The sequence below is a fragment of the Magnolia sinica genome, chromosome 19 (genome assembly GCF_029962835.1).
Source record: "Magnolia sinica isolate HGM2019 chromosome 19, MsV1, whole genome shotgun sequence".
Lineage (NCBI taxonomy): Eukaryota > Viridiplantae > Streptophyta > Magnoliopsida > Magnoliales > Magnoliaceae > Magnolia > Magnolia sinica.
The window spans coordinates 24,384,335-24,438,070 of NC_080591.1; the positions used below are offsets into that span (position 1 = coordinate 24,384,335).

Sequence of the window (53,736 nt, forward strand, 5' to 3'; positions counted from 1 at the left end):
TGCCCTCAATAGTGGTGAGATTTGATTAGTGGAGTTATACTCTCTCAGAAGTTAGTTTGGACTCTTTTTTTTTCTTACCCACCTCTAACAACACAAGTCTCCATCAATCAAATCTTGACACATTGTCCTCGTTTAACCCTCCCACCTCAAGAGATGCGGATTGGATGCCTCATAGCAAGATTTGATTGGTGGGGTTGATTGTTGTGAGTGATTGGTAATAGAAACATTGGGATCAGCCGTTGAATTTGGGTTTTTATAAATAATTTATACTGTTTATTTGATAGGGCTCCCTTGGATTGAAAATTTTATTAAAAATAAGTTATGATTAAAAATTTGGACAGTTAGATAACAATTATAGTGATGGTTATATTTAAATTAAAAGAGTCACATTGTCAAAGGGTTGAAATCATTTGATTGAGAGTTTTTTTTTTTTTTTTTCTTTTCCCCGTTGTAAAAAGTGAGTCTTCGTATAAACATTTTGAGTCATTGGAAGATTACCCTGATTCAAAGTCTAAAAAGCCTAGCCAAGAAAGCTAGATACATCACGAAGTATCTGTTTATTCATGTTACTCATCTCTTTTCTCGTATCATTTTAAGGCAGATCCAACTCTCAAGTGGACTACATCACAAATGAATCTTGTGTTTAATGCAACTCAATAATCACTTACATTTAATGCAACCAAAGTTTACTATTTGGTATGGTCCATTCGAGCATTAGACATAACTCATTTTTGGAATCATACCTTAAAATGACATAAGAAAAATGATAGACAGCATAGATAAACAGATACATCACGGTGTGCCCCACACAGCCGTGCAATCCGCTTCCAAATAAGTAGGGATTAACTGGAACAAACCTCCTCCTTCATACCACCGTTTGGACCAACATATTGCAGAACAAATACAGAAATGCTAATAGAGCTTCAATGGGCTGGGTAGGCTGATTGGACTTTAATCCTGACCTGCCTTGGGCCGGGCTCGTTCTTCATCATGCCTACAGATTCGGGCTTGAACTTAGGCCCATTTTTCAACGGGCTTGGTTTAAACCATATACAATAGCTCATAAACCCACCCCAGTCTGTCTGGACGCAGCCTATTAGGGTTTACAAAGGCAATTTTATAATATACCAATATATAAAAATCTTCATTTACTATGTTGCTAAACTTAAGTTTTCTTTTAATATCGTCTTGGACTCGGTGAAAATATTTCTGGCTGAGCCGGGCTGGACTATTTTGGCTCGTTGTAGGAACCCTGGGCTGGCTGGGTAGAGCTTGGCCGGGTCCTAATCTGCCCTGTTCACAGCCTAATGCTTAATTCTACTTTCCTCGCACGTGTAAACAACACACGTGTGGACTAGAGTCGCTTATATGACCACATGTTGAATTTGGAGTGCAGGTCAATTTCTTTTAACGGTTCTAGCTCATTTGTTTGATATACATCTAGCTCAACTGATATTGTGTTGCCATTTTTTTAACACGTCATCTACACGGTGTGAGCGACTTGATCAACGGCTTTGATCTTGCATGCAGCGGACCTTATTCCCACGTGTGAGGTGAGTGTACTTTCACAATTTAACTCCATTTCTCAGCTAAAAAGTCTCTTTCCCACGTGCGTGTAATCGTCAGCTAATGCACAAGCCACCACATATCACAGCGTAGCAAACGAGTGAAGTATCCAAGCCATCCATCAGATGTTATTCAACGTGTAGATATTACTGCCCAAAGATAAAAGCAGACCATTCTGTAGGTGTGGAATGAAATTAGAAATAAATTGACGGTTTAGAAAATTCGGCTGATTTTATCTAACCGTACATTCGTTTAGTTAATTGTGGTCCACCTTAATAAGGGATCAGATCTGATTTCAGTACAGGAAATCAAAATAATGGTACCCTTTTGATGGATGGCTTGGATATCGCAATTATCTACCACGCTGGCAAATGTGTTGGCGTGTGCATTAGATGACTTCTACACACGTGTGGGCTTAGCAAAGCTCAGGCAATTCAAGGAGAGGTTTGCTCGAATGCATCCTCACGTATTTCAGTAAGATACGTCGGGACTCTAGCAGTTGGATTTGTCATTTTCCAATGCCTGATAAATACTATCAGATTGAATATTTTAACCCATTGATTATACAAAGGTGATGGTGACCGTTGATGTTGAATCGAATTAGCAAACGGTTGAAATAATCTAAATGGAGCTTTTATTTGTTGTCTTTCTACCGTACAAAGTGAGATTTGTTATATAAACAGTTTGGATTGGTGGAAGATGGCGAGATTCAAAGGCTAATGTACCGACATATCGTATTTTAATGCGTCGGGATGTGTTCGAGCAAACCTCAAACGGATTGGCTACTCCCCTGACACCAGCCATCGGGCTGGTGGTCGGTACTCTGTGGGCCCTACCATGATGTATATGTTTCATCCATTCCGTTCATCCATTTTTACAGATCATTTTAGGGATTGATCCCAAAAATGAGAGGGATATAAATTTCAGATGGAATTCACCAATGGAAAACAATAGTGATTTGATATCCACCATTAAAATCCTCCTAAGGCCCACTATACTGTTTATTTTTCATCCAATATGTTGATTAGGTCATACAGACCCAGATGAAGGGAAAAAACAAAGATCAGCTTGACCCAAAACTTTTATGGCCTCCAAAAAGTTTTTAGTGGTCCACGTTCATTCAACACTGTTTCCTGTAATGTGGTCCACTTGAGATTGGGATATACCTCATTTTTGGTCTCATTCCATAAAATGATCTAAAAAATAGATGGACGGCATGGATGAAACACATACATCATGTTGGGGCCCACAGACCACCGGCCAGCAGGGGGAGTAGCCAATCCGTTCCCTAACATGTAGGCACGACTCGACTCGACGTGTCTGGGACGCGGATTTCCTGAGAAAGCCTTTTGCAGGAACGCAGAGATGTTTACGAGAAATCTACCCGTTCATCGATTTTGAGTGCTCATTTTAGGAAATGCCACAAAAAATATGGTTGTTCCAAAACTCAAGTGGGTCACACGAGAGGAAACAGTGAGGATTCGGTGTGAATCGTTGAAACATTCTTGGGGCCATAAAATTTTTGTGTCGGTCAAAGTTTTTGGTATTTTCACTCCATCCCAGTGGTAATGACCTTATAAACGGTTTGGATGGCATATAAACATCAAGGTAGAGCCCAAGAAGGTTTTAACGCTAGAAATTTTTTTCCCCAAAATCCCCTGTCGCGTGACCCACTTGAGTTTTGGATCCACCTCATTTTCTGCGGCATTTCCTAAAATGAGCACTCAAAACGGGTGGATTTGTCATAAACATCTCTGAGGGTCCCAACCAGCATCCTTGGGCAGGAACTTCCTGCGAAAGGCTTTGGCAGGAAATCCGCGTCCACGTGCTGCATGTATTTCTTACACACGTGGGAGAGTCGGATGCGTCTAAAATGGATGCGGATGAAATCGGATTGCGTACTGTACACTTGATCGTAAACTCTGTTGGGCCACCGTGAATTATGTGGTTTATCCACACTGTCCATCCGTTTTTTCAGTTCATTTTAGAGGTTAAGCCCAAAATTGAAGCATATCCAAATATCAAGTAAACCAAACCGAAGTAAACCAAACCGCATGAAACAGTAGGAATAATGATTTCCACTGTTGAAACCTTACTACGGGCCCACAGTGATGTTTATTTCTCATCCAACCTGTTCATAAGATCACACGGGCATGGATAAAAGGCAAAACACAAATATCAGCTTCATTCAAAACTTCTGTGGGCCCTAAGAATTTTTTAATGGTAGACGTTCATTTCACACTGTTTACTTAGGTGTGGCCCACTTGACATTTAGATATGCTTCATTTTTGGGCTAAAGCCATGAAATTATATGGTAAAATGGATGTACAGAGTGGATGGCCCACAGAGTGGGCTACAAACAGGGGCTCTGTGGGACCGTCGTGATTTATGTATTTTATCCGGGCCGTCCATCCATTTTGACAGATCATTTTATCCATGGGCCCAAAAACGAAACATATTAAAGGCTCAAGCAGACCACACCACAGGAAGCAGTGGATATTGAACACCTACCGTTGAAAACTTCTTAGGGTCCACAAAAGTTTTGGATCAAGCTAATATTCATGTTTTTCCTTCATCCAGCTCTGTGACCTTATGAACAGCTTAGATGGCAAATAAGCATAACGGTGGGCCCTGAAAATGTTTCAACCATGAGCCTCAACGTCATCACTGCTTCCTGTGGTGTGGTCTACTTAAGCCTTCCATCTGCCTCCTTTTTGGGCTCATCCCCTAAAACGATCTGTCAAAATGGATGGTCCGCGTAGATAAAACACATACATTACATACATCACGATGGGCCCCACAGCTAGGTCCTAGTGGGGTAGTACCCAATCAGCGTCCGTCCAAAATGGTGCATTTGATCTTTTAATGTAAGTGGGACATGGCAAAAAAATCACAATTTCGAACAATCCTAACCCTTTAATTGGTACCATGCAAAAAGAATCCTAAAGAGAAACATCAGCCATCGGTTATCACTCAATGAGGAAAGGTCTCTTTATCAGACGAATAATAGTCCATTCCAAGGAAATTTGGATGACCGGCTAGTCGTATGGCCCGATGCAGACATATGGTCTATGGATGAAGCCGGTTTGAAGCTAGAGGGTAAACCATGTCATGTTTGGATGCAAATGTGAATTAAATTGCAAATATTTAGTATGGGCTGCGTTTGGTTGCACCAAATATCATGAAATTTCATTAATTAAATTGCAAATGTACAGGGTGTTTGGTTGCACCAAATTTCATGAAATTAGGTGCAACCAAACACACCCTTAAACAAGAGAAAATCCTAAAAGCTAATGGTGTATTCTAGTGCATTACTTACACTTCAAATTTCTCCTATGTTACTTTCAATGTTTGACTGGAAAGTAAAGGCAATTGCAATTTAGATCTCGAAATCCTAAAAGTGGGAATGCCAACTAAGGAAAATACAATTTATAACTATTGCAATTCAATTGGATAGCTGATGCAGCATAAGCTAAGGTCACAAAGACGACTAGAAAAATGGGGTGAAGAAACTCATTGTGAACATTAGGGGTGTGGCACACACAACGCACATGAAAAGAGAGGAAGAGAGGAATTCGGCGGACAATCGGTCACAGGGAGCGAAAAGGTCAGAGTGCTGCAGGCTTTTAGTGGGTGAAATAGAAACCGTTTCGTGTCGGGTTCCAACCCATGGCTCAGTGCTAGACACCACGTTTCAACATTGTGGTGATGGGTTCTAAGTGCCCATGTGGTGGGTGTTAGTGGGTGTTATAAAAATAAATAAATAAATAAAAAGGGCCTTTTGTGGACATTTTTGGGTGAAATTCAGCCATGCGATGGACACCACCCACATTTTTGAGTTCCTAAAATACCCTTTTACTTCACTCAAAATATCTTACCATTTCCTTAAAATAGTGAAGGTTCTGCATTCAGAAAAAGCAATTGCAAGGGTGAAAAATGACCAATACCTGCCAAAAATGTACAAGACAGAAAGACAGGGAACTCAATAGAAAGCTTACCTCTGTTGTAGAGACCCAAAGTTACACAAGGATGGATTGTTTTAAAAATAAAAAATAAAAAATTCTAAGTACAAAAAGGACCTTGTAAATTGTATGCAAAGCTAGTAGTGAAATTAGTAGGTTAAAGGTCCACAACTTTAGCGAGCAAACCCATTAAGCATAGTCATTTATCTTCTCTAATACGTTGCACGTGTCAAGGTGAAAAATAGACACCAGGAGGAAAGTTGCTTAGTTGTTTAGGTCACTAACGAGCCGAACATAGGATTATACACTTGGAGTAGAAGATCTCCAAGACGTATATGCTATATTTAGAATATTCTACACCTAAGAGGATATGTATATACAACTAAAATAACCCAACAGTGATTATGGTAAGGCCCACTCTGTCTCTACACTCCCCTCTTCAAATAGTGTTTGGGTAAAAATAATTAATTTGCCAATTGGATAATCATGAAGAAACTGCAACATTGACTAAGGGGCTGTTTGATTTTTCATTTCCTGGGTAAATACAGGGAAATAAGTAATTATTACCCATGTCACCCGTTTGAAATTCTTCCGAAATTACATTTCGAAAAGAGGTCCATACAATAACTGTTATTATTGATTTAAATATGTAAGCCCCACCATGATATATGTGAGTTATCCACACCATCCATCCTTTTAAAAAATACATTTTAAGGCATGAAACCAAAAATGAGGAAAATCAAAAGCTCAATGGACCACACCTTAGGGAACAATGATCATTAAGACGTCAACGGTTGAAAACTGTTTTCTCCCTAGGGCCCACATTGATGTTTATTTGTCATCCAACCTGTTTATAAGGTCACACAGTCATAGATAAGGGGAAGCAAAAATATCAGTTTGATCCAAAACTTTTGGGGTCCTCAAGAAGCTTTCAATGGTAGGAGTTCAATTTCCATTTTTTCCTGTGTTGTGGTCCACTTGATCTTTGGATCTGCCTCATTTTTTTGCTCATGCACTAAAATGAGTTGGCTAAAGGGATGGACGGTGTGGATAAGACACACACATCATGGTGGGCCCCACGACTTAACAATTTTCTCCTCGGGTGCGGTCAACATCACCTTGGAAATCTAATCGGAAATACAAAGGTAAATAATTATTACCCATTTACCTTGAATGACCTATGTAATTAGAAAATCAAACAGGCCCTAAGTGAAGATATCAATAAGCTTTTGTTGAGAGGCAACATGAAAAGAGACATTGGAATTGAATTTATTAGGAAACAAAGTACGAAGAGAACGAAGAGAAAGGTGCCCAATGCAGGAATGCTAAAGACGGACATGATCCCGATTATTCAATCTTGACCCAGCCACATGATCAAACCATGACTGGTCCATATCAAGTAGGTATAATCCTCTAGCCTCATGTCCACTACTCCGCTTGGTCTGCAGATCCTGTACAACATGGTAGGAAAAATATTGTGACAAAATAGTTTAGTTGTCTGGTTAAAGTATTAATGTAAAGTCAATTAGTTGGAAAGGATGAGGCATGAAGAACAGATGCAAATGTAAGATTAGAACTATCAAGAAAGGGGAATCAACAACAGTGTAGAGAATCAAATGCATTGAGACATGTTAAAGTAACCATCTCCCCATGGAAAACCTGATTACATGGAGAGGATTTATATGACATGTTGCCTGCATACTTACATTCTTACAAGTGGGCCCATGGTTCCATAATCCAAACCATTGTTCTGTTGAGGTCAAAGTGGATGGAGGATGCTCCAAAATCTCTCAATTGGAAGATCCCAATGACAAATATTCGGAACTTTTTCAGTTGAATGTGGACCACTGTTGTATTTTTCTTCATGACCATGAGACACGGGACACCGATGGTCTGGATTACCAACCATAAGACCCACTTCTAAAAATTGAGAACCTGTGCATAGTACAAAAGAAGTAGGCAAAATATCATATAATTCCTCTTACATAGAATTTTGATCCAAGCACCAACTGTACAGCAAGTCCTTCAATATCCAAGCCTGTGCGCATTTCACTGTCCTTTCGGGATATGGACCACCCTCTCCATATCCAGGTCCATCTGAAATTAATAAAAAAAGATTGCTCTCCTAACTCTTCCGCCACTTCCTGAAAATCCAACACAAAATCAGCCAACTCAAAAACTTGGGAAAGAAATAAGAAGATCCAGAAATGAATCAAATAGATGGAAAGGATCCAGTGCTAAATGCTTAAAGATATCAAGCACTCTTTATCTCCAAACACCTGAGACAAATGTATGAGCCCTGGACCATTTCATCTATTGGACACTGTGATGGTTGAACTATACTCATCACTTGTCAGGTGATCCTAGCCACTGATTGGAGGCTTCTGCAATTACTGGAAATCTTCTAATCAAATGGCCAAGATTGACCAACCGCTTTGGAATACAAGCACCCACACAGCAGGGCTAATCTAATAAACAGTCAGGATCTCTGACATTTGGGGTTACATATACAAAATTCCAGTACTGGACAACTTATAAGGGGCAGCATCAAATCCTTTTGCTTAAGGAGGACTGCAACTTGGGTTCAGATCAACCCGAGTTTGGGACAGGTTGGGTCACTTGTCAAGGTCCTTGGGTTGGGTTTGGGTTGAAAAATGTCAACCCAATTTGAATTTGGGCTTGGGTTCAGGTTGAGCAGATTCCAGTTGGGTTCAGTTTGAGCAGATTCTAGTTGGGTAAGGAATATCAACATGTATTTGGGTCCAATTGAACCAGGTTGGGTAGGTATTGCAGGGGCATTTTCACACTGGGCTGGAGTGGGGTAGCATGTGAGATGCGGGGACACACTCGAGGTGGGTGACCCATGTGAGGCGGGTGGCTCGTGTGAGGCAGTACCCGTGTGATTTGGGGCCCACGACCATGAGGGGAGTTCGGCCGAGGTCCTAACCCATGAGATGTGAAGCTTGGGCTATGAGATAAAGGGATTAATTCGCCATGCTCCAACAGTTCGAGCTTTTAGAGCAAGTGGTTAATTGTCCTGCATCAAATTGGTATCAGAGTGGGAGGTCTCGTGTTCGAGACTCCTCACCGAGGGTGAATACAGGAGCATTTTCACACCAAGCTCGAGTGGGGTAGCCTATGCGATGCGGGGACATACTCGGTGCGGGTGGCCCATGTGAGGCGATACCCATGTGATTTGGGGCCCACGAGGGGAGTTCGGCCGAGGTCCTGACCCATGAGATGTGGGGCTTGGGCTATGAGATAAAGGGTTTGAAACAGTAATACCAGAACATGCTATAAGAGGGAGGAGCCATGAACCAAAACAATCTTACAGTTCGCTTTATCCTTTTATGGGACTATGTTCTTTGCATGCCAAATGTATTCCTTTTGTTCCAAGATCCTTTCAACCACATGCCAATCCTACTTCGAATCATGCTCCAGACTTCACAGTGGTTATACTTGCTAACACTTTGAAATAGATGCTTCCCCACGCCCACAACCGAATCTGCTGCCACTACACGCTTCATGCAGTTATTTCCTCCCATCTCTAAAGCTTAATCCCAAGTATCATAACAGATGGGCCATTCAGAGATCCACATATCTTAGGATGTGGAGGTTGAAAGCCTGATACTCCCATGCTATCAAGCCCAAAAACAAAACCGCCAAAATTTAAGCAGCCCTGAAATATTAACCTTATATCAAAGTCACCTCCAAATGGAGAAAAGCAGCATGGAAACATGAAAGTAAGCATACATGTAAGATAGTTTCTGAAGTTCTCAACAAAGTAATGCAGACTGTTCACCTGGTAGGCCAGACTATGGATGGGGGATGGATCAAAAATCTCCTGATCAAACAATGTGAGACATACCATCCATGGAACTTTCCGTCACATATGGAACATGGGCTGTACCTTGCTTTCCAAGCACCCATTTGCAGGCCAACTAAAGGCTAGAGATTGTTCAACAGGGGAGATTTTTGGAGAATCACCCTTCCACAGCAGGGTCCAACATATGAAGGGCAGTCTTGTGTGACTGAAACTTTCAGAAGTTTGTGTTGTTAAGATAAGAAACATGAAATCAGGGCTTAATTAGACTAAGTTATGAAGTTTGCACCAATGCTATTCCTTTACTAACATGGTAAAACGTAAAACAAAATCGCATCTCTATAAATGCAGGGAAAAGAAGAAGAAGAAGATTGGGAACCCGAAACTAAAGGTAGAAAATCAATCCTTTCCCCATCATTGTAGAAAATATCTATGAAACAAATCAAAAGAGAATTATCGCTTAAACTACTACATCTGATCAATATGTCTCCACAGCAAAGCAATCTCTACAAAGGGTAAAAAGAAACTACAGGAAAGGGGATGCGAGAAATTAGAGCTAAATTGCAAGAAAAGGGGATGCAAGAGATTATAAGTTCTGAGCACAATAGTATAAAAATGCAATCTTAGGGCACCATTTGGGTACTGGGAATAAAGGATGTGCACACATTTCCAAGCATAAAGTAAATTGGCTGTGCCAAATAGTGCTGTCAATGGGCAAATTTTGAATAGGTCTGGCCCATGGGCCCAGCCAGAACAGTTCAAAATCCAGGCCGTACACAACCCCAATCTTAGGGCACCATTTGGGTACTGGGAATAAAGGATGTGCACACATTTCCAAGCATAAAGTAAATTGGCTGTGCCAAATAGTGCTGTCAATGGGCAAATTTTGAATAGGTCTGGCCCATGGGCCCAGCCAGAAGAGTTCAAAATCCAGGCCGTACACAACCCCAGGCCCAGCCCGTTGACAGCTCTAGCACCAAGTATACAACTGAAGCTTTTGCACAGGGAAAAAGGGCCTGAGAAGAACCGATTTCTCCCATTGCTCAGGCCATTTTTCTGGGAACAGATATCTTCTACTTCCTTTTATATGTGCCAGCACAACACAACACACATGGGAGCAATCCAAGTCATTCGTCAAGCAGGTCACACATGCCACAAGTCATCCTTCATCTGAAAATCATGCCACTTCACTATGAGTTCGGCCACATATATTTGGTAAATGTAGACCTTAATGGAACTATGGAAGTCAGCGTTGTAAACCTGACAATTCCCTTGCAGAAATGAGTTCAAATCATTTAAACCAGCAATCTGATGGACCTTAGACTGCAATGAGAAATAATATGTAGATAACAACTACCATAAAAGGAAACACATGGAAGTAAAGGTCAGAAGAAGAAAGAGCAAGAGGAAACTACCTGAACTTCAAGTAAAAGTAAAAAAGATTTCAACATGACTGAAAATAACCAAAATTACATCAAAATCAACTGAATTACAAGCTAAAATTACCCGCGGGGGGGGGGGGGGGGACAAGATTCTTAACATTATTCATATTGAGATATTTATTTTAAAATAATGTGAGACTTACATCAAATTCAACAGCCAAAGACAGTAAAGAAAATGCCAACCATCATCATCAACCTCGTCAGAGCTACTTGGGGCGGTTTCAGAACTTGTCTCACCAATCATCTTTGAAGCAGGAATTCTCATGATTGCTTGGCAAAAGATTTACAACCGACCACCCACCTGACAACAAACATTCTCCTTAAAATATGAAAAAATAATTATCATAAGAAGTCAAAAAAATGGAAACAAGGTATAAGAGCTACAAAGTCTAACGAAATATAGTAAAAGATAATATCTAGGACCATGATAATGTCCAGAGTTCCAGACATGGGCGATGATATTGATATTATCGATATCGCCAGCCAAGCGATACTGAAACTCCTGTAAAAGGCATTTTTTTTCCAGGTATCACTGATATATATAGGTGATATATCGATGCACGTTTGTACCACTAGTGTCACTCGAGTTTGTATTTAAGCCCTCCCTTGTATCAAGTTGTATCGATGATATCACAGTGATACAACTCGATACAGTGAAGGGGAGATGCTAAGTCCGTAAATAGCCAGAAAATAGGAACAAATAGAAAATCTGTTTTTTTTTTTTTTTTAATTAAAAAATTTGAGGGATCTTGTGGGGGTGGATTTCAACCACTCCTCTTCAAGCATTGTGATTTGAATCTGAGGGAGAAATCAATGCTCGAAAGTTTCGTGAGCTAGAACATGCATCGGGTAAAGCACGAGGAGGGGAATTGAACTCGCGTTTGTAGGGAGCAAACCCACGACACTAGCCATTCGCCCAAACCCCAGGCAAGGGATTTTCACCCATTTTCTCACCTAAATTAACTAATTGAGGGTCCAATTTTTAACATGATGATGAGAGTTGGATGATCTATCAATTCATGTAGATTTTTCATATTTTTTAATTATTTATTTTAAAAATAAATAAATAAAACTATGTTTAATTTGGAGATATCTTTGTTTTATTTTTTTCTTATTTATGGTTGTATGTTATGTATATGTGCATGGGTGCATTTTTTTGGGGATGGATCCATCCATGTATGTATCTAATGTATCATTTATGCATATGCATGTATGGGTGCATAGATGGATGGATGGATCATGTCTATGTGTAAGTGTATGCATGGATGGATGGATCATGTATGTGTGCATGCATGTAAGTATACATGGATGTATGGATGGATCATGTCTATATGTATGAATATATGCATGCCTGGATGGATGATTGATGGATGAATGGATCACGTATCATGAATGTGTGTATGTCTGTATGTATGCATGGATGGATGGATGTTTGTATGCATAATGGATGGATGTATTAATGTATGTATGTACGCATGTATCAGTTCTTTTCTTTTCTTTTCCAAAAGTGGGATGAATAAATTAGTTTATCTATGTATCCACGCATGTATGGATTGATGGATGGATAGACATATGGATGTATGGTTCTTTTTTGCAATTTTCTTTCATTCCAATTGCATTGATTTTTTTACGACAGCACATGCTTGAGGCCTCAGTTAAATGGAAATTTATTATGTATGGTTCTTTTTTGCAATTTTTGATTCCTAAATATGTAATTATGTGTATTTTATCATCTCCTGAAGCTTCACAAACAAATTCACCTTTTCCCCCATGTTTCCCAATGATTCCCTCAGTCAGTGATACATTTCCTGGTATCGGCGATAACAATGCATGTTTCCATATCTCTAATCAGCGACACATGCAACGATACCGATATTATGAACACTGATAATGTATAATATGTGAAAAATAAAAAGAAACATCATAAAAGGAAATGAAACAAAAGAATTGGGAAGGGGCAAGGACGGATGGTAGCACGAATATCACATTGATTGGATGATTTAACAGTTCAATAGATGATCTTCAAATGGATGTCTAAAAGAAAATCTCAAAAGTCCAAATTTAAAGGGAAGAAATCAAATGGTTAAGATCGTCCAATAAATGCCTTTCAGGCTCAAAATGGGCCCTCAGTGTGGATGGTCAAAGTTTGGTGTGCATATATGCCATCGTGAGCATGGATGAGTTGTATGGCATCACCTAACTTGGGGGCCTATTACACGCTGATGATACCTCCATGACAATAATTAGTGCTATTATCACTGCCACTAAAGGCATTTCATGGGACTGCATGTGACGCAGCCAAAGATGCAAAGTAGATCAAAGATTGAAGAAATAAAGATCGTTGGAAACCCCAACAATCCACTAGGTAAGTGATAGTGATCTCCTAAAACCCTCTCCTCTCTTCTTCCAATAACAATGGAAACACCGAGGCTGAACTTCTTCTTTTTTCCTCTCCAGACACAAATATGCTTTACACGTCCAAGTAGGGGCCTAATTTAGGCTATCAAACAAAAAGGAAACTCAAACACTAGACTAGTGAAATAACAAAATTGCCCTACCTTCTGGTTAGTCCATAATAGGATGCAAGTGTGGTATTTTGGACACTTAAAACGACTTAAAACAACACAAAAATAAAGCAAAAAAAAGAGAGACCATTCCTACCAGCTCGACAGTCACAAAGGTCCACACGTGTGGCCAAGTTGGGGGCACAAGTATGACACGTGATTGGGTGGGGCCCACCCTTGATCTCTTATGATTTGTAAAGAAGAGGGCATGATTGCGTCAGCAGCCGCTTATTTAGCCATTTCCTGGCATGCATCTATTAGTGTTTTATGCCTTGAAAAGCCAACATAATGATCTTAACCATTGATTTGGTGATCTTGCTTGTAGATCATGATGACCATGGATCCTTTGTGGACATGTTATTATAATGCCATAATTAATATGAAGGTATATTGTAAATGTATATAAACATGGGTTAAAGGAGAAGGGTGTTTGTCCTTGGGAACTTGAGTCTAGGCACAACGACCACTAACCAACAGAAAGTTATGTTCCATGGATCTCAGTACTCTATTAGTCCATGACCACTCAGTACGTTTTAGGATGAACATGTACTTATTTACATGTGGTGACCCTGTATGAGGAAATCGATGACAAGACATGATGGAAAGTCTCCACCATCAGGCGTGATGGCGAGTCTAAGCCTTTGCCCTACCCCACATGGGAGTTTCAGTGTCCCTCGCACGAGTTAGTGGTCTTTAGGCAACGATTGTAGTAGTTCAACTCCTAGTTGATGAGAGTGACTTTAGGAGTCAAAAGAGTAAGGTCATTCTCTCAATTCCAATCGAACACAACTGGATCTATCATGAGTTGGCGATCAAAACATATATGGATAGATGGTTCTCGAACAACAACGTTCTTTCTGCTTGCTGGCTCCACCCTGTAGCTGTTGGGCCTATGAACTCCACTCGCTACCTACTCCACTCATCACCACTAGAGCAGATCAAATAAAGAGGTCTGAGTTGGGATCTCCTTTAGATGTTGGGGCCACATCGTACAACTCAGTTACCTCGTCACATCTGGCTGGCGCGGAGGTGGGATCTTTGGCATGGCAGTGCCCAGACCTCTTGCACAAGCTAATAGATTATGAATATGGGATCCTGTTATTAAACTCGTTGGATGCTTGCGTTGGAGAACTAATTCAAGTCTTTGGACTGAGATACCCATCATGCTCGTTCCAGATCAACTCATGTACGTACTAGCTTTGGAAAATCATTAGACATAAGGACAAATGGAGAGTTCAAGTTCCTGGAGTAATGTCCTTTGGCATGCTTCACAGAGAATCGCAATGGCTCATATATGGATGTCGTTGGTTCATGCATTAGGATACGGTTGAGGTCCATATGATCTAACAAGGGATTCACTAGTTGTCTAGGAACATTCTTATGGCTTAGATCCAGTAGATTGAACTATTCATCAAGTGGGTTTTCACTAGGCCTGGCACTCAAAAAGTTTTAAATGGTTTGATAAATGAATAAACCGTTGATCTTTTGTTTTACCCATTAAAAGGTTTTATTGCACTTGATGGTAATTTTGACAGTTGAGATCTTACAATCTACTTGATTTGCATTGGTAGTGGATCAAGGGTGGATGGCCATGGTTAGTGAAGGGATTGGGTCAATTCGAGTACATGGATAGGCAGGATTACAGACTTTAGACATAGTACAGTATGTTAAATTTGTAGTTTAGTGGAGCACCATATTGGTGTTTCTCCTTAAAACCCTAACTCATCATTACGAATAGATCCTATAACAAAGGGATAGATAGAGAGAACAGTGGACATTCCATCCCCTTGGGATCACCAATAAAGAGAGAAAGAAAAGTGATAAAGGGAAAGGAAAGGGAGAGAAGAACTCTCTGCTCCTCCCCTGCATGCATATGTCCACACGCGTGGGGTCCTCCACGGACGGCTGTCATTCAACTGCGATAGTCTTGCTCTGGGGTTTGCATGGTGGCACTCCTCTAACAATATCTGCATTCAAAGTGTGAAGTTATGTGATTCGTATAGGAAGATGGCCTGATTGCATCAACCGGCCACTTTTTTAACTATTTTTTTGGCTCTCTGCATTTCCATGTGCAATTTTGTTCACACATACCTTATTGTGCCATTACCATTATTTTATGGTTTCTTGCACTTTGTTGCACATTAAAAAACCATGATGGTTCCTTGTGACATAAATAGTACACACAATCCGGTTTAAGACCACTAGCCTCCCTCCACACTCCCCCCAACAAAACCCTACCCTTAAATCCTAAATACTTACTTGAACTCTCCCAAAAACCCCTTCAAATCCATATAATTTTGCAACATCTTCGTCTTTAAAAAACAACCATCAATTGCACAAAACCGAGGAAAAATCCACTCCAAACGGCTAGGGGATTATCCCCTATGATATTTACAAAGCCAAGAAAAGTACAATACATAAATGCCGATTCCACACGCACACTTCTTTCCCTTTCCCCATTTTCTTCATCATTATTTGACCATGAATGCCGATTCCACACACACCCTTGTTTCCCTTCGAGTCCCTTTTTCCCTCTTTCCTTCATCATTATTTGACTGCAAACTTTCCCATTTTTTCATCAAACCCCAATTTGTTGCTTTGACTGAATCAATGACTAGAGGAGATGATCGAATCCTCTTTGGATCATACTTTAACATCGGTGAAACCCCATTTTCCATTTCTAAAATTTTTCTATATCTTTTTTTTTTTTCCCTATTGCATTAAGGTAAAAGGAGCAACTCGACCAAATTCATCCAGGTTGGACCCGAATCATCCAAGTCGACTTAGGACCAAATGAGTTGGTTAGACTCGCCAAGTCTTTTAACCATGGGTGAATAATGTAAGAAGTAAATCCAAGTTCCTTCTATTTTTACCCTTTAAAAATCATAATAGGTCGACACGTACAGGCTGATTTACAGATTTGTCACTCTTTACTTTTTTGGAAAAATTATTTTTTAATCATAAAAAATTATATATGAGGAATGCTCACCCGCGCACCAGTTCTCACGAGCCGTTATGATACGGGCCATTACAGCCATTATGATCTTTTTTATAATTTTGAAAAAACCTACTTCGACACTGTTAAGGGGTCGTTACGGGACTGTTATGGGGCCATTATGGCCAGTTTTTCCTGTAACGGCTGTTATGGCCATTTCCACCCCGTAACGCGTAACGGTTATGGTTGTTACCGTAAATAACCATTTTTTAATACCTTGCGCATCAGCATGTGATCTTGAACGATGGCGATATATAGGTAATTCTGCGAGTAGATTTGTTGATATTCAAAGAAACTTTATGATATCTCAATGGGGATCCATAGAACTAGGTTAACATCAAATTTTGGACTTTTCGAAATTTTTAATTCCCATTGTGTTTCAAAACCTCTAACAATATCTGCATTCAAAGTGTGTAGTTATGTGATTCGTATAGGAAGATGGACTGATTGCATCAACCAGCCACTTTTTTAACCATTTTTTGGTTGTCTGCATTTCCACGTGCAATTTTGTTCACACATACCTTATTGTGCCATTACCATTATTTTATGGTTTCTTGCACTGTGTTGCACATTAAAAAACCACGATGGTTCCTTGTGACTTAAATAGTGCACCCAATCCAGTTTAAGACAACAAGCCTCCCTCCCCCCAAAACCCTACCCTTAAATCCTAAATACTTACCTGAACTCTCCCAAAAACCCCTTCAAATCCATACAATTTTCCAACATCTTTGTTTTTAGAAAACAACCATCAATTGCACAAAACCAAGGAAAAATCCACTCCAAATAGCTAGGGGATTATACCCTTTGATCTTTAGAATGCCAAAAAAACAAAAACAAAGATGCCAATTCCACACGCACACGTCTTTCCCTTCGAGACCCTTTTTCCCCCTTTTCTTCATCATTATTTGACTACAAATGCCGATTCCACACACACACTTCTTTCCCTTCGAGTCCTTTTTTCCCCCTTCATCATTATTTGACTGCGAACTTTTCCATTTTTTCTTCAAACCCCAATTTGTTGCTTCAACAAAATCAATGACTAGAGGAGATGATCGAATCCTCTTTGGATCATACTTTAACATCGGTTAAACCCCATTTTCCATTTAAAAAATTTTTCTATATCTTTTTTAATTGTTTTCCTATTGCATTAAGGTAAAAGGAGCAACTTGGCCAAACTCAACGAGGTTGGACCCGAATCATCCAAGTCGACTTAGGACCAAACGAGTTGGTTAGAGTCGCCAAGTCTTTTAACCATGGGTGAATAATGCAAGAAGTAAATCCAAGTTCCTTCTATTTTTACCCTTTAAAATCATCATCTAAGTATGGAAAATTTTTATAAACAAAAAACGTCAACACGAACTCTTTACTTTTTTGGAAATTTTATTTTTTAATCGTAAAAAATTTTAAAATAATATATATATGAGGAATGCTCACCTGCGCACCTGTTCGCACGAGTTCTCACGAGAACTTTTTGAAAACTCATCTCCCGTGATATGAGCCCAAAATTTGAATGGTCCACGTAATGCAGCACCCTGTGGAACCCTTAAGGCCCAACTTTTACGCTGATCCAAAACTTTGGTGGGCAATGGCAAAAGGAAATAGTTTCCTCTATCAACTAGAGAAATCAAAACATGAAATTAAACTAACCTATCACAAATTTAAAAAAATTCTAGTATTCAATATGCTCGAGTTCGAACAAAACAATAATCCCACAATTAGATCTTAGAAGATATTAATCAATTAGGACCAATGGAAGGTAGAGCTTCCATCTAGCATAAGGATTAATCTCAACTTAGGGGAATCAATTGACTTTGTTAGGGTTTTGGTAGTTTAGGATTAATTTTAGGATCTAGGAAATTGGGGAATTGGATTAGGGAATCTAGGATTTGGGGGGATTTTGAGTTAGGGTTTTATGATTAGGGAAGCTAGGATTTGGGAATAAGGTTTTTTTGTTTTTAGAAATTAGGGTTTTAGGAATCTAGATTCTAGGCAGTGTTTTAAATAGCAGTAGCATGTTGCATGGCGCTCAACCCTCTATAGCGTGTAGCGTAAATAGCGTAGCATATAGTGTAAGCTACATGATACTTCTATTTTTTAACTTAATATAAGAAAAATATGATCAATAGTAATGAACAAAATATAAAAATGCCTTAAAAAAAAAAAATTCAAGTATAAGCATGTTCAAAATAATGCACATCCACCTATACCCACACCTCAATGGCCTACGTGTGCCACACAATAAAAAATAATGCATATCCACACCCATACACAACCCACAGTAGGGCCCCATGTGAGCCACACCATAGAAAGCAATGCATACCACCCATACAAACACCACCTAAAAAAATAAAAATAATAATAAAATGCGACCAACTCTATCCTACAAATATTGATGTAATCGGCATTTTGAAAAGAAAAATGAAAAAAAAAATCCCAAAATAACTAATAAATCTTCATTCTAAATGAAAAGTAACTCATTACGGAGCAAGAACATACTTCTTGCAAGCTCAAGAAGAGATTTATCAATCAAAATTTTGAAATTTACAACTTTGTAGCTATACGTAACCCAGGGTTATCATATGCAATCAAATATGCCATTTTGAGATCATGGACTGCATATGCCGAAGTAGCATGTGCAGTTTATGTACCGGTGGGCATTATGCGGTCGCATAAAAAGTATGCAAACGCATAAGCCACAATTATGCGATTATGACATCACATACGAGCATAATGTCCCAACAGTCATATTTTTTAACATTGGGACTTTTTTTCCTTCCTTTTCTTTCCCTTTTTGCCTATAAATAGGTACTTCCACACCCTCGTTTTCCTTACTCTATTCCTTCAGAATCACATAAATAAAATTTCTATGTTGTTTTCTCACATTTTTTAGCATATGCATTCATTTGAGTGCTTGTTAGTTGACTTGCTATAGTCTAATAGTCTAATAGATATAATAAATATAACAAAATTTTAATGAAATTGCTAATAAAATTCTTGTGGCATTTTTAAATAACTTTTCATAATTTTTTGTAACTTCTTCCCATTTTTCCTATTTTTTATTTTTTCAAAAAAGGAAGAAGAAGAAGAAGAAGAAGAAGTTTCCCTTGGATTGCAGGTGATTACTTATGCCATCTGACAACATTGGACAAACCATAGGGACCAATGGGATGGGATACCAACCATTGGTTTGTCAATGGGGCCACCACGGTGTGTAGCTTTCATCAAGGGCCTATATGGATGCACCCTCAAAAGGGCGTTTTGGCGGCTAAACACTGTTTTGAACCATACTGCATTCTACCTCAGACAAGTTATCCGGAGTATACCCGATATTATCCGTATCTCCAGCTAGGCGATACTGATAACACTTGGAGTATCATAAATTCCAGGTATTGATGATATATCGCCAATATTTTCAACTAAGTAAATTCCAGGTGTCACTTGTATCACCAATGCATCACCAATATTTTCGACTACATAAATTCCAAGTATCCAATGTTTCGATATCGCCAAAAACGTTTTTGTTATAAATAAATAAATTTAAAAAAAAAAAATCCATTTCTAATTTTTTATAGGCGCACAGTTGTATGATGAAATGCATATTTGTATGTGTGTATATGCATGCATGGATTCATGGATGGATGGATGGATGGTACCTGCATTTGTGTTATGTGGATCATGGATAGATCATGGACGAATCCATGTTTGAGTTCATTTACTTTTACATGTCTTAGTTATTGTATGGCACTTGCATTTGTATTATAAAAACTCATTTTGGTTACTATTGGACTAATTTCTTACAACAACACATGCTTTTAAGTCCCCATTAAATAGAAAGTTATTATATATGTATTTTTTTTGCAATTTTTTTATTCATAAATATGCAAATATGTGTATTTTAGCATCTCCTGAAGTTTCACTAAAAACTCCCACCGTTTTCCCCATGTTTCCCCACATTTCCAGTTATCGGTGATAACTATATTGTTTTTGTATTCCTGGCCAGCAAAACTTGTAGCGATACTGATAACTCGAACGTCACTGAGTCACGCGTTTGGAGGTACTTTTGCAAACCGCTGTCTAGTCCCCACTCGTTAAATTGGGCTCTAAAAAGTCCACTCACCAAAAACCAATCGACAAAAATGTAGACCAAGACTATTGTTCCAAGTATCGGTGCTATTAACAATAACATCGCCGATACGCCAGCTCGGCGATCTCAACAACACCGATGATATCAGAAATTCCAAGTATCGGCGATATATTGCTAAGTATCGCCAATGCATCGACATCACCAATGTTTACAACCATGTAAATTCTAGGTGTCGCTTGTATCACCAATGTATCGGTGATATTTTGATAATATTGCCGATGTACCACCAATGTATCAATATCACCAAAAATCTATTTATTAGGAAAAAAATCCATTTAAAAAAAAAAAATTTTATAGGTGCATGGTTGTATGATGAAATCATGTTTGTATGCCTGCATATGTATGCATGGCTGTATAGATGTATGTGAGGATGTTTGGATGGATGGATGGATGTATATGTGTGCATGCATGCATGCAAGCATGGATGGAGCATGAATATATGTATATGTGTTTGTGTCATTATATGTATATATGTATACGTGCATGGATGGATGATCATGTATGTGTTTGTATGTATGTATGTATGTGCAATTATGCATACATGGATGGATCCACCATTTTCCCCATGTTTCCCTTAGTCATCGATACATGCTTTTAGGCCCCTATTAAAGGGAAAATTATTATTTGATTCCTACATATGCAAATATGCGCCTTTTTGCTATGATTTTATTCTTAAATATGCAAATGTGTGTATTTTAGCATCTCCTGAAGTATCAATTGAAAATTTCCATGATTTTCCCAATGTTTCCCTGAGTCAGCGTTACATGCTTTTAGGCCTCCATTAAAGAGAACCTTATTATGTATGCATCTTTTTTACAATTATTTTATTACTAAAAATGCAAATATATGAATTTTAGCTTCTTCAAGTTTCATCGAGAAGGTTAACCATTTTCACAATGTTTTCCTCAGTCAGTGATACATTTTTGAGTATCAACGATATCGATACATGTTTCCATATCCTAGCCAACAATACATGTAACGATACCGGTGCTACGAACATTGGGCAAGACACAAGGGATTTGTGGAAACCCTTTTCGCTGGAGATATGGTCTAACGTGCCCTAAACTCATTAATAAGATTTAACTCACCAGGATAAAGTGAAAATACAAAATCAGCCCGATCCAAATATCAAGTGGGCCACACCATGTGAACTTAGAGGTTTAGGAGCTATTTTTCATTGTTTCCATTAGTATGGCTCAACAAAGACTATATTGGGCAAATCTTTTGTATGTATGGTTGAAATGATGTTCAACATAGTGGATTTACATATAAAACATGGTGGGCCCAACACTTTGGATAGATTACACTGTTGCGTTAAACGGGTGTTGAATACTATTCTGGTCCTTCTCTACCACATTTGTTGATTCCTTTACCTTCTTTTTTTTTTCCTCTGGGACAGTTCCTCTGTTGCGTTTGTAGAAAAAAACTTATTTTAGAATGTGGGTTGTGCAGCCTACTGTGATGTGTGCTTGACATCCAACCTATCCATCATGTGTGCCACCAAATTTACTCAGATCCCAAAACTCAGGACCATCCAAAATTCAGGTGACTCATATTCATGTCTTTTTAGAGTTTTGGGCACGATTTTACATGACGTGGCCCTCCTGAGTTTTGGAATGGCCTAATTTTGGGGTGTCCATCTATCCTGCCAGCAGTGTTTTAAATATCTATGCTATGTAGCATGTAGCTTACACTTCATAGCGTGGCTTAGGCTCAATGCTACATGGCTCATGAAAATAGCTTAAGTTGCGTGTTGCCTATGCTACATGCTATATAGACTACACTGCACACTACATAGCTCACATTACAAGTTATTTTTCACTATAACATTAAAAATCAATTAATGGTTTCAATGATTTGTTACATTTTTATATTTTCAATAAAAATTAGTTAATCTTTTCGATGCTTTTAGTAACATAATGTAAGTAACAATATTAAATCAGTTTCGTTGCTCTTTCTTTACCTTTGCACTTAATCATTTCCCTTTCCTATTAATTTAGATTGTGTTTGGTTGCACCAAATATCATGAAATTTTGTTCAATTTCATTACTAGTCATCTAATTAGATGCAGAATATCAGGAATTGAGCCAATTGGTGCAACCAAGCGCAACCTTGATTAAAAATCTATGAGTAATTTGTAGCTTACACTAGTAACACTACACGCTATGTAACTTACGCCTCACACTTCAGAGGGGTGACCGCTATCCTACACGCTATTCACTATGTAAAACACCGCCTAGTAGTGCCATTATTCTGAATAAACAAGTTTGTATACACAGCACATGGTGGGCCCCACAGAATCTGTAAGGTTTTAACGATGGATGTATCCACTTCAAATGCACCTTGTGGTGTGATCAAACTCTATTTTGGATTGAGCTGATTTTTGGGATATGGATGGTGGGAAGTTGAAAGGGTGCACCTTACGGACAGATTGGATGTGGCCTCGCACACTGCATTGTACAAGAAGTTTATTTTACAAACATTACAGAGGGACCAGACTTCTTTTCTCTTATTGAAAGAATCCAATTCTGAGTTTTCCTCAGACCCTGGCTGTCACCTATGGATCCTTCATCTATGGCCAAACACACCAAACACTGTATTAACTATCCTAATAGTGATATCTTCACACTGATAGCGCTATCACACATGTCAGGCTCTTAAAATTTATTTATTTTTTTTATCATGATATATAAGCTCGGAACTGATGAATTAGGTACTAGGGAGGGGAGGACCCCACTCAGCACCTAAGGTAGGATCCAATGCCTAATAAAAACAGGCACAAAAAATCAAAAGAAAAAAGGGGTGAATGAAAGAGATGTGTGGCTGAGGGGAGGAGAGAAAGAACGCATGCATTGAGAGATTATGCTGCATTTCAGGTCGGACATGAGAAGAATGCAACTGCAATTTAATGGCTCTTCCTCACTATGATACTAATGAAGGAAAGAATGCAACTGGAATTTGATGGCTGCTTCCTCATTATGCATACTATCAAAGGATATAAGAATTTGGTTGTTTCTTCACTATGGAACTAATTATTACAACACAATTAAATTTTTTTTTTAAAAAAAAAAAAAAAAAAAAAAACCATGCATTCAACCAAAAAAAATAAAATCACAATTCAATTAAATATTGTAGCCAAATGGTCTAAATTAAAAGGAAGAAAGGATATATACTGCATACCAATTTGTGCGCTGGACGATGTATCATCAACTAACCTCATCGAGACCAAGGTAATCCTGATCGGGCATGATGGGCAGAAAACGCCACACGCTATTTCAGACAGGCCCGGTCCTTGTAAAAATTGCAGCAGCACTGGCTTATGTATTGCATGGAAAGCTACCAGACTACTCTTTTAGCCCATTTCCAAACCAAGTGGCATCCCCTTTCTGCAACCATTGCTAAGCAGAAGTTGGAGAGCCTTCATGGGCCCAGGAAATCTTTCCATCCCGCCTTTGGACATAGCACGGCTTAGAATGCTGAAAGAAACCACATTTGGCTCACACCCTTCTATTGCCATGTCAACCAATAACAAGAAGACATTCCAAAGCTTTCCTCTCCTAAGCATGGCATCCAATATGGTATTGTATAGACTGATACTTGGTGTAATTTCATTCTCCAACATCCAGTTTCGCAAACGCAAAGCGGAGGATGTGTTGCCTTCCTTACAGAGGCCATAGATGAAGGATCCATAGGTGACAGCATCAGGTCCCAGATTATGGCTATGCATGTACATCAACAACTGCTTCAGCATTGAATAGTTGCTTTCCCTTATGGAAGCATGTATAAGAATATTATACGAAATTGTATCGGGGAAAGCCGGTGTGTTTTCAAAATATCTGAAGATCCAGTAAGCAGTCCCGAGCAGCCCTTTCTTGCAAAGGCTATCCAGCAGCACATTGTAAGTGATGGTGGTAGGAGTGATCCCATCGCTGATCATCAAATCCAAGAGCTTAAAGCATTCCGAGAATCTCCCAACCAGGCAGAAATGCTGAACCAAACTGGTGCAAGCAACTGCATTAAGCTTGACGCCCTCAAATTCCATACGATACAAGACCCTCCGGATTATCGAAGAGTTTCCCTGCTTGCACGCTGCAGACATAATTGTATTGAAGGAAACCGAGTCGGGCCCACTACCAACCCATTCAAAGCAATCAAAGAGCTCCAATGCCTCCTCCACATTCTGCTCCTTGCAAAATCCATTCAGTATCGTGTTGTATGTCACATTACTTGGAGCAAAACCCTTCTCCATCATATCCTTCACCAAAGAGAAGGCTTCCCTCGACCTGTATTCTCGACACAAACCATGAAAATAGATATTGCAAATGGCAACATCCATGTCACATCCCCTAGTGAGAATATCAAGCAGAAGCTCATTCGCGTGCCCGACCCGGCCCGCTTTTAACAGGCCTCCAATCAAAGCACTATAAGTAAATTTATCCGGAGAAAAACCTTTCTCATCCATAATCCGAATGAACTCACCAGCTTCCAAAATCCTATCACAACAGAAAAGAGCACGGAGAATTACATTATATGTGACCAGATCAGGCTCGCAGGCCTTTGCTGCCATAACATTCAATACACCCAGAGACTCTTCAATCTTTCCATCCTCACAAAGAAACTTAATAATTGTAGTGTACAAGACAACATTAGGCCTAAACCCATCAACCTGCATTTGGTCTAAAACCCGGTAAGCTTCTTCATACAGCCGTTCCCTACAAAACCCATAAATCAACGCCGCATATGTGTGCTCATTGATATATAAACCCTTCTTCCAAAAAGACCCAAAAACTGCCAAAGAAATAGAGCTTCGACAAGATCGGCATAAGCCAAGGAGAATGGGATTGTAGCTATACACACTAGGGGAAAATCCCTTACCCAAAAGAACTGAAAGCACGAAATATGCCTCGTGGACCCGGCCAGCTCTACAGAACCCACCGACAAGCAAACTCAAAGAATGTTCTTTTGGGAAATAATCGAATCGCAACATCAATTCCAATATATAGAAAGAATCTTCCAAATTGCCCAAATTCAACGATTTCCTCAACAAGCTCATCAAAGAGCTATAAGAGGGAATAAACCCGTTGCTATACATCTCTTTTGCAATATGAAAAGCATCTCCCAGATTCCCTAACCTTAGCAATCCATTAAAAAGTGTATTGAATGTAGATGCATTTGGATACGGTCCAAGTCTTTTCATTCCAACATAGACATTGAATAATGCACCAACAATAACATGCTCTGATTTTAAATAGTAATATAGAAGTGCATTATAGTCGTAAACAGTTGGTTTTCCATTAATATTTCTCATGAGATCCAACACATTCAAAGCTTCTTCAAAGAATCCGGATTTTGCATGTTCTTGCATTTTACGCTGCAGTGCAGTGCAATCCAAATTAGGATTTTGGCATGTGTTTTGACATGGGTTCAGACCGTTACCATTGCCATAGAAGTCCTCTTCAGGAAACTCTATGGTTTTGACGGTGCATGAGAAGGAAAAGCTCCGAAACAAATGGAAAGACCATTTCTTTCTGCAGATTGTCAATGAACAATATCTTGTGGAGAAAAGCATAGAAATCTCGCAATGAGAAATGCTTAGGCCTTCTTTAGATGACAGTCCAGAAATAGTTTTCTGGAAAGATAAACCTGTGAAAAAAGAAATCTTAGAAAATCAGTTTCTAAAGATGATTTTCTCTGGAGAAGATACTAGGATAATGACCATCTATTTCTTTTTCTTACAATGTTATTTCAGGGTTTGCAAAATCCTTTTTATGAAAATTCAGTGGAAGTATGATGCGGTCATCAACTCCAGCAAAAGAAATCAGTCTGGCCTCCTCATTTGGTGGGCATGTATGTAGTTGAGAGTGAATCATTAGTCAACTTATTTTAACTGCCCACTTCTTCTGTAATTGTGCGGCCAACCTGATGAATCAACTGGATTGATTTCGGGTCCAGGACATCTACATGACAGGGCCCTCCTGCTAAGTGTAGAATGTAAACTTAGCAGAGCTCAATCTTTTTGTTTTTGGAGATGCAGATTGGTGACTAGGACATTCCGATCTCAGATATTTTTGGGGCATGGTCCATTCGGGTGAGTCACAACAGAACGATGGTCCAGATTACCGAAGCATGGACACCTCTTGTTAGAGTGAAAAACCCACTCATATTGTGCAAACCCCTTGATGGAGCATGGCTGTAGGTTTGCAACCAAACCCCATAAATATACTAGATGGGAAGATATATGCCCTTAAATCTCTACCTTTTCTGTAGAAACCTGCTGTTGATCTACTGCCAAACAACTGCAGCAGCAGCAGCCAAAATGACAAATAGAGAGTATAGAGACAAATATACACACACAAATATGCATGCATGCGTGTGTGTGTGTCTATATATATATATATATATATATAGAGAGAGAGAGAGAGAGAGAGAGAGAGAGAGAGAGAGAGAGAGAGAGAGAGAGAGAGAGCAACCGTCGAAAGGAGATTGAGAAGGAAGAGATAGGAAATTTTGGGTGGAGTTGAGAGAGATTGGGAATATGGAATGCAGTAAAATGAGATTATTTGGGTGAAAGAAATGGCAAAGTGGCTATCTTTTAATAATATCATTTGGGAATTAGTAAATAAGACTGAAAAAAATTCAAGTTAAAAGGTGTCAATCAAAACACCATCGAAATTGATTTATAATCATTTCTACTGACGAAAAATGAGTTGGAATCATTTTCCAACGGATTTTTGTACAGACTTAGCCCGCGTTTGGACACACAAGCGACCTAAATCGTGAACATTGAAAAGGGGAAGAAAGACGTTTCCCCCAAAATGCAGTTGCATTCCTTTCAAGTGAAAGTTGAAAGCAACAGAATTGCAATCTGGAGAAAACCTTAAACACAAAAACTTGTAATTGCGGTTCGATTCGATAGTACATCCAAACGCGTCCTTAGGGTTCTGAAATGGGTTCCAGCTTTACCTTGGTAGTAGTAGACAAGAAGCTCCTATTTGAAAATACAAGAAAAGGCAGCATCTTTTCTGCAAATCCTAGCGAAATGAGACCGCATGACTGGAATTTCAAGAAAGACAGGCTTTGAAAATTCACAAATGGAGACTACTAAATTAGGGTTTTCGCATGAGTTGGTGGAGGCGCGGGAAGCAGATGCGATGAAACAGATCAGATGAAATTGGAAAGACGAGTTGTGTTATACTCCCGCTGCGTATGACACTTATACACGGGCACTCCAATATTGCATACGTAACATCTATTAACTCAATCAAAACCGACTTGGAATGAAAGTCCACTGTATCAAGTCACAATCCCAAATTCAGATTAGTTGAACAATTCTGACCTCTGATTCGTAGACACTTGTTTGTGTAAACAGGACCGTTGGATTTTTTCCCTTTTTTGACCGTTCAACAAAGGGAAGCAGATTGGCTGGGGTACCACACATCAGCTGTATAGCTGGTATAAATACGTGTCGTGAGAAGACCAGTGCCGACGCTCCTTGAGCTCCGAGTTATGCCGAGTTATGCAAACGGTTCAAATAAGGGCTACTTTGTGTCTATCCGACTTCAGTAGAGTCTGCTTCGGCCAACTCTCTTTCTCTTTTTTCTATTATTCCTTCTCCTGTATTTCCTTTTCGTATTTAATACAATCTTCCTTATCTTTCGAATAAAAAATATCCATGCAGTTTATCAATTTTTCAAGATCATTTTAGAGCACAATGATTTATTTATTATGTCCACACCATCCATCAATTTTTTGAGATCATTTTAGAGCACGAGACAAAAAGTGAATCATATCCAAAGCTCGATTGGACCACACTAAAAAATAGCTGTGGGATAATGATTTTCACAGTTAAAAAATTCATAGGGCCAACCATAACATTTATTTCCATCCAATCTATTCATAAGGTCACAAATACCTGAATGAAGATGAAAAACAAATTTCATATTGATCCAAAACTTCTATAACCTTAGAAAGGTTTCAAATGTAGACATTCAATCCCCCACTGTCTTTTTCATTGTGGTCTACTTTATCTTTAGATCTGTCTTATTTTTCAGCTCAAGCCTTATGTTGAGCTCACCAAATAGATGGACGGTTTGGATATAACATATACCTCATGATTGAACCCACGGACCTTGCTAATGTCAATACACCAGCTATATAGCTGGTGTGTGGTACACCGGCCAAACAGCCAAGGGGGTGCATGGCGCATGGTATTTGGAAGGATTAGGTGGGATGGGATTAAAAAATATGTAATTATTACATGCATAAGGATTATCCCCTGCTACCATGGGATAAGCTTAATTTCATGATATGTTTGTAATATGGTGGTACATGGAATAGATATACTCACCATTATTTGAAACTATTAAGAATAACACGTGTTATATCCAAATCGTTCATCTGTTTTATAACCTTATTTCATGGCACGGGCCTAAAAATGAGGCAGATCCAAAACTTACGTGGCCTTAAAGAAGTTTTCAACGGTAGGTATTCAATCCCTACTGCTTTCTATGGTGGGGTCCACTTGAGCTTTAGATCTACTTGATTTTTTGGCCCATGCTCTAAAATGATCTCAAAAAATGGGTGGACCGTGTGGATATAGCCCACACATCATGGTGGGACCTACACAACTTGCTAACATTGACTGGAATTGACACATGTCCAAATGCAATTCCATCTAATCTAATTCCAAGCTTTTCCATTCTTCCCGGACATTGAGTGGAATTGGCATGGGACCAAATGCAATTTTATCCCACCTAATCCCATCTAATACCATGCGCCAAACGCCCCCTAAAATATTATAAAAAATCATGTATTCTTTCAACATTAGGGACATGGATTTCTAGCTAGAGATGAAGTTCCTGCACAAGGAGGCTGTGTGGGGTCTACCAAGATGTTTTTAAGAAATCCACCCCGTCCATCCGTTTTGTGAGCTCAAGGAGGCTGTGTGGGGTCTACCAAGATGTTTTTAAGAAATCCACCCCGTCCATCCGTTTTGTGAGCTCATTTAAAGGTGTATGAGTAAAAACAAAGTTTATGCAACACTTAAGTGGGCCATGCGAGAGGAAACACTGGGCATTAAGTGAGCACCGTTGAAGCATTCTTAAGGCCATAAAAGTTTTGTATCATGCTATATTTTAAGTGTTTTCAATTCATCCCATTGGGAATGACCTTATAAACAGTTTGGATAACATATAAACATCAGGGTGGAGCCCAGGAAGATTTCAACGGTAGGTATTTCTTTTCCCAATTTTCCCTTTTGTGTGACCCACTCCGATCTTGTATCCACCTCGTTTTCGGTTGAACATCATAAAATGAGCTCAAAAATGAATGGACGGACTGGATTTCTCACATACATTTCATTGGGCCCCACCCACCTCCTTGCATAGGAACTTGTAGGCTTTAGCAGGAAATCCCCGTTGGCATGAAGCTGCGCTTGGAAACTTAGGTGGGACCCACCGCTATGTTTGTGAGAAATCTACTCCATCCATCATTTTTGTGAGCTCATTTCAGTACTTGAGACCAAAAATAGAAGGATCCAAGACTCAAGTGGGCCTCACTAAAGGAAAAGGTGGGTAGGGAAAATCTAGCCGTTGAAACCTTCCTTCCTGCGTCGACAGTAATGTTTACATGTCATCCACACCGTTTGTAACATCATTTCTACTGGGATGAACTGAAAACACAAATAGTAGCCTGACTCAAGACTTTTGTCGCTCCATGAATATTTCAACTGTGGACATTCAATCCTCGAGTTTTCAGCTCACTTGAGTATTCGATTCAGCTCGGTTTTGGTCCCACGATGTAAAATGATCTCACAAAATGGATGGACAGGGTGGATTTCTCACAAACATCATAGAGGGCCCTACCCAGGTTTACACTGCAGGAACTTCCACATCCCTAGCATTACCCAAGTATATTATTCGTGATGTTTGTCCGGTCAGTCCATCCTTATAATCCTTATTAATCATGAGTGGCCAAACTTTGGTGTGGATTATTCAAACCCTACCTTTGATGTGGGCCATCATAATGCATGATCCACCTTGATTGTGTGAGCCATTCATCATTAGTACCGACCTTTAATGTGCACCATCTATTAAGTAGGGCCTACATGCTATTTTGGTCATCCAATCATGTGGGGCCCATCATCAATATATATTATTGTGTCCTTCATTAAGAAAATAACGCAGTGCCCGTTTAGATACCTCCAAATAAGTTACTTATTCTACTTATAGAAGTAGATAAGTGATTTATTTAAGATAAGTTTGGTTTATGATTAGTTATAAGTAACTTTTTTTTAAATGTAAAAGTACATAATCACTTCAGTTAATTTATTTTTATTTTTTTTTAGCTTTTCTACTTTTCACGAGTTGCTAAAGAGATGCATCGAGAGAGACGAAAGAGAAGAGAAGCTGTAACGCCCCGAAAATTGACACTAGAGTACAGGGACCCCGTTCCCGAGTTTCCAGGTGTTAACCCAATAATAATGCATATGTGACCTCATTCAGATTCACATTCATTCCGTACATGGATAATCAAAGTAACGCAATTCACTTAACGGATCCAAAGCACGGTAGAGATAAAGAAAGATTCAGAATAGTAAAGTTAACAGTCAAAAATACAAATTCAATGGTGGTGATCGCCCAAAATGCAAATTATATAAGCCACAATATACATACCCAAGATGGTTAAAGTGTAAAGCTTTCAGTTTACGCCCAATTTTTCAAAACTTAATGGCGTTGGCACAACCCGATATAAGCTTACCTATCTGAGGTTTCACTAGTACTTGCATCAATGATATGCCTAGTTGGTGTTTTAAAACACCGTCCCAGGTAGGAGTGAGTAGTTAACTCAATGGTTTTATTAGTTCTAAGTTATACATGTTATCAACCTAATCAGCGCAATTAATGATAAACAACCAAATAAACATTTTCTAAATACTCTTGTTAAATGCGCATATAAATATATAACATAATGCCTTCTCTTTCCTAACAACACTCCCTCAAGCGATTCTATTTATACGTTCGCATATGACTAACATGCCGTCAATGCGACCTCGACTGCTGAGTCGCCAACCTAAACTAATGCGATGAATGTTTATGTTAGCCGACTAATTATTAAGTTTCATTCATCCAGCATATTGGGGAAGTTAGGGTACCCTCATTTTATCGTAGTATCAACTAAATCACTAGGCTAAGGGTGACAGAAGCGGTTCCTCACCTGTGTCCCTTGATCCGTATTCGGGTTTACCACCCAGACGACAACTCCCCAATCAATGTGAGGCTAACACTAGCTCGACCAACTGACTCGACCGATCATACATCAAGGACCCGGATGACACAGTCCGGAGGCACAGGGTTAGGCGGCTCATCGACGGGTGGGTTTACGACCTATAGGAGAACTCCCCAATCAATGCGAGGCAAACACTGGCCCGACCAACTGGCTCAACCGATCCCACATCAAGGACCCCGATGACACAGTTTGGACGCACAGGATTAGGTGGCCCATCGACAGGTGGAGGGCGCCCACAAATGATATAAGAGTCGTCACCCAAACACAAATGTAAAGCGGTCGTTGTATCATTACAGTTTGATGTACTAAGCTCATAGTCTTCTTAGTTACTCATTAGTCACTACGGGGAGGCTTGTCACCCCAGCGTAGGCCGACAGGTTAGACACGGTGTCCCATACCACCATGCCCGGCCCATGAGTCTTATGAATCGTGCCACTAATAGTTAAAAGTAAACTCATTTAATGGAAATGGGGTATCCTAGATTCTATTAGGTGTTGTTATACATTGTGAACACACATGGTTAATCGACTATTAGGGTAATTTGATTGGATTGGATAACTCCGGCGTAGCCGACATTGGGTGCGAGCATCCTGTGTAGTTCATCTACTGTCGGTTGTCCGTGTTTGACCTAGGTCGATTGAACAAGCTTAGGGTGACCGACCTAACTCGAGCCACCCCTTAGTTCGGGCGGTTAGCCGACTTTCCCAACATTGTTAGTAATCTAAGCATCACTACAACCTAACAATTCATCATGTTCTCATATCGTGGATTTAACAACATAGCTACTTAGACGCTTCATCAAATATGTGAGCATCATTAGCACAACACTACCACTTAGGCAATTTATTAAACATGTGAGCATCGATAGAACCACATATGTACTAATGCATTTTTATCAATCATTTGAGCATCAATAAAACCCACATTTACCTAGGCATTCCATCAAGCATGTGAGCATCAATAGATCAACATTTTCAATTACTTAAACATTTTATCAAACACATAAACATTAATAAACGACTAACCATACATGTTACAATCAAACTCGGAATATGGATATGCTAACAATCAATAAAACATTCACCACAAAAGATCATTAACTGAGACTCTCAAGGGTCAATAAAAGTAACCTAGGGATAATGGTCCGCACCTTTGCAATGATTCGCTCGACTCAAAACGCTCATAGAATTAGAGATTTGGGGAAAACCATAAATTCCTATATAAACACCAATAACTATGTGAGATTCATGCAATTCATTGTAGAAAAACCTAGGTTGGAAAGTATGATTTATTTCTTACCTCCTAATCGCGAGTAGGGTGGATTCAGCGGAGGAAAACGATCGATGTTAGGGCTTTGATCGAAGGAAACCGATGAAGGGAAGCACCAAAAACTCCCAACTCATACTCTCACTCTTATTCTCTTATTCTTTCTCTTTCTCTTTCTCTCCTTTGGCAAATGCAAATTCGTATGGAGAGATGGGGTGCCCAAATGAAGCCTTATATAGTTACAGAAGTTGTGCAAATGGCCCCAAGAGCTAAGTTTTCATTATACTAGCCCTATGAGAGAGTATTTCTAACATTTAAGGCCCATTATGGGGTGTATATGTCGATATACACTGTACGATAGTTAGCTCTAATAATGATCTACATATGGATATGATCGGCCTGCCATTTGGATGCGCTGATCGGCGGGTATGATTAGAAGTTTATTCGACGGTCACCGATGGTCGATCGGGGCCATGGTTATATGGATATGTATGAAGAAATATCTTTACTTGGTACCCGACTTTGGTTATGAATTGACGGTCCGAAAGCTACAGCTTTGTAAAAGAACAAATGAACTTATTTGACATAAGTTCCATATTTTCATATAAGGTATTCACACAACCTAAACACTCGACTTGCGAGTCCAAGTTGAACGATTTGAGACGCGATCTCAGCTCGATGTCCCACGATGGACGTCAAGCCCACTAAGAAGAACATATTTCTATAGCATTATGTTTAGTGGCCCACTAATAAGCGGTTTAGAGCTTGTTTGGATAATCAGGGCATTTCTGGAATGAATTGGGTATTAAGATTTCTTGTGCGCAATGATTATGGTTTGGATTAGCTAAGTTCATAGTGTGACCTATTCTTAACTAGCAGAAATGACGATTCAGTTATACTCACCCTAAGCCGTTGGTTCTTAGGCTAAAAGGATAAATGAGTTAATTTGATTTGTTAATTAAGATTTAATCCCTAATTGTCTCGACTTTTGGTATGTCTTTATTTAGTTATGGTTGTCTTGATTAGTCAATTTTCTGCTTTTACCTTTTTTCTAATTGTTGTATTGAAACATGAATCTATTGTTCATGAAACAATTTGAATATTAAGGTTTCCTTGTATGTAGCTTTTAGTAGATAATTTTATCCATTCAATATTTTGGTCTTTTCTTGTCTGATATCTATTAAACCCTTTACTCTCTTATTCAATTTGTGTGGTTATGTACTTCTTGTTTTGACTGGCTGTCTGCTTGGGTATTGTATCTTTGAATTTAGATTCGTCTTGGGGATTCATCTTTGGTCATATTTTAGGGAAGAAGCTTTTCAAGTATGGCTAATTATCTCATTTCTTGATCATTTTGTGAAAATCTTGCAAAATTTCAGGAATTCTTGTTTTATCTTTGTAAACTCCTAATGGTTGGATAAAAATGTTATTGCATGAAAACATTCAAAATTGAAATGGCCCAAGAGCATGTTCAGATGCACGATTATATTTGATTATGAAAATTCAGTTCAACTAAGACAAAGTAATGAAACTGCAATGGCTTTTCCTAGTATCCAGAATGAGGAAGTAGCATTTAAACCACAGTTGGATTCCTTGCTTTAAAAAAGGAAGGTAATATAACTGCAGGTTTGAGCATAATCTTTAAATGGTTGAATGAAATGTCTAAGCTAAAGAAAGTTGTAATTTCCAAAATTTCCCATCCAAACACTAGTAAACCCTTTATACCTTAAATTTTATACAGGCATCCAAACGTCATCGTAGAGCCCCTTTGGTGCGATGCCATTGAGTTTGAGTGGTGTCGTTCTGTGTATTTATCCTTTCTATACCATTTTGGCTGATTGTGAACCTAAATTGTGGCAAGTTGGTGTATGATTTGAGCTTCAAATTGAAAGTTCAGATTCTTTTCCAATCTTTGTTGTTCATATTGAGAATACTTTTTTATTGCAGAGGTTAGATTAATCCAGTCTCATTATTTCTTCTTTCTATTTTTTTAGAGAATATTTAGCAACGTCTACAGGGACATCAATGTCTGTAGTTACCTAATCATGGCAACATACAGGAGCTTAAGTGAAGATCTCAACTTTCCGATGGCTCAATGGTACATGCATGGTTTTCTTAATGTATATGGATAATAACTAGTCCATATATGGATTCTCTAGAGGTGCTTCAACGCATCACGGAGGCACAATGTCTTTCAAATTTCCTTCGTTTTCAACACCCATTTCTTTAGGCAGAAAGTGATTATATGCTGAAACCTCTGTTCTGTCCTGTTTTTCAGGCATCATCAACAGGGGAGATGGCAAGCTTGATGCATCGGTCAGGTTGCAGGAAACAAGGATTTTTATCTTGGGACCTTTAGTAAGTGGTTTTTTTTCTCTCTTTCTTTCTTTTTTGGAGCTTAATCCCCTTTAGTCTTAATAAAGTATTCATTGCTATAATTAGAATCCTGAATTTTATTTTTCCAAGCTTATCAAATTCTATATGCAGCCGTGAAAAGGGCTATTTCTTATATTACAGTCCCACATGCAATTAATTCAAAATCTATTTGTTACATTTCCATTTTATGAGGATTCTAGTTTACTTTTCCATGTCCATGTTTTGTTGTACCTCCATCCAAACACCCCTTGCTTTCTATAGTATCAATGATGATGGCTAGTTTTTTGCCCCACATTGATGAATGGCTTGGATTCCAGATGAAAGGTCAGGTTGTTGTCTGTGGTTAGGCTGGGATCTTGAAACTGTGGGATCTCTCTCTCTCTCTCTCTCTCTCTCATTTGGATGTTTCTTTACCAGGCCAGGTGAGAAGCAATCACCATATGATCTTCTTCGGGAGGATGGTGAAAAACTCTCTGGCAAGGTTGGATGCAGTAGACAAGTAAAACATGTTCATTTTATACTCACTGATGATTTCATCAAGCAAAAGTATTCCGCCAATAACTCTACCCCATTTGAGTTATTGGTTTCAATTGTCCATTTCTTGTTGGACCAAAGTGATCATCTGATATGGGAAATATTATTGAGCATCACATATGATTTTTAGATTTATGGATTGTTCTTGATGTTTTTTTTTTTTGTTTACTTTCTTTCTTTCTTAACTTAGACAATGTACCAGTTTAAATGGTTTTGAAAATGAATGACCTATCTAAAACAAATTTCCATGACTATGTCATTTCTTCTTACATGTGCTCACAATTCGATTCAATAGTGCACCCAAACCCACTTGTATTTGTAATTGCAAGTGGTTCAAGTTCAGCTTGATAGTGATCCAGGTGCACGGGCAGGCCCAAAATGGCTCGGGCGTACGACAAACATACAAGCTGTGGGTTATTGAAAGATCAGACAATTCTCATACAAGGGCTTGCAGAATTGGTAACGTGGCAAACGTGTTCAAATCCAACCGTTCATCTTGATCTGATCATCAAGTGGGATCAAATGATAAGTCGGAGACTGATTTTTTTTTTTTGTTACCACCTCTTTTGAAGTTGATGGTAAGATCAATCTGGCTGCCCATGGGACGGATTGGCCTTTCGGGCTTTTGGCCTAGGCTTGCATTGGAATCCTGGCCCACCTTACGAACAGCCCAGATCTTGCAAAAAAAGAGGGTGGCTTGCAAAGATCGTGGCCAATCATCACATTTCGGGCTTGGGTGGCCCATCATAAATCTAATTAAAAATATAGGCACCATCTGACCATCCACACATGCAAATGTATCCCCATGTGTAGACAAATCCAAACCGTTCATATGGTCCAATCCACTATAGATGGAGATAACAAATGATGACAATGAAACGATACTTCTTTAGTCGTCCAATTGATGACCATCAAATAAACGGCAGCGATCATCTTTCTGCTGTTGCGTGTAGGGGGTCCCATCTAAAAAACTACCATTTCCATTAAACTTGTAAATTGCACTGCATACATCTCATAAAAAAAGACTCTAGAAAAAGAAAATAGTGGGGTGTGTTCAATAAATAATTGGACGGTATAGATTAGCTTATCTTGTGCATTACACTGATATTAATGGAATTTCCTACATTGCCCTCAATACAGCGCTGGAAGAAGCTCGAGTAGATGTTTTAAAAGTACTTTGTAGGCTGCTTCGGTTGGGTGTACGGCGTCCCAATATAAGAACTTAGAAGCATCCATACAAGTAGGAGTGTGGATGTTACAAAGTGGGCCCATTTCATAAAAACCGGTCCCACAACATCCTCTCTTGGTGTCCATAAATCCTGCCCATCAAAATAAATAACCAAATAAATTAACGGTTAGAATTGCTGGATCAAGGTGATTCTTTAGAGAGATCAACAATCTCTAATCTGAGAGAATGGATTCGTCACTGTAACTTATCATTGAATCATGGCCCCATCTGTAGTGAATGGTTCGTCAAGGAACCATCCTCCAATGGTTCTAATTACTGGACCACTGTTTAATCCAGACTGTTTAAATCTTTGAGAAAACGAAAATGAAGAGACTTACCATATTTTTCATGATGATTGACCATGTCGGCAATTGGATCATAGACACCACCATAGATGAATTTGCTTTCAGGCAGTGAAGACTAGATTTTAAGCAACAGATTGTTGAGCATTGCATTATAGATGGTAACATCCAAGTTTTGTTCTTCAATGCATGCCCATTGCAATGGGTTCTTGAATTTTGTAGTTATTTGAAATGGGACGTAGCTGATTGGTGCAAGGCACGGCATGATGAACTTTCTACAGCCAAGATGGTATAATTGCTATACATGATCATAATAGAAAATGTAAAAATTGAAAGCATTTTGAGAAGCAATCAGGCTATTTTATTTTATTTTAGTTTAAATGGTGAATGATCCACAAGAACCATAACTCTATTAACTCGCTCGACTCGACTCGAAATTGAGTTCGAGATAAGTTGAGATTGGATAAAACAAATATATCACGGTGAGCCCCAAAGAATCCCTGCCAGGACCATCCGTCTCTAGCCAGGTCTTGGTGGGGGTAGTACCCAATCCGTATCGCAAATTAGCCTATCAATAGAACCAAATATTTATGCCGTAGGCCCATCTAATGAATGCTAAGATCTTAGAGAGAGAGAGAGAGAGAGAGCCTCAAGCTGATTACGTAGCCTTTGTAGTAGAAAATCTTGATACCCACTAATGTTGTGGAACTATGACCTAAGGAATATCATACCAGTTGAATGTAAAGTCATTAATCCATGCACTAATCAAGATTAGTGCATTACTAATTGTTTTATTAGCCTCTTGATCACCTACAATCGATTTAAGCCTATTTATATAGTTCTATACATCAAAAGCTGCCGCGACACCGATATTATGTCTATCTCTACCGTGGTGAGGTCATCGATACTAGAACCCGCCGACACAAAGTTAAGGCCGGTCTTAATCTCATCATCAAATAGCTATGGATTCAAGAATGGTGGTAACGATTCCTTTATGCCTATCTCAGACACCAAGATATGGGGCATCGGCCGTCCGTCGAAGAAGCGGCCAGTGGCCTCATAATCAAGGTAATCTTCGACGCGGCCAGTTGGCCTCATAATCAAGGTAATCCACACCATACGGTGGGTGGTCAGCCTTCAACATTGTATCAATGTAGTAGGTGGTGGGCATGGGCGGGGCATGCAATGATGGTGATGAACATGTACCAGAGAATGATGGAGAGTAGGAATCTCGCCATTGTGATTTTTTTGGGTATTCGAGGGCTGGGAGGGTTTTATTTATAGCGTAGGTTCATGCAGTTACTTGGGACGCGGATTTCCTGCGGAAGCCCTTCACTGGTGTTCTTGCACATGGATGCTAGGTGGGGTCCACCGTGATATTTTTTGAGAAATCCACACCGTCCATCCTTTTTATTAGATCATTTTAGGACTTGTGACCAAAAATAAAGTGCATCCAAAACTTAAGTGGGCCATACGAGAAGAAACAGTGGAAATTTAGTGAGCACCGTTGAAGCATTCTTATAGACATAAAAGTTTTATATCAGGCCATATTTTCAGTTTTTTCAATTTATCCCAATGGGAATGACCTTATAAACGGTTTGGCTAGCAAATAGACATCAAGGTGGAGCCCAAGAACACTTCAACGATAGGAATTTCTTTTCCCAATTTCCCTTCTCGTGTGACCCGCTTGAGTTTTGTATCCACCTAATTTTTGGTTGAACGTACTGAAATTAGCTCGTAAAATGGATGGACGGAATGGATTTATCACATACATTGAAGTGGGCCCCGCCCAGCATCCTTGCGCAAGAATCCTAAGAAAGGCTTTCCAGGAAATCGGCGTCCTGCAAGGAAGCGGCTTGCGTACTGAGTAAACTCTGTGGAGCCCACCTATGCATTATATCAACTCTGTTCATACGTTTTATAATATAATTTTAAGTCTTTAAACCAAAAATTAATCATATCCAAATCTCAAGTGGACTACACCACCTGAAACAGTGTGAATTGAAGTCTTCCGTTTGAAAAGTTTTTGGGGGCCCACAGAAGTTTTAGATCAATATGATATTTGTGTTTCCCCTTCATCCATTTCTTTGAGATCTTATGAACAGTTTGGATGACAAATAAACATCACGGGGGGCCTTAAAAAGGTTTCAATGGTGGAAGTCAATACTTTCACTGTTGCCTTTGGTAGGATCTACTTGAGCTTTTGATATACTTCAGTTTTCGGCTCAACTCCTAAAATGATATGGAAAAACGGATGGATGGCGTAGATAAATCACATGAATTCACAGTGGGCTCTACAGAGTTCAGTACGATAAGAGCGTACTATGTAACTCAGAACGCAATCCGATTTGAATTGGATACGACGCTGAGAGTGTACCAATGGCTGGTGGTCGGTGCTCTGTGGGCCCCACCATGATTTATGTATTACGTCCATGCCATCCACCCATTCTTTCATATCATTTTATTGTAACAGCCCAAGAATGAGGTTGATCCAAATCTCAAGTGGATCGCATAGTATTGATTGAATGCCCACCATTAAAAACTTCTTGAGGCCCACAAATGTTTTGGATCAAGCTAATATAAAAAAGTTTCCCTTCATCCAAGTCTGTATGAGCTAATCAACAGGTTAGATGTCGAATAATCATTACATTGGCCCGAGGAGGTTTTTAATGGTGGACATTCAATCACTACTATTTTCCATGGTGTGGCCCACCTGATATTTATATATACTTTATTTTTAGGATCAAGCCCTAAAATTATATTTCAAAATGTATGGACGGTGTGGATATAACACATACATCATGGTGGGTCCACATAGCACCGACCACTAGCCACCTCATCGGTAGGGCTGTACACAAGCCAAGCTAGCTCGAGAAGCTCGCTTGGCTCGGCTCGATACAGCTCAACTTGACTCGGCTCGAACGACAACTTGAGACGAGCCAAGCTTCAAATGACCCAGCTCATTTTGAAAACAAGCCGAGTTTGTTCACAGTGGATCTTGACTCGGCTCGACTCGAAACTCGAGTTCGGCTCAACTTGAATATATATTATATTATATTTAAAAATAAAAAATAAATATTATATATTATTATTATTATTATTATTATTAATTGAATATTTGATTTGGGAGGTAGGTCAGTGTGGGTTAAGTTAGTTAGGTAGGGTGGCTAGGTTGAGTCGGGTGTGAATTGGGTCGAGTTGTTGGGTTGAGTTAGGTGCGAGTTGGGTCGGGTTGGGAGTAAGCTGGATTCGACTCGAGGTAAGCTTGCCTCAACTCGATCCACTAGCTTGCCTCGAGCTCGACTCGAAAGGTTTGACAAACAAGCTAAGCTCTAATGGTAAGCTCGAAGCCGAGCTCGAGCTTGAACTCGAACTCGAGGATAGAATGAGTGAGTCAAGTCAAGCTTGGCCCACCTCGACTCGACTCGGCTCGATGTACAACCCTATTGGCTGGTGGCAGTGTCACTAGCCGAACCATGTCTGATTAGACTAGATACTCGCTATAGTTACACCACCGTTTTGGTAACCTTGGTGACTCAACACGTGTGGCTATCCACATCGTTAGAATGGTTGGGACATTGTGGATAGAGCCTAACTGCAATTTTACACTGATCAGGCAATCATAGTCATCCAATTCATGGCTGTCAAACGGATGATTGAAGAAGAATAGCCAGTGATCCCAATTCTAAGGGAGAGATCTGACGGTCAGTAGCTTGTTATCAGTATATATCTTATACTCCTCCGTAATTGTGTTGGTGATTTGGATGGTCTGGATTGTCTTCAATGATAGCTAGCGTGAGATGATGAGGCATTAGCAATGGTGGTAAACTAACATAGTAATCACTAGCAATGGTGGTAAACTAATATAGTAATCTATGAAGTGTAAATAAGGCAAGGATTGCGTCCCCCCCCCCCCCCCGGACAGTAATCCGTCCGGGCAGGGATCTATGGGGCCCACCATGATGTAAATATTTTATCCACGCCGTTCATTGATTTTATCGGATCATTTTAAGATATGATACTAAAAATGAGACAGGTCCAAAGCTCCAGTGGACCACACTAAAGGAAGCTGCAATTATAATGACACCCATCATTGAAAACTTTCTAAGGGCTGCCATGATGTTCTTTTACCACCCAACCTATTCATAAGGTCATGTAGACGTGGATGAAGTGAAAACTTAAACATCATCTTTATCCGAAACTTCTACCATCCACCCAAGAAGTTTTTACTGGAGGTGGTTCAATCCACCACTTTGTGGTTCACTTAAGTCTTTCACCTACCTCATTTTTAGTATTATACATTAAAATGATTTGATAAAAGCGATGAACGACATGCATAAAACACTTACATCACGGTGGGCCTCATAAAGCCCTGCCTGAACAGATTATCGTCTGAGAGGGGGTAGGACGCACTACGCCTCCAATTTACTACAATACCTCAAATTGTATTTCCGTCGGAAGCCATTATCATAAAGTTGCTACGCTGGAAACATAAAGGGGGCTCACTGTGATGTTTGTGAGAAATCTACCCTGTCCATATATTTTTTAAGCTCATTTTAGGATTTGAGACTAAAATTGAACAGGATCAAAGACTTAAGTGGGCCGCACTAAAGGAAAAGGTATGTAGGAAAATTCCTACCGTTGAAACTTCCTTGGGTCTATAGTGATGTTTAAATTCCATCCATACTGTTCATAACACCATTCCTACTGGATGAACTGAGAACACAAATATTACTCGGATTCAAAACTTCCATGGCCCCCACGAATATTTCAAATGTGTATGTTCGTTGTTACGTTTTCGACCCACTTGAGTATTGGATCCAGCTCATTTTTTGTCCCATGTCTTAAAATAAGCTTAAAAAATGACTGGGCAGGGTAGATTTCTCACAAACATAATGGTGGCCCCACCTAGGTTTCTAGGTAGGAACTTCATACAAGAGGATTTCGCAGGAAATCTGCATCCGTAGATATGGCAATAAGACCAGATTTACTTCAATACATTTGAACCTATTTCAGTACAGTATATTAAGGAATCTACCTGTTTGACTTAAAACGTTTATAAGGTGGGCCTCATTGCGTGGGTGGGAGATACCAAAAGAATATTTCATATTGAGATATGTCAACCCTTACATTGTTTAAAGGCAATAGGAGAAGAAAAGATTGAAAGATCAAAATGTTGAAATATTCTAGCTAATGATCTTTTAACTATGAGTTATCCACTATAATAAAGCAAATGGAACCAAAGAAAAGGGATACCCAGATCTCACTAGGGCTCCAAATGAATGTGAATTTTCATGATATTTTATCTTGCGATAGATAGAAGAGAGAGAAATAAAACCCAACTTCGCTCGGGTTGAAATGACCCTTCTACCGTTAGTTTTCTACTATGACACCCTATACCAAGTGACCCAGGGATGAACGTGATGAGGTCGATCACTTTCTTCTTCAAGAATAACTACTCCAAATTCATGGAGCTTCTCACATAGACTTCTCAAATCCATGAGGAAAATAAATAGAAATAATTTAAAAATATATGAAAGAAACTTGTTGATCAATTGATAAACAAGTCTACAACCCTTTAAACAGGAATACCAAGACTTGGAAGAAGTTTATGAATTAAACTATAACTAAAACTCCCTAAAATTCATAACTCACTATAAATAATAAATTTCTATTTATAGTAAGTGTTCTACGTGGCTTAACCACGTTATTCTGCTGATTTTTCTAAACACTTTTCATGTTGGACGCGACTCCTAAAGCCCAACGAGTGAAGAGTTATAATCAAACTAAAACTTACTAAAAATAGTAAACATGAAAATAAACATGGAATTCAACCGTCGATCTGATGGAATCTCGCAAATTCGGCATGAGGTTGGTTGGTTAAATCATATATGGTACGTCGAGTAACTCATTCCGATTTGCAAGATGTCTGTTTTAAGGTTCTGACGGTCTTGATGATTTTCGCCTCTGATCAAGCCTTCTCTGGTCCATCTTGGACATGAAAGTGTCTGCAACCCACTCTATGTCACCAAGCCCCTTAGCCAATAAAGTGTTGCCACGTGGCACACCACACCCTTAACCAATCACAGCATCCCAAATCCTTTTTACCCCATAAGCTTTCCAAAAATCATAAAACTTCCATTCCCCACATTATAAATACTCCCTCTTCTTTATTTATAAACCATATAACATTCATTAATTTCTTATATCTCATCTCTTACTGCTTATCTTCCTTAATCAACAACCACTCATCTACCAAGGAGAGAAAAAGAGTGAAAGAAGAGGAATTGTTATGTCCCGAAATTTGGCACCCGAGTATGGAAAATTTGATCTCGAGTTCCTAGGTATGAAGCTATTAAAAATGCACATGGGCGAGTTCCCACGTGCCCAAGCAGTCCGATTAACATTCACCCATAATCAATAATCAGAGTAGCTTTAAATCAGTGGCATCAAAGCTTAAGTAGAAATAACTAAACTTAGAAATATATGACTAATATTCAAAATATACAGTTACAAAAGTGGTGTCTACCTAAATTGGGACAACACAAGCCATAATATACATGTCCAAAACGAAAGAAAATATAAAATATTATGCTTTCGCCCAATACTCCTAAAACATCACGATGGTGAAACGAGTCGATCGTGACTAGGAGTGGATTCGACGAAGGAAAATGGTAGCAGCTAGTGCTTTAATTAGAGGGAATCAATGAAAGAAAGCACCAATCCCTCCCCCAAAGCACCAATCCCTCGTTCTCTTCTCTCACCCAAGGTAGGGCATGAAATTCGTATGGGGGAGAGGGGTGCTTAAATGAGTGTCTTTTATAGTACCAGAAGTGATGCCTTTGACCTTAGTGGCTTAATATTTGATATATTAACCATATAAAACGTTGTTTCTAACTATTAGGGCCCACTTGGAGGTGTATATGTCGATCTACACCATAAGATAGTTATCCCTGGTGATGATATACGTATGGATACGATCGGCCTACCATTTGGATGCGACGATCGACAAGTATGATTAGAAGTCAGTTTGACGATTACTGATAATCGATCAGGGTTATGGTTATATGGATGTGTGTAGAATATTAACTTAGGTTAGTGCCCTAAATTTATTCACGATCTACCGGTCTGAAAGCCACAACTTTGGCAAAGATCGGATATATACAATTAACTTAACTTCTTGTTTATTTTCAGAAATATTCGCACATCTTATTCACTAGCCTTGCGAGTTCAAGTTGAGCGATTCGAAATGCGATCTTAGCTTGATGTTTCGCGATTGACGTTAAGCTCACTAAGACGAACATCTTTCCATAGTTTCGCGTATAGCGGCCCACTAATGAGTGGTATAGAGATTGTTTGGAGAATTAGGGCATTTCGTGAATAAAACAATTAATAAAATTTATCATGTGCTATTAGCTAGATTTAGATTATCTAAATTTATGATATGAGTTATTCACAATGAGTAGAAATAGTGATTCGTTCCTAATAATCCTAAATCATTGATTTGAAGGTCATAGGACACTTCAGTCAATCCAATTTATGTGCATGGGACGGTTTAGATTTAATCCATTAGTTATCTTAGCTTTAGGTAGACCTTTATTCAATTGCGGTTGTCTTAACTAGTCAGAGATAGGTCGGTTAAATCAGAGCCTTAAGTGGTTAGATCACAAGGTTAGACCTGAGGTTTTGGTGATCAGGCGTATTCGTTAGCTTCATACGGTTAATTAATCAAATATGTGTAATTCTTTACTAGTAACACCTGTGTATGAGCTAAGATCAAATATTAAAGATCAGTAAGTGACAAGATAAGCTAATTCTAGCGAAAAAGATTTCGAGGATTTTAAAAATCCAAAATAGCAAAAATTCAGGATGTTACAAGAATCCATTCTAGCTTTGGGTTAGCCTCGTTAAGCCTACATTCGAACTACTCGAGCCATTTAAAAGCCAATCCAACCTACTTCAGTCAATCCTTACAATAACTCATTCACCCACTTGCCCAGCTTAGATTAGCTTTATGCATTCCTGCATTAGCATTGTGCACCATCACTTCATCTCCAACTCCCCTGTTTTCCTAATCTACCTGAGTGTATGCTCGGTGACATGTTAAAATTGCGGATCTTGTCCATCAAAAGCTTAAATTGATTAGGAACAAGATGTTGTAATCACATCACCCTTGCATTTTGTTATGTCAATTTAATCAAACACGTGAGGTGCCATAGTTTACTCGACTCAATGTTTAATTGAACTACTGGTGTCCCATGAATTTAGTCAGCTTGATTAGTGATTGGACGCAGTGATTCGGCTATCCTCTCAACCTCCAATCTTGATCAACAATCCGGTGATTTGTGAAAGGGCAGGGGTTAGCACTTTCGAATGTATTCTTTTTTCCTTGTGTCAATGGACGGACTTGAGGACTTGTTCTTTCAATGGTACTTTAGTATGACGCATGAAAACATATCTCTAAGTATCAGACCTTGATAAAACTTCAAAAAAAGTCTTTAAAAATAATTGAACTGTAAAAATTCGATTACATACTCTTAAGAAACTATCAAATCCGCCTGATCACTGAAACCTCGTGTCTAGCCTTGTGATCTATTCATCTAAGGCTCATATCTAATTGACCTACTATCAATTAATCAAGAGAACTACAACTTAATAAAGGCCTACCTAAAGCTAAGATAATTGATGGATTAAATCTGAATCATCACATGCACATAAATTGAATTGACCAAAGTATCCTATGACCTTCAAATCAATGATTTATGGCGATTATGACCAAATCACCATTTTTCACTTATTGAGAATAACTCACTTTGTAAACTTAGGCAATCCAACCTATCTAATCGCATACGATAAATTTCATTAATTTTTTTATTCTACAAATACCCAAATTAACGAAACAACCTCTAGATCGCTCATTAGTGGGCTGCTAAACATGAAACTATAGAAAGATATTCGTCTTAGCGAGATTGACGTCCATCGCGGACATTGAGCCGAGATCGCGTCTAGAATCGTTCAATTTGGGCTCGCAAGCCGAACGCATGAGATACGCGAACGCCTTAAGAAATAACATGAACTTAAGTTAAAAGTTTTCATTCACTCGTTGCACAAACTACAACCTTTAGACCATTAGATCGCGACTAAATATAGGGCACCAATCTAAGTTAATACCTTGCACCTTTTCCTATAATTGTGGCCCCAATTGATGATCGGTAACCATCGAATTGACTTTGAACTATACCCACCAATCAACATATCCAAATGACGAACCTATCATATCCATGCGTAGATTATCAGTAGGGTCAGCTACCATACGGCGTAGATAGACCTGTAAATTCCTTAGTGGACCATAAAGGTGTAAACAACTTTTCATACGGTTATAATAGTAAATACGTAGTTATTGGGGCCATTAACACTAGGGGTGTACATTGAGTCGAACTGAGTCGAGCTGGCCTCAGCTCGAACTCAGCTCGGCTCGATCCTCGAGCCTGACTGGCCAGCTCAATTCGGTTTGGTTAGCAGCTCAGGCCAGTTCGAGCCAATATTGAGTCGAGTTCGCCATTGCAGCATTTCCACAAACATCTGGACTGCACCTTCAAAATTCCTCTGTATGTGAGACAGAAGCAATGTTTTAAAGGTATTTTATCAAACACCTTCTAAGCAACATAAAAACGAAGAAAAATCAAGAAAAAAGGTATTTATTTCATGTACATACCTTCCTTGCCACCAACCACACTTCGTTGAGTCATTTTATCAAACACGTGGTGAGCAACATCAATGACAAAGTAATTAAATAACTGAACTGGTTTAATCTGAGTTCAATTCGAGGTAAATTCAATCTGAGTCGAGTCGAGCCGGGGCCTGCTCGAACATGGCTCAAACTCATTTTCGAGCTAAAAAAATTAGCTCGAACTCAGCTTCGAACCGAGTTAAATCAAGCTTTTTCGAGTCGAGTCGAGCGAGTTAACCGAGCTAGCTCGGTTCGTATACACCCCTAATTAACACCCTTTCTGGCACCATAATTAGTCAATTATTTCATACCCCCTCTCCCCATATGAATTTATACCCTAAGCTTGGGAAAGAGAGAGAGAGAGAGAGAGAGAGAGAGAGAGAGAGAGAGAGAATATGAGAGTTGTGCACTTTCGCCCTTTCATCTCCTCTATCACAACTGTAGATGCTCCTTGATCCTTTATCGAATCCTTTTCATTAATAATCAATGTAAGAAATGGATCTTACTTTCTACTATAGGTCTTCTTACATTGAGCTTCAAGAATCTTATAATAGCTTGCGTGCTAATTGGGTTTCGGTGATCTTTCCTAAAATCCTAACCCTATAAGTGCCAATAGGTTGGGTGAAATCCTTTAAGGTATGAACTATTCTTCTAAGTTTCCTTTTTATCAACCCTTGATAGTGTTAGATATTGATTTTTTTTTGTTATTGTTAGAATTTTATATGTTATTTATGTTTAGATTGTTTTATTATTGCATCCCTAATGTTATTTAAAGTTGGTAACTAACATATTTGATGAAATGCTTGAACAAGATGAAATTCTTTCTATTAGAACTGTTGTATGCTAATTGATAAGTGTTGTTGATATACGTTGGATTGTATTGATGTACATTGAATTATATTGATTTGTACATATGTTTGGTTGATGCACTCTATTGTGGTATTAAGTTGTTTCGTGATTATGTTTATGTATTTAATAATCTGATTTGTAGTTGTGTGGATAGAGCCCTACGAAATGTTAAGTAAGAGGATGACCCACCTTGGGTTGACTATCCCAGACATATACGGTAGACCAGGGTTGAACACGGATGATCGGTAATAGGTAGAGCTATACGGGATGATTCGTACCCCATGCCGGTTTTGTCTGGAGTCCCCCATTGCCGAGGAGCCGATACGGCTGCATTGAGCCACATGATCTAGGTAAAGACTCATGATATAATGATGGTATCTTAGCTTCGACAAATTGCTACTTGAAGTAGGATTAATAATTATTTGGCTAATTATGCATACCATAGAACTTACTAGGATAAGTGGTTTACAAAAGGTATTGGAGTCGCATGATAAAGGAGTGTTGACATTCTGAGAAATAGATGTTGATCTTGGGAGATGTTGGATTGTGAGGATCATGCAACATCATATCATAGCATTCATGCACCTGAAAAAGACTAGACAGGTAATCGTTTGTTTTGTTATGCTATCATTATCTGTACTTAATTGTATTTAAAACATGTGTAATTTAGATAATGGTACTACTGTGTTAACTACTCACTCCCACCTGGGATGATATTTTAAAATACCAACCATATGATATTATTGATTTAGGTACCATCGAGATCTCAAATGTGCAGACTCAGACTGGCTTACACCATCATCGTGATGTCTTGGAGTGTTGGGTGAAAGCAGAATACTTTATATTTATCTTTTGTTTTGTACATGTGTATTGTGGCTTGTGTTGTCTCCATTTAGGTGAACACCACTTTTAGAATTGCACATTTTGAATATTAACCATATATTTGTGGGTTTAATTATCTCTATTTAACTTTTAATGCCGTTAATTTAAGGCTACTCTGATAATTAATCATGTGTGAATGTTAATCAGACTGCGCGGGTACGTGGGAACTTGCCCACGTGTATTTTTGCTAGGTTCATACCTAGGAACTTGGGATGAAATATTTGTACTCGGGTGCCGAATTTTGGAGTGTGACATTTAGCTTAATATTTCTCAAAGGAATAGAGATAAATAGATAAAACAAAGGAAAACCAAATAATGCCAATTTTATTAATATTTGAGTATATGAGCCATTACATTTGAGAAAGTATTAAACAATTAAGAAAATAAAATAACGAGTGATAAATACTTTATTCATCTATTAGAACAGACGATCGAGGCGAATGATTAGCAGGATGTGATCGGATTGGTATGATCACCCACGTGGCCCATCCATTTTGACAGATCATTTTAGGGTATGAGCCCAAAAAGGATGCAGATTGAAGGGTCAAGTGGACCGCACCACGAGTAAAAGTGGGGATTGAATTCCTACCTTTGAAAACTTCCTGGGCCCACCATGACGTTTATTTGCTATCTAACCCGTCCATGAGGTCACATAGGCCTTTACAAGGGGAAAACATAAATACCAGCTTGATCCAAAACTTCCGCGTCCCCGAGAAGTTTTCAGTAGTAGGCTTTCAATTCCCACTGCTTTCGGTGGTGTGGTCCACTTGAGCCTTCAATCTACCTCCTTTCTTGGCTCATGCTCTAAAATGATATTTCAAAATAGATGAATGGCGTTGATAAAACATATGCTTCACGGTGGGCCCCGACAGAGCTCTTGACAGGACCGTCCGTCTCTGGCTAGGTCAAAGTAGGAAACGGACTGGCTACTCCCCTGCCACCAGCCACCGGGCTGATGGTCGGTGCTCTGTGGGCCCTACCATGATGTATGTGTTTAATCCATTCCGTTCATCCATTTTTACAGATCAGTTTAGGGCTCGATCCCAAAAATAAGAGGGATATAAATATTCGGTGGACTACACCACAGGAAACCAATAGTGATTGGATATCCACCATTAAAATTCACCTAAGGTCCACTGTACTGTTTATTTGACATCCAATCTGTTGATTAGGTCATACAGACCCAGATGAAGGGAAAAAACAAATATCACTTGATCTAAAACTTTTATGCCCCCAAAAAGATTTTAATGGTCAACGTTCATTCAACACTGTTTCCTGTAATGTGGTCCATTTGAGATTGGGATATACCTCTTTTTTAAGTATCATACTATAAAATGTTTTAGAAGAATAGATAGACGGCATGGATGAAACACATACATCATAGTGGGGCCCACATAGCACCGACCATCAGCCATTGGCTGGTGGCAGGGGGAGTAGCCAATCCGTTTCGGTCAAGGTGGGGTAGTACCCAATCCGGAGCGCGGTCTAGCGTGATGAATGTGTTTTATATCCACACCGTCATCCATCATCCCAAAAATGAAGCAGATTCAAATCTCAGGTGGACCATGATATAGGAAACAGTGGTAATTAACCATAAAAAACTTCTCGTGGGCCACCAAGGTTTTGGATCAAGCTGATATTTGTACCTTATCTACACGTGGGATGGCAAATAAACAGTCAGTTGGCACCCATGGATTTTTTAATAGTGGGGATTCAATTACAACTGTTTCTGTATTATCGTCCACCTGAGATTTGGATCTGCTTCATTTTTTGGGATCATGCATTAAAATAAGTTTTCAAAAGGGATGGATGGCATGGATATAAGACACATACATCACGCAGGGCCACACGGTCAGGGATCAGATCCACCAAAGATGCGCCCCTCTTCCACTTCTTGCTGAATGTGGCCCATTAGCCAGTTGTCTTCCACCATTCATTTAAATGCCACTGACTAAATGGTTAGGATCAGCCAATTCAAGCGTATTTTAAGAACTTTTCCATCCATGAAGGGCAAATTAAATGGACGTTCCAGATTGAGACGTTACCCTGCCACGTGTACTTTGGACAGATGGCTCTACCGTATTTCGGTTCCACCATCTATTGTATAATCTACCTAATTGACGAGTAATAGGAATTTTTGACGATTCAAAACGTTGATGTGATGGGCCTCATCATGGATGGGGGATTACTTGGATATCTTCCCAATTTGAAGATCCAAACCCTTCGATAATGTGGCCTAAAAATACATGATTGAGAGATGCAGAGAGTCCATATTCAACAGATGAAAGGTCGACTATTGAATGGTTATAACATTTAAATCTGGAATATTTTCAGGAAATCCACCATCCACGGTGAGGCCTCTCACAACAACGGTTTGGATCATCAAATAATGGGCCACACATACAAGAAACAAACCATACACTTGAGGACTGACGCAGGGGAGGACGTGAGGTCGAGCACCGTCTACCTCAAGAGGATAACTATTCCGAATCCACGGAACTTCTCTGGACTCCTCACATAAACTTGTCGAATCTATGAGGAAAGAAAGCAGGAAATAGAAATAAATTCTAATAAATTCAAATTTGATTAATCAATGAATAAAAATGAGTTCACAACCCTTTAAATAGGGTACCAAGCAATGGGAAAGAAATCATAACCAAACTACAACTAAAACTCATAGAATTCGTGACTTACTATAAAATTTAAACTTACTATTTATAGACGGTCATGATGTCTACTAGTGTGCAAGGTTTTCGGCCACAAATTTGGCTTCACCAAACCGTTCTCCTAATTATTCTAAGCTCTTTTCACGTTGGGCGCAACTCCCAAAGCCCAATGGATGAAGAGTTATAATCAAACTAAAACTTACTATTTATAGTAAAAAAGAAAATCCAGGGGTTTTTCACAATTCCGGGCTGCGCAACCCTGCATAACTGGGTTGGTTGTCTAAAGTAGCTCGTTCTACCCCAAAATCATATATGTTACGTCAGATAACTCATTCCGGATTATGAGATACGTCCGATTTAAGGTCTGACGGCCCGGATCACTTCTGTCGTCGACTAGGCCTTTTCTGAACCATCTTGGCCATGAAACCGTCTGTGACCCGCTCTACATCAAGGACCATCTATAACTCTTCTAATTTCCTATTAAGGAGAAACTCGTTGATGCCATGAAGACACGCACAAACACTTTATTCCAGTGGTGGGCCACACTATAGTAGGGTCATATGCCAAGATTGAAGGTTAAGATGATAAGAAGTCAGCAGTCCAACATGTAACAAAAGCAAATTCCAATAAACAGAGATTTAGGATAGGTTGATCAAATCTAATATTGTGGCCAGTCTGAATCTACAGTGGAGCGTAGCATCTCAGCGGTGCATCGATTGATCAATCTGATTGTGTGGCCAGTCCAAATCTTTAGTGGGGCACAGCATCTTGGCAACATTGATTGAAGTGGATGCATGCATCATTTGAGACCGTCGATCTGTTGAGTCCTAGTGCCCCAGGCATTATGACCTATTTGAGATTCATTCATTGGGACCTATTTGAGATTCACTCATTGGGCCCATTTGTTCTACCCTATTTTTGCACGTACCTATAAAGCTTATGTGTAATTTTACAAGAATTGCGTGGTGTATTTGAGATCTCTGTAGAGATACTTGAAGAGAATTTTGTGTTGATACGGTTGGCATCTATCGAGCGGTGCCACATCATACACAAGACAAGGGTGGTTGAGCATAACGTGATTGAGTCGATGAGGATAACGTGATCGATTCGATGAGGATAGATGGCAAGCTTAAAAGGAGGTCTTCAGAAGGTTAGTCATGCTGAAACAGATGGTCAATTTAAAGCTATAAATATATTTACTGTTATTTAGCATGATCGGTCGCTTACGTTGCTTAGTGAATACCAAACAAGTTCTCTATTCAGAAAGGCGCTCCGCAGTTGTTATTTTATCTGCATTAAAAAATCCTTTTCGTATGGAAAGCAAAGGTGCAACTCATTGCTTAGTGAATACCAAACAAGTTCTCTATTCAGAAAGGCGCTCCGCAGTTGTTATTTTATCTGCATTAAAAAATCCTTTTCGTATGGAAAGCAAAGGTGCAACTCATTGTCAGAGGACAAACCCACCCTCTGACAAACACCCGATCATCTTAAACATATGCAAGTGGAAGAATAAGTGACCAAGCTCATTCGATCTCAGTCATATACGATCGATTTTGTCTATCTTGGCAGTTGGGGTCTTAGTTCTTCAGTTTGAATTGAGATACACATTCAATTTGGGCACGCCTGCACAAACTACGTGACCGAAATTGAAACCGAGAGGCGACACCAGTTTCTACGTGCACCGGCGATCCAGATAATGCATTTAGTGTGGCCTACCATTGGTGGGCTACAATCACCGAAGGAATACATGATGGCATCATTTTAAATTTCGTAATTCCTTTTAGAAGGCCCATGATCAGACCATGAGCCACAACTGGGCCAAACAAAATAAAAATTTCAAAAACGCCCACCAGTCCATTCAGTTGAAATTTGGGCCCAGACCAACCCAGCCCATTGACATTCCCAGTGGCCAAGGCCGATTTGGTTTGAAAGATGTTTCTGACTTGCAACAGAATACATGGATCACAAAAATCCATTTCCGAGTGGGCCCAGCCCCGGTCGGTTTGGACCCAGATATTGAATAATCAGGCCAGGCCTACTAAAGGTTTGGGTTTTGCTATCCCTGGGTCCGAACCCCACATATGACTGTGGCAATGGTCATCTCTTACTTGAATCCTATCA

General features: G+C 39.2%; 1 protein-coding gene across 10 annotated transcripts; it reads right to left on the bottom strand.

Annotated features, from left to right (window-relative positions):
- Positions 1 to 6,773: 6,773 nt before the first annotated feature.
- On the bottom strand, positions 6,774 to 27,700 carry LOC131235662 (pentatricopeptide repeat-containing protein At1g09900-like). Of its 10 annotated transcripts, none has more exons than XM_058232939.1 (8): positions 27,460 to 27,700; positions 23,677 to 26,139; positions 10,937 to 11,094; positions 9,731 to 9,781; positions 9,331 to 9,559; positions 8,861 to 9,207; positions 7,514 to 7,672; positions 6,774 to 6,979 (listed from the first exon to the last, which is right to left on the bottom strand). In XM_058232939.1, exon 2 carries the CDS (start codon positions 26,063 to 26,065, stop codon positions 23,849 to 23,851), a length of 2,217 nt encoding a protein of 738 aa, XP_058088922.1. In that variant the 5' UTR covers positions 26,066 to 26,139; positions 27,460 to 27,700; the 3' UTR covers positions 6,774 to 6,979; positions 7,514 to 7,672; positions 8,861 to 9,207; positions 9,331 to 9,559; positions 9,731 to 9,781; positions 10,937 to 11,094; positions 23,677 to 23,848. The 10 variants fall into 10 exon arrangements, with proteins under 10 accessions (XP_058088922.1, XP_058088923.1, XP_058088926.1 ...); XM_058232940.1 differs by having other exon boundaries at positions 9,282 to 9,559; XM_058232943.1 differs by lacking the exon at positions 9,331 to 9,559 and having other exon boundaries at positions 10,990 to 11,094.
- Positions 27,701 to 53,736: the final 26,036 nt, after the last annotated feature.

What these genes read in the sequence shown, in the direction of transcription:
- LOC131235662 (XM_058232934.1), bottom strand. Translation starts at nt 26,065, where the DNA reads ATGCTTTTCTCCACAAGATATTGTTCATTGACAATCTGCAGAAAGAAA.